The following is a 72,089-nucleotide window of genomic DNA, read 5'->3' as shown; positions in this document are numbered from 1 at the left end:
GTATAAAGCAGGTATTTGAATTACCATGATGAATTATGTGAACATTTTTGTTGTTCATAGTCAGAAGGCTTTAGTGAATACAGCAGAAACCGGACATAAAAAGAAAAGATCTCCAGGAGCACTAGTATGGAACAGAAATGGGAGCAGGTGCTCAGAGTCTGTATATACAATTTCATGTGTAATGTGTTTTAGTTTTAAGGACTCATGTTAGCTATACATTTCCATATGAATACCTGTGACATTTGAGTATTTGAGGCCTCATTAAAAAAAAATATGATTTTAAAACATTGAAATCTCTTCTTCTCAGTGTGGGCTGCTTATTCTTATATGCCATTCCAGATAATAAAAATACTTGGCAAGACCTGGTATTTTGAGCACAAGCAACAGTAATGGACAATTGGCTTCTGGCCTGGAGCTGAAGAACAGCAAGGTTGTATCTGTCTCCCATCAGGTACGTAGGCATTCCCCAGCAATACCCATGCACCTTTAGTAAGACAATATGGGATAAAGCATGCCAAATTAGTCTCTTTATCCTTTCTTTCAAAATATTACACATTTTTTCTAAGATTCTGAGGACATCCCCGAAATGGAGAAACTTTTAAGTGTTCCCTGTATATTATTTTCTCTCTCTGAAAACAAACTTCCAGTAACAATACACTCTGTTCATGAAGACGCAGAGTGACTGAGACTTCAGGATGGGCTGAGTTACAAGTGTGTAAACCTAGAGTAACAGCTGCACAGTCAGTGATGTTGCTTTAGATTCAGGCTGGTTCAGCTGAGATCAAATTCCAGCCAAATTGGTGTCTACATGCGCAGAAAATGTAGGTCTCCTTCCAAAAAGCTGCCATTGCACATATGAGGAATGTGTGAATGTGAGGCTAATTCTGCAGGATTCCTCTGTGGCACAGAGTGTCAGGCATTCAAACCGTTAATTTATGACTATTTTCTGTGGCTGCACTGTGACTCTTAAGGCAAAAATCAATCATTTTCTTTGAAAATCCAGAGGGAAAAAAACACATGTGAGAGATGAGAGGAGATTATATGGTTTACAAAATACTGTCTCCTCTCTGAGCTACATCCTTGTGATTTCAGCTAAGGTCAAATTTTACAGATGAAGTATTACCCTTCTGAAAAATGTCTGCCTTATGTGTCCTGAGATCTGGAATTTAAAAAGAAATCGGCTTAGCTTAGTCCCTCAAAAGATTTATCTTTTCAAAGAATGTAGGCCATGTGCACAGGATGGAGAACCATACTCTGGGATGTGGTTATCCGAAAAGGATTTGAGAGTCGGGGAGAAAATTACTCATGCTGAGGTCCAAAAGCAATGTGCTAATGTGTTCCTTTTACATTTTCAAATGGGAATCCCAAGTAGGAGCAGGAGAGTATGTTACTTTGAGGGAAGAGTGTCCACTTCTGGTGTCCACTCTTTGAGAGGAGTGTTAAGAAACTCAGGGCAGTTCAATGAAGAAGACTAAGGAAGAGGGGGAAGGAAGGGAAAACAATCTTTAAAGGCTGATTCCAGCAGCTTAGTATGTTTAACTTAATGAAGCAAAGGTCAGGAATGTCATGAGCACGTCAGAGAAGAATTTATTCCTCCTGATCTCAGTCACTGAGGCACATGACAGCGGCTGATGAGACCTGGGCAGGGGCGGGAGCATCAGTGGCCAAGCCCCCCACCCCGTATAAAAGAAGCCCATAGGGAGCACTAGCAACCAGGAGCGCCACGAACAGGGCGGGAAAACAGGGCGTGGCACATCAGCAAGGGCGTGGCACATCAGCAAGGGCGTGGCGCGGCAGTTTGCGCAGCCGTTTGCATGGAAGAGCGTGCAGGAAGGGCGCTGAAGCTCGTCCAGCTCGACCAGGGAGCAATGGTATCCACCTGACAGAAAGCCATGGCCTCTCTAAGCTCTGCCCCCACCACGTCTGGTGCAGGTTCCCAGGCAGAGCTCCGGTGGGAACACGCTGCCAGCCAGGTGCCAGGCTGCAGGGTGTGCCCTGCTCTTATGGCAGTATCAGACGGCAGCAGTGAGCGCACCTGCGGGAGGTGCGGCCGGGTAGAGAAACTCCTCTGCTTAGTGACAGACCTCCGGGAGGAGGTCAGTAGGTTGAGGAGTATCAGGGACTGCACGAGAGACATAGACTACTGGAATCGCACCCTACCTTCCCTGAGACAGGCCCAACAGGCAGACAGGGCGTGTGATACGGAGGATCCCCTGTCCTCGCTCCGCCTGGCTGAACACAGTGACTTAAGGGATAGGGGGCAATGGCGACGGGTTCCTGCCTGGCGCAGCAGGCATGTCTCCTCTGTGACTGCCCCACCTGCCCAGGTGCCCTTGCATAACAGGTATGAGGCTCTGCAAGAGGAATCAAACAATAAGGAGAACCGTGGGCCATCTAGCTTGGAGGTGTCGCCGAGGTCAATCAGCCTACGTCCTGCATCAAAACTGCTTCCATTGCTCTCTACAACTACCTTATTGCTCTCTACAACTTAAGACCTTAACAACTCAAGACCTTATTGCTCTCTACAACTCCTCTCTACAACTCAAGACCTTACTGCTCTCTACAACTACCTAAAAGGAGGTTGTAGAGAGGTGGGGGTCGGTCTCTTCTCCCAAGTAACAAGCGATAGGAGAATAGGAAATGGCCTCAAGTTGCGCCAGAGGAGGTTCAGATCGGATATTGGGAAAAATTTCTTCACCGAAAGGGTTGTCAATCATTGAAACAGGCTGCCCAGGGAAGTGGTTGAGTCACCATCCCTGGAAGTATTTAAAAGGCTTGTAGATGTGGTGCTTAGGGACATGGTTTAGTGGTGGACTTGGCAGTGCTAGGTTAACAGTTGGACTCAATGATCTTAAAGATCTTTTCCAACCTAAACTATTCTATGATTCTATGATCTTAGCTGATCTAGTGTCATCTAGTGTAAGCCACCTCTTCCAGGCCCCCTCTGTAACTGATGGAAAGAGAAAGTATCATCACCCCAGGATGCTTTTGCTCCAACATAAAATAAACATCCCAAACAGCTTGGATAAATCATTATCTGTCTCCATGGGCTACAGGGGGAAACTAAATGATTCATTCAGACTAGGCACCTGATTCTGAGACAAGTGAATTAAGACAAGATTAATCCCCACATGCAGTGCATGGGAACAAAGCTCTGCAATAGCTCACTGGAGCAGGCCAGAATTTAACGAGATCTATCAGCTAAAATTTGAAACTAGACTAATTCAGGCTATAAATAAAACAAAGAGCTTTAAAAACAGTATAAACATAATTAACAGCTGGAGCGATTTACTAGAAAATGCAGTAGATCCTTCATGACCGATCATTTTAAAACCAAGATTTGTTGTTTTTTTCCATAAAATACTTAAGCGCAAAAGTTGATTTCAGAGAAGTCCTACATCTCACATTAGTTTAGTAGTGGGATTCAACTGTCCTAAGTTTGGGATCTAAAAATATATCATTTACAGCTAAACTCAGCACCTCAGGCTGAGGTGCTTTCCTTACAAAAAATAGGCACCTCCAGAGGGTGATACGTTTAATCCTAAAAACAGGGCAGAGAAATTGTTTACCGGAGGCACCTGTTTCTTTCCATTGTTTCTAAAGGGCACACTGGGCAATTCACATTGACACTGGACATTTAACTTCTTGCCATCCTATCCAAGTGAGATGATTCTTATGCTAGATGGTTTCTCCTAGCCTGACAACCCATGAAGTTCTGACCTAAGTGATGGGCAGTGCTTTCACATTCAGTCCAAATTCCCTCAGGTTCCCTGAGCATATCACTGTCTTCCCGTGTTTTTATATTTATATGCTAACTATTAAAATACAATTCTGTTCAATTACATGACCATGTAGGAACAGCAATGTTTTGTTCATTGATTTGATTCCAATGCCCATTCTAATCAACATTAACTTATTTCCACTTATTTTTATGGAAAATAGAAAAACTAAGCTATTCCCAATTTTCTACTCTAGAAAGTCCAGCAAAGCAGGATAAGCAGAACATTTTTACTAATGTATTCTCTGCTGAGGGAGTTCATCTGAAGAATCATTAAGCCTTGGTCATAATAGAATGAGGACAAAATAATGGTTATATATTCCCAATGCACCATTGGAAAAGCATTTGTTCCACTTCTATCCTGAATAATTTGAGAAGAAAGGCACTTAGAGACAATGCTGTCCCTATCCTAGTCCTTGTTGTCTATTGTTCAGCCTTTTGTTCAGAGGGAATCTGAAATGCCATTGCTCAGTTATATCTCATGTTAATGCATTCAGACAAAATTTCCCTCTCCACGCTCCATGAGTTTAAAGGTATGTTTCACAGACATGTTTTTAGAGGCATGAAAAAACCTCAAAATACTGTCTTGTACAAAAAAGGCATTGACAGCAGATGTTTCTTCCAACTCTTGACTAATAACAATATGTCTCTTTCTGAAGTCTCCAAATAGCCCTTCATCTTCATTAAATGCAAAAGTGTTTTCAGAGTTCTCCTTCTCACAGGCTTTGGGCTCATGCAATGAATCAGTCCCGAAGGTGAATGTGAAAAGCTGCAAATTCCCCCCCACCATCAGCACCACTCTCTTTTTCCTACAAAGATCCTCAGAGAGAAGGATTGTGTTTTGCAGAGGGAAGAAGCACAGTCTGTGCAGCAGAACCACATTTATCCCTCTGCCAAAGTGCTTTATGCATCTGGAGTGCTGGGCCAGATTTGCCTCCACATGCCAATTTTTCAAAAGAAAAGCCTCAGCTTTCCAGATTAGTGATGGAATATGTTTCAGCAAATCAGCCAGACAAGCAGATCAGATACACTTCCATCTGTACTGGGCCTGGACATAAACCTTAAAAAAATCCCACTTCACAAAAACTTCTGTGACAAATTATAACATCTATCCACCATGAGACAAGAAACCCTAAATATGGGGAGAATTGTGTAAGAGCCACTCTGTTATGAGCTCTGTCGAAGTGCTACCAACATACACAACTTTTTACAGAGAAACTTCCACTGTAAGTACATAGTCAAATGTACCCTAAGCAAATCATCAGAGAAGTCAATCTGTGAGCAGATCAACACAAGAGCCCAGGGCACCATGTCTTCGGGGCTGGGGTGTGCTTGTGCTCTATGGGACAACTGGCAGCAACAAGGCCATGGAAAGTGACCCTACTAGTCCCCGTCCCTGATGGGGGCATGTGGCAGGTTCCCAATTGCAGAAGCGGAGCAATAGAGAAGCAGGGAAGCATACCCACAGTGAGATTCAGCAGATAACCATGGCCCTCTCTTTGCCTGATGTCTACATCTGAGCTGGTTATCTAGATTTCCTTTATAGCTAGTGAACAGAAGCACTTGTCCGAACCAGGTCATATGTTACGTGTCCTAGATGGCTCTGATGACTACAAAGTGCATCCCTGTGACTAGCTCAGATGTAGACATCTATACTACAGACATCTACTCTTCAGTGAAACCTATCCCAGAGAAAATGTCTGACAGTGCAAAGACAGCAGCGGACAAAACTACCTATGTTAGAAGCATCTGGTCCCTCTTTTATCCTGTGTGCAGTATTATGACTAAAACAGGCTGTGTGGCCTCTTCACAGATGGAAGAGAAGGCTTAATCGTGCTGCAACAGATATAGCTCCTTGATTTGAGGCTTGTCCACAGGATCAGACTTTAGCACTGAACTTTTATGGGGTACATTCATTCATAATTGCATAATGCTAGAAGGAAGTGTTCACACTAAAAACCACAGATGTTCATCACAAAATACGGTTTCAGCAATCACAACATATTACAGAAATACAGGTTATTAGATTGCAGAGAAGCCTCAGTATCTCAGAGCTGCTGAAGGGCAGTTCTCATGGTGGAGGATCTTCCAAACTGTAGAGCCCTGAAAGCCTTAGTTGTTGCCTCAGCTTGACATTTCTGCTACTTCTCTTTTCATTTGTTTTGCTCAAAGCAAGCAGCTGACAAAAATGTCAGTTCCTTTCAGTTGCTGCCAGAGTCTAGAGAAATACATGCTGGGTGGAAACGCTTTACTGTTCTCTAAATTACAACAATAACAATTATAATTTCTTTTTTTTTATTTGTGAAAAAAATTTAAGAGGAAAACCTGTTTTATTTCACATCCATCAAGAGCAAGATCTGAAGAGACCAAACTTCCTAGGAACAAGAAGTACCAAGTTTGAGTTGTCTCCAAGCAAAATACACCTGAAATAATCCTCCAGAACAATAGAATCAAACAGGGAAGAATAAAGGCTGCTTGCTGCAAGAAGTCATTTCTATGAGCAATATGTGACTTGCTCTTAAACAAGTACTATAAAATTTGTGGTGTCTTTCTTTCAAGGAAACTAACAACCAGAAAACTATTTCATGCTTTTAAGTGAAAATCATATGTTAAGCAATTCTTTTCAGCTTAGTGGACCAACAATCTTGATTTTACTTTGACTTCTATTCTTTATCCTAGCTTCAATTAATAAAAGACTCATCAGTTTTCCACTGTAAACTATTGATATTGGCTACATTAGCGTAACATGTACTATAGCTCTGGCTAGCCTTTGTGTAAAATGTCATACATGCATTCCCTGCCAGCACTGGATTTGGCAGAGAAGCAGAATAGCCAAAGGATGACGTGGGCAGGTACTGGAAGTCTGCCACTCCGTCAATATTCCCGAGTCCCATACACTTGCATAGGTGACCCTCTTGGGCTGCAATCTGTTTTTAGAAGCACATAGTTCCTAGAAGCCAGCTTCTGGATATTCTGTTAATTTAAAAAAGAAAAAGTTCCTTGAAAACAGAAAAGTTAACAAAGTTGACCAGGAAATTCTATAGGCAGAGATAAACAGCCACAGAAAGGTGGCAAATGTAGCAGATATATTCATTAACTGCAAGACCACCACCCTCAGGGGACCATAGCAAAGGAGTATGGAGGGCCCAGCAGACCCACTGAAGAAAGCCAATGTACCTTCCTTTCTGACACAGTGCAGATCCCTCTGATTTCAGGAGAAACCCTCCTAATTGCTGGAGGAAAGTAGTCAGCCCTTCTTTCCTCATCTGCTGCTCTGGAGGAAACAGCAATTGCATCTTCATCACCCTCAAAGACTGGCAGAGGAGCAGCTGGGAGCACAGCCCGTGGCATGCTGAGCTGACCAGCAGCCTCCTCACGTGCTCTCCTGGAGACACTCTTACCAATGGTTGGGGTTGGCATCTAGATGGACCACAAATCTGGATTTAAAAATGGCCACAGGTTAGCACCTGGGAGGAAACACTGACTTCTACTCTGTGTTTATTCTGGGGATACGATCAAATTATTTTCTAGTTATTTCTGCATCTCACACTTCTCATGGCCTCTATAGAAATGTTTTCTGGCTATGCGATACCATCAGTAGGCAGGGTTACCCCACTCATTACACTTGCTTTATCGGTTAGTTCTAGCACAGATGGAAAGTCAGCAATGTCACAGGATTTGCATACGGCTTGCTCTTCAAGCTTAGCCTCTAATAGCATAACAAAGTGACTGACATACAAGAACTGATTAGAGGGAACATGAAAATATAGCCACCAAGTGCACAGGCACACACTGTAATTTGAGAGAGGCCAAAAGTCACAGTGCGGTGCAGTGCTGAGTTCGTATGATTCACATTTAATTCAATGACATCTCTTACCCATAGACAAGTTAGAATCATGCCACAAGAATTTTCTGTCATTTCTTTCTTTTCCCCTCCATAATATCCAAGATCTGTTTAATACTCCAGCTACGTTAGAGACCATGCTTTTAAATAGCCTTTAAATAGCCTCCCCATTATCAAAGCAAAGATTTTCAGCCTTCCCATGCCATCAACTGAAGTCATAGAAATGTCACCTTTCTCATAGTCTCAGAGCCTCCTGCTTGTCCAGCTACAAAGAGAGGAAGGAATACTGTGAGCTCATTAATTCTCTTTCCAGCTCTCAACCGAAAAAACAGTCACTAAGCAAAAGTAACCAGCAACATACCTTCTTGATGCACAGAGCATATTGCTGATCTAGTGCTGGTAGAATGTTGTTTCCTAGGAGCTGAGCAACCCTGTTGTTACACCAGTATTTTCTAAGTGTCATTTTTTAATAGCTCTTGAATAACTCTTATCACAAATATTCATTCAATCAAGCTATTAGATTCTGAAACCAGAAAATGAGTATTTTATCTGTGTAGTACTAGATTTTATATTGAAAGAAGGTTTTTAAACAAGCATTTCTAATTTCACTGCAGCTAGAAACATCTGCCGTTGTGTCATTTCCAGTAATATGCTTTGACTACCGTGCCTCATTTGCAGCAACCTAATATTCAGAATTGAAATATAAAGCAGGAAAACAGCAAATATTTGAAAGTCTTCTTGGGTTCCACATCAGCATTTTCATGTTCCTTCCAGTCACTGCTTATTGGCCATTCCTCAGTTCTCAAGAAAAGCCCATGTCTTTTCACTTACATTGATCCCCCCTTTTTGCATTAAATGTGTTTCAGGTATAACTCTGTCAATTTAGACACCATGGCCAGATTCAAATAACCTGATCTCCACGCATCTCCACCCTGTGTCTACTGTATCCTAGTGACCAGACAAGAAGGGCAAAGAACCATATCTGTGCAGAGGAACAGAAGAGACATTTGGACTTTATGAGTGTGAACCCTGGAGTAAATATTAATGCAGGACGAGATACTGTAAAGAGTAAGTTAATGACACACTTATGCTGATTCCTTGGGGTTGATTCCTTCATTATTTAATATTATTGTTATCTCAATGATTCAAATGTCATTACTGCTAGCAATGGCTATTACTAACTTGCTGTTGTCTTACCACATGATCTGCTTTGCTACAGTACTGAGACAAAGATTTGCCACATCTAATTTAAATGTTCATCATCTATTTAGTCTAACTTATTCAGGTAGGCTTTTCCATGACCAGTGAAGTATATCTAAAATATGTACCTAAGTATCTTTGAAATACTTGCTCTGTGAAGGTGTCGGTTTCTCTCCCCTTATATGAAAGAAGCTAAATTACTGTCTTTGTTAGTCTAGTTCCCCTGTGTGTTCCTAATTCAGCTTTGACAGAGTTAGGCAAGACAGATTCCATACTAAAACATTAAATTGCCTTTTAGTCTTATATTCAGTGACCTGTTATAATTAGCACATGTAACATAAGTTATTTCTAATTTTCTTCTAAACCTAGTTATTCTAAGCCATGAATTGCTTGGGTAATTCATACCTTGACATTGGTGTTTCAAAGCTCAGCCACCTTAGTGAAGTGATGCAAACAAAGAACCATGTCAGGTCCAGAGCCATATTCTGTGATTCTAAGACAGACAGCAAAAATACATGTTAACCAACTTTTCACAGGAAAACCAAATGAAAATACAGAGCAAACAGCTGTTCAGAAAAATGGCTCCAACAGGTGGGACCACCATCAGCTTAATTAGCCACATTCTTCCTCATTCAGCTCCTCTTGCCAATAACATGAATTGCCAATAACATGAATACAATTATGTAAGAAAAGGTTTTACAGTATATTTATTTCCAGAGTCCCTTTTTTACAAGGATTTATTTTCTTTTGGCTAGTACTCCCAGTTTCACCATTGAGTAGGACACAGAGTATTTGTAGCTATGTAGGTAGCAAGGATCCCTGCTAGATCCCTCTTGTACTAACCCTTCAACATAAAAGGGATGAAAAGCACACCGAAAGAGTGCCTGGCCAAAGCTCAGTTCACTTCTCCAGCCCCAGTTTTCACTCCAGACAGCTAAGGGAAGACTTGAGTCATCAAGCAACATGCACGGGTGACCTGTGAATACATCATGTCTAGCAAAAAGGTTGCCACACATTGGGTTCCTAAAAGCCGAATAATAATGTGGCACAAGAGGAAAGCAAGAGAGATTGATGTCATCACTGCTCCCTGTAATAGCAGAAAATGTGCTGTGTCCTGTGCCCAGGTGGCTTCTGTGTCAGGAGGGTCTAGGTCATGTCAGGGACGGCTGGGATGGAGATGGAGATACACTCAGTAACACAAGGAAAGAGCCTGCTGGGAAGGGCCCCCCTGAGACACTACAGCATCATTGTTATGCTCAACCAATACTTCCTCCAAGTAATTAATAAGCATTAATCAGTAATATATATAACATGATATTTCCAATATAATAATCAACGGTATTAATAATTGAACTTTATTGACATTCCTATTTAATGCAAATAGTACAGGAAAGATTACTCAGTTGAGATTTTTGCATGCCTGGATAATTCTACCCAGGACAACTTTACAACTATCTTGGCTCAAACTAGGCACTAAAGCAATTATTTTTAAAAAATAATCATTGCATTACTTTAAAAGACATAGCTGTAAAAACAGATTAAGACAATCCTAGGTCTAGAAGATATGGGGTGACTTGGCCCTCTGGTCTTTGTGCAAGACCTTACCCTGCATTATAAATACACAACTCTTGTTGCAAATAGCAGAGTTAAACATGTTCTTTGCAAACTCTGCAGCAGCTGGACCATGGAAAGGTCAAGCATGTGTGCAGTGGGTCTTACTGAAAGGTCACAAGAGATGCAAATATGAATCACCTTTAGCATGGTCCGCACCATTTCTCCCTTTGAAAAATGTGCACTAAGTCCCTCTGGCCAAACCTCTCCCCCTCCTCCCTGAGTGCAGAGAGAGCAGAATAAGAGGTCAGCGCACTTCGTTGGTGGCTCTCCCCACAGAGCAGCACTCCAGGAGGTGTCTCCTGCCAGTACCAGCTGTGAGGAGGGTAGTACAGCACAGCTAGGTCACATTGGGCCCACAAATACATTACAGGAGTAGCCAGTCTATTTTCCTTAATCCTTTTCTGGTTTTATTTAGATATTTCTTCTGTATACTTTTTTATTCAAAATGTGCATGCCACCTACATTCACCCAGGCTCTGAAAGACAAATACATTCATACACATTAATATGGAAAGATAGGGGTTTTACACTTACCTCATCATCTGCAGTTAATCATGCCTCAGATTAAACCCCCTAAAATCTAACACATGGGTTTAAGAGTAGAAATAATAACTACATAGGTAACTATTTCAGGATTGAGACCCAGCTCATTGCTGTCCATTGATCATATTTTTTCAAACATGCAGGAATGCCCCCAGGCACTGCACATCAGTGTATAAATAATAAAATGATAAAATCAAAATAAATTTTAAAAAAATCTTTCTAAATATTTTTTCAATTGGTGAATTCCAGGAAATTTCACTTTGCTGTTAGAGTTCAGTACCGTACCTTTTAAATCTGCTTATTATTTTTAACAACTGAGTACTTTAGGATGGGAGTTGTAGGATTCCCTGGCCAACAGGCTACTGAAGTCACACTTTTCACTCTATTTAAGCAAAAGTACCTGGAATTAATGACAAATTATTTGGGGGCCATCAAGCCAAACAGTTTATATGGTGTAAACACCTGATGAACCAGAGCTGAGCCTAGATGTCTGCATGGTCGGGTGACCCAGGCACCATTCGCCGCAAGTCCCAGCTGGTCCCTGGGCATGGCCGGAGGCACCATCTCAGCGTAGCCATGGCTCGGGGCTGCTCTCCCCAGGGCCTTGTCCCAGCAAAGCCATGCTAATCCTACAGTCAGGCATCACCTTCTCCCTCCTGTTCTGCCTGGTGAAAAGACCACTCACTGCACCAAATTTATTGCCCCTCCTGCCTGTGGATCGCCACCTCCCCAGCTCTGCCAGAGCAGTTCATGTGAAGCACTTCTTATTCCAGGCATTTCTTTGCTCCAGGAGAGGTCTGTCAGGCCAAGTCAACCACCCTTTAGAAATGCTGAAGTTCAGCGAAGCAGAGCAGGGAACACCCATGCAAACTGCACTGCTGGTGGGAATGAGCAGGTCAGGCATCTTCATTGCCAAACAACACAGCTCCGTGCTGATGGGAGAGCCCATCAAAAGCCCAGAGAGGGAAAGGGTAACATCTAGGAAGATCTTCTGTTACTGACAGCACTCTTTTCAAAGCATCTTTCATGTTTGTTTCACTAGAAATACATGGTGAGAGAAAATGCCTTTGAAAGCAGCTGATGCTTTCTGGTCTATTTAATTCTGCTCAGTGCTCTGTAAGTACCCTTACTACTGAGCCAATTGTTTGTGCACCTGTTTGAAGATTAAGCTCTATATGAATAATTGTGAACTGACTTCCTTTTTAAGGTAGATAGAATTAAATAAAACATTTAGGTATATATTGCACAATAGTATATATAAAATAAATAGAATTGTTGCATTGAATCACAGAAAGTTATAGAAATGGACAAAAAATCAGCCCCACCCTGTTAATTAAAGAACATCACCAATAAACCAAGGAGGCAAAAAAACACATTTGTGTAAAATTTGTTTAAATCTCAACAAGCAATGGTGTGCAATAGACAAATTTAGCATATTTCCAAAGAAAATATTTTCCAAACGAGCTGTTGACCTATTCCCTAAGGCAAGGCCCTTGAGAGATTGGAAGGAAAAGGCTTTTTTAATCTGAGGATGTAGTGGAACATTTCTAGCCTCCTCCAAGCCCAGAGGTTGGGCAGAAGGAACCTGAACTGGAGGTGATCCTTTGCTCTTCCCTCCCAGCAATCTCCCAGTGCCTCCCAGTGCGGCTGCAGACACAGGAGCAGTGGTGAGTGCCAGAGGTGGAGCTCAGCCATGGCTCTGCGCCTTAGTTTCGTCCCATTGCCCACCGGTGGCAGAAAAGCCATTTATCCTTACTGTCCACACTCAGCCAACAAACACGCAGCTACCGCATGTGGCTCATGGCTCAGCTGGACACGGAGTTTAATTTCATTACACTAGATGGAAACCCAAGCTATTTCTATGAGCTCTTTTCAGCAGCAGAGACAGCCACCCCACATGCAATCACGGCTAGACAAATTTTTTATTGAATAAAGCCCTCAAAGATAAACAGCTTTGCTATTAGTGCAGTGCAATGAAAATAAAATCGATGGCAGATGGTTGCCAACGTGTCTTGTTCAGACACTTCAGATAAACATTGGGAATGGCAGAGAGACACAACAAGTGTAAAACAAAAATTGGTGGAAATGAACAATGTTGTGGGTTCGCCACTCTCTTACAGATTGCTTTAACCATGGGAAAGCCAAGGTAGTTGGAGATTTATCCCTTTTTGCTTCCTCCATTCTAAAAATTTTGTTTAAATGTATACTATAACCTTTATGTACAAAATAGAAACCTGGAATAAAGTAAAAAATTTGAATGTAGAAGTCTAGAAACATGAAATAGAAGTATAACATAATATGCCTCCTGCACAGAAAAGGAAATAATAGAGAAAAGTCTGTTGTTATTGTAAGAGTTTATTATTGTCATCTAAAACACTAGGGATGTGTTTTTGAGTCATCTTGTCCAATTGTTTGGACATACATTTTAAGCAACAATTTAAGCATACAATTTAAGGCGTGAAATTAGAGCACAATGGAAAAATAACTATTTTTGCAAGCATTTCACACAAAGACTAGCTGTATTGAAGGGCAGCATCTCTTATTGATTTATTTTATATTTCATTGAACGCAAAATCCTCTTACCTTTGTTAAGGAGATCATAAAAGACAAGAATATATGATTTAATATTCATGTGTGTGTCTATGCACGTTTAAGCACTGATTTTATTTCAGCGTTTTACCATCAGCTGTCTCAGTATTCCAGCAAGTCATGGTCAGCCCAGCCAAAAGCTGCCTGTGATAGGAATTGTGAGGAGTTCCAGGCTAACAGCATGCTGTGTAACAACACATTTTCTTTTATCGGTTTTAAAATGGCTTTTTTTCTATTTCACAGTAAGTTGCCTTGTTCTTCTACTATAGAGTTGAATAGAAGTGCTATTCTTGTACCATGTGTTACATAATTTTGTCAAATCTCTTTGAACTAGATTGGTCCTACTCTTTTCAGAATCTACTACTTGCATTTTCAGCTTTAATTGCGTCTGTCAAGCAAGTTTCTACATATTGATCAAAGATCTCTTAGAGCAGCTTTTCTTCCTATAACTCCAGCTTCCAGCACTGAGGAGAGGAAAAACACAAGAGGAGATCTAGGAGCACTGCTCCTTCATTGCCCTCTTCATCACCCCTCCCAGCTTTGTCGGGGGGAAATCCCGTCAAAATATCCTAGTTACTCCACTGCCCTATATTTTTATGCGAACAGAACAAGACTTAGAGGGGACCCTCCTTGCACCGCTGCTGTCTGACATCTGTGCAGTGCCATCCGCAGAGGTGGCACCCCATGGGGTTGCTATCAGCCCTAGGCTGTGGCAGGAAACGTCACAACCCACTTCTAGCTTCAGACCCCTCCCCACCATGGAAAAGGATGGGGCAAGATGAGGATTTATTGTCAAGAGATGAGCCAGAAATTTGTGGCAAGTGGTATATTTGATCATATGTCAATGATAAAAAATCAATGATAATGATAAAACAATGAAGGAATGAGAATGCAAGGCACATAATTAGGTGCACGAAAAAAAGATCCACATTGTGAAAAATGAAAAAAAGAAATTACAGAGAACTGCTCATTTCTCACAAAGTACTGTGCATTCTTACTATCACTCTTTCATTAAAATCTATTCAGGTGATATAGACCCCCAGACCACCTGCATATGACGTGCTATACCTTGCAGCTACCAGTTGTCTTGAGGATGCAACTTGGGGAACATCAGAGCAGGGTCAATGCCACTGTTTACTGAAACAGGGTCTCTGCTTGGTTGAGTTTCTACTCCATAGTTGAATAAAGGGCAGGACTGCCTGCAACTCCCCACTACACCAAGAGGTACTAGTGCAATTCCCCAAACCAGAATGACACTCTAGATGGAGGAAACCTGTTGAAAAAAATAAATATCTTTCAGGAATAATTTTCATAAAATTGGGTTTTTTCCATAAAATCTTGGGTTTCTCTTTTCCCTCCCAGTGCTACCCCAAATCCTGCAAAAGCTGGAAAAGATGACTGACTCTGTCCTCCCTCTCCCAGTGACACTTTCCTGTCTCAGGGGTTTTTATTTTTTTATTTTTTTACCACTACTAAAACAAATGAATCTAATTAAGCCAAAACTTCAAGATAAAATTGCTAATGACCTTGTTAGGGAAAGTTAGCAATTACTCATAAAAACTTCTCTTTTTTTTTCCCCTCAAAGAAGACAGGACTGTTTATGTTACAACTGTATCAGTGAATCATTACTACTTCCCCTTTGTTTATGTTACCTTCAAAATCAGTGCGACTGTTTTTCCTACCACACATTTGATTACTAGCCGGGTTTATGCTGAAATTTTCTGTGCCTTTTCCCTTTCCCAATTATTAGTCTGAGTGTAGCCTGTTTTATTCTTCATGATGATATGAAGGTCTACCACCTAGCATGAGCAGATAAGAAAATAGCATATTTTACTTTTTAAATTCATTAGCAACTACAAAATGTAGTATTTTCTGGCCAGATTAAAAACTGAAACTTTTGAAAATGTTGCAGAATCAAGGGGTTGAATTATTTCTAGCTGGACAGGATATTTTCTTTTTTTTACAAAAACATCATAAATCAATGCGCTTTCAGTGCTGTCCATTTAAAAGAATGTATTGATTTTTATGAAATCAAAGGAGAGAAAAATCATTTCGGTTTGGAAAGTGAAGCATTTTACTTTGAAAATGTTGAAATTAACCATTGTGACAAATGGTTTTGATTATTGTTTCAAATCTGCAAAACAACAAAAGCTCGCAAAATATCTCAGTATCTTTTTAGTTTCACTTTTTTTCCCAAGCCTTTTTTCTACATTTTTCACTCAAAACATGCCCTATAACTCTGTTTCTATATTCTTATCCATACAAATGCTTATTTTTGCAGACCTATTCTTTGCTGATCTTTTAGCTCCTGGCTGTTGAGAGAAGCAGAGAGTAGATATGGATGCCAAATAAAAAGCATGGGCTCAATAACCTTATCGAAAAAACTAATTAAAATTATTTTCTAACCTTCACCCAGCACTGTTTTTTGTAAGACAGTGATAAAAGAAATCAAAGTTAAGCTGATGCTAGTCCCAAATATGTTTTTAGCTAGAGCACTGATATCATCAGTTCCTGCAAGTGAGGTGACTGTGGTTTGAAATGCTCATGGTCTGTGACAGAAGCTTTTTGTTTTTTTCTGTTGTAGGAGAAACATTTTTCCCCAATGCCTCATTCTTGAAACTACTGAAAAATTATATTATGCTTTTCTTCCTCAAGTTATAAATGTATTACAATTGACATTCTGCCAAAGAGAACTTTAAACCCCATACATCTTAAATATAGCTCAAACGCTTTACCTTTCTCAGATAATTTTCATTCTGTTGGACTATCAAGTCTATTTGTCCTTTGCTTTCCCAGGTGATCTTGCATCTATATTGTCAGGTCTCATAATGAGGGGTCAGAGCAGACACTAGGAAGTTCTACTTAAAACTTAGACTTTCTGCCATGAAGCCTGTCCTGCTGTTGTACCCACAAACATCTACAGGTGCACCCTATCTGCTTGCTATCCTGAGAAATGCAAACTTTGCAAACTGCCATGGGAGTCTGTTTCAAGAAATGCCCAGAAACAGCATTTTCTAAGGAGCTTGGGAATAATGCTGTAGGGTCCTAAGAGCAGGCTTGGAACGTGATTTCAAAGATCACAGAAAAGCATAATCAAGGACATCTGAAAGAGGTCTGCAAAAGCAAATGCCTGCATCAGAACATTTTTTTTTCTAATTCTGCACCTAGTTAAAACAGCAATATCCTATTAAAATCAATTGAGTTTAACAAAAGATTTAGACTACAGCATTTTGAATAAAATAGTGCATACTTCAGTAATATGTGAGAGGGATTGAAAGCATCAGTACATTTCTGGACATATAAATGTGCGCTCTACTTTTAACAGACTACACTTTGCATTTAAATTATTTTATCCATTTCAGTACTTGGAACCTGATTCCTCTTTTGTCTGTTTTTATTCAATGAGATCACTTGAATAAAAATACAGATTTGGTGATACTGAAAAATATTGTGAATTTCTATTCATTTTGCAGAATGTTGATGTCAGAACATACCTTAGCTTATTTCTCAAGGTGTTTTCAAAGTGAAGTGACTGAGAAAAAAACCTTGCTAAGACTTTAATAAGAGCAGACTCTTGTTCCTTGTTATTCCCCATGGCAGCAACTTTTTTGTGATTGCAAATTCTTACTGGTTTTCTTGGTTTATTGTCTATAGCCCTATTATCTTTACAGAAGCTACAGATTTCATTAACTTGGCATATAAGACTTATCTTTTCTTATTTTTTAAGTTGTCTGTGTGTAAATATTACTGTCCCTCAGGGAGAGTGGAATTGCTTGTGTTGAATTTAGTGCATCCATAACTCCTTCAGCGTTGCGCTGGAACAAATACAGAAGTAAAATTCATCTTTCAAGGCCTTTACTGCCTGACCGGGCTGGAAGGAGAAGGCATGGAGCGGAGGGATCCTCCTTACATAGTTTTTCCTCTGCTCTCTTTTCTTTTTTTCTTGTATTTGTCCATTTGCTTTCTCCTACTTTCTTCAGGCAGCTGGTGGTGCTGGGAGGCAAAGGTTCACCTGATGCTCAGAGGTAGCAAAGAAAATGCCTCAAATGCTTGGCTAATGCAGTTTCTTCTCCTATCAGGGCTGAGAAGGGCATGACTTTGGTGATGCTGGGGCTTTACAGTGCTCCGTGGCCTTGGTTCACCTCATCGCATCCCCAGGTGAGTGCATTTCAGCCGTGCCGCCAGAACCGATGGTGCCCCTGGGGAGGATATCTCCCCTGAGCTCTGGGAACGCGACTGAGTGCCTGGAGCAGGAGGCTGCTCTACCCCTGCTCCCAGTGTAACTAAGGGAGGGAGGCAGACTCCTCCACATGGGAAGGTGTCAAGCACCTCAGTTGGGAACCTGCAGTGAACAGCCGTCCCAAGGCTCAGGTACCGCCTGATGAGGCAGGGAGCCCAGGGACTGGACACCCACCACCAATCTTCCCTTGTGGAGAACACTGTTTCATTTGGGTACATACATTTCGACCTAGCCACTGCTTTCAGTCTTAATATAATGTTCCAAAAGCCTCTAAGTGGGTTTGCCAACTCATTTGCTTCAGTACATGCCACACATAACACCAGGGGCTGTTTTTAGAGGTCAGCCTGAGAGCGCTGGGTAGTTCGTTTGGTAGTGCTTAGACTAGGCAGATAACCTACAAGCATATTGCACTCTTTGGATGCAAAGTCCCTGGTGACTTTTTTCTGTGTCTTTAGTGGAAAAGGTTGAAGGAGTTGTAGGGGTTGTTCAGCCTGCAGAAGACAAGACTGAGGAGGGAATGGCAGCAGTCTTGCAAAGTGTGCAGGACCCTTGAGAGGGAAAGTGAATAAACTCTGCTCAGTGACCACTGTGGTGAGAAGACACATTAATGGGATTCTAGGGCCAACTGTCGCTGAAGTTTCACTTATATATCAAGAAACTCTTTCTAATAGTAAGGATCATTAACCACTGGAAACATCGCCAGGAATGATTTAGGTACAGTTAACTCTGCCTAGGGACAAAGAGACAGACTACAAAACCTCTGAAGATCCTATTTTACTATTAATTCATTTGTACTAGGCATTGTGGCTTTTAATGTACAGACTGCATGTCTGTTCTGTCCATTCTGGTCTTTGGCTCTATTTAACTGTGGAAATGAAGAAATCTGTTTCTTAGTTTGTAATTCGACATAAAACCTGTTTCAAACCCTCATGCCTGTGCATAAACTACAGCAACACTAAGGCTGCTCAGCCAGAGCCTGTCCTGGCTCTTGTCGAATCACAGAAACAGTGGCAGAAGCGCTGAAGGGCAGAGGCTGGAGATGATCTAGTGCAACCCCCCTGCTCAAGCAGGGTCACCTAGAGCAGGCTACCCAGGACTGTGTCCAGACAGCTTTTGATTATCTCCAAGGATGGAGACTCCACAACGTCTCTGAGCAACCTGTGCCAGAGTTTGACCACCCTCTCCCAGTAGAAAGGTGTTATCTTGTGTTCAGAGGGAACCTCCTGTGTTTCAGTTTGTGCCCATTGCCTCTGGTCCTGTCACTGGGCACCTCTGAGATTAGTCTGGCTCCCTCTTCTTTGCTCTTGCCCATCACATATTTATACACATTGCTAAGATCGCCCTGGAGCCATCTTATCTTGAGGCTCAACAGTCTCAGCTATCTCAGCCTCTCCTCCTGTGTCGGATGCTCCCATCCCTTCATGCTCCTTTGCTGGACTTAGCTCCAGTATGTTGCTGTCTCTCTTGTACTTGAGAGCCCAGCACTGGACCGAATACTCCAGGTATGTCTTACTGGTGCTGGAGATAGTGGCAATGACAGAAATCATCAAAATGTAAAGTGGATCTGAAGTTCAAGGAGAGACTAATTTGTATGAGGCGGCCACAAGTGTCCTGCTTACTGCATGGGATCAATCAACAAGATTTAGCTGTGATGGCATCATGTTTCTAAAGATACCTTTCTCCAGCTGAGTAGGTTATCATTCATTAGCCTGAAGGAGAGATAAACTTCACTGCTCTTTCAGAAAACTTTCTCTTTTCTGAGAATGCAATTTTTTTTTTTTTTAAATTAAATGAGCTTCCTATTTTTTTCTAAACTTCCCAGGGCCATTATTAAAAAAAACCAAACTTAACAGATACCTGTCACTTGAAAGGAAATCTTGCTTCTTATCTAATATTGAATGAACCATACAATCAGCCACTAAACTGCAGTATATTGCCCAGAGATATTTTATATTGTATATAATACCTCACTGCAAGAACACCTTCCTCTTCCCCATCCCATTAATGCACTAGATGTCCACAGAGATTTTTTAGGAGTTTGTAAACCACTTACAATTGAAATGACAAAATTAGTTCCTAAATGATGAGAGCTGGTTGCAAAAGAATGCACAACAGTTCCTAAAGAACAGGAAGAGGATCCCAAAAGCATATAGAAGCTTACAGCAAGCAAGTCCTTTAGACAATCCCTTTTTTAAATTAGACAGGAATGTTTAATTTTCTCACAAAGATAAAACATTTTTCATGCTGTCAACCCAATATATGAGCTATAAAAATAATAGATATTCTGTCATCCTATCTGGCTATGCCCCAAAACACAAGGGTTTTAAGAAGAAAGGTACTTGGAACTAAGCCACGTGTTTGGTATGAACATCCCTCAAGACCCAAAATATGCTTATGAAAGAAATCCAGAAGGAATTAAAATACTATAGAGCATTTTATAATTCCATTTATGCCCTCTTAAAAAAAAAAAAAATGTTCTGAATTACTGCTAATTCAAACCACTCCTTAACAGGAAAGCTTTATTATTTTGAGAAAAGAACATTCACCCATAAAGCAAATAAAATATCTGCAGTAGGAGACTAACCAAGAGAGCAGACAGTGGATTAAGCTACTCCCTGAAGAGTCATAGTGTATTTTAAATGATTTACGAAAGCCCTCTTTCTCCATCCTTCCACTCTCCTCCTGTGTCACCCTCCTTGCATGCCCTGTGTCCCAGCTCAGGCAGCTGAGCAGAGCACACTCATCACTCCTGGAGGGATGCTGGCAGATGGGATTGAGAAGGGCCCCAAGAGGCAACCCGTGAACGTGCTCAGGACGTGGAAGTGTGTTATCCTTGACCCAAAGTCCTCTAGACAGGCTTTCCCCAGGCGGCAGCTTGGCTACACCTGCCCACACAGTTCCTCCAGAGATCCCACAGCTGCAGAAGGATAATGTGCTCCTGCATCTCCAAAGAATCCCAAGCCGGGAAAGGGACCTTCTTTGGAATAACTGAACTCTACCCAATCGTTCCTGGGAGCTGCAGTTTCTCTCAAGCCCCTTTTTGGGTGCCAGCTGCCTTCTGTGTATGTTTTTCTCTCTGAAGTGCTGCAGCTACCACATACGCAGCACGGAGACTGTACCTGGCAATTTAGCACAAACAAACATGAGATTTACATGACCGCACCGACAGGGCAGGCGGGATTCATCCTGCCAAAAGCTAGATATATATAATATACAACCTGTGTAGTCACCTAGACTTCCTTTGTAATTAAAGGAGAGGACTGTATACTTCTCAAGTATGAGCTACATAATGTATTTTAGTCATCTATATTAAGATGAAGAGAATAATTTCTTAGAAGTGCCTTTTTTTCCTTTACGTACCATAGAAGGAGTCCAGGTGACTAAGTCAGGTGCTAAAAAGTTATCTGAGATTAATCCCATCCATTCTATCTTGCTGGAGAGTTAACAAGTCTTTGTATACAATAAACATGGTGGCTACTCACATATACATTATTATCTTTCATATCACTGCTAATGAGGGAAAGATTTGCTTAAAAAGCACAGGAGGGGACGTTCATTCTCTAGCATTCATTCATCCATTATCACTAATCACAATCACTAGCCTGGCAGCCATACATTTGTCTGAAACGTTATTTCTTATGCAAATGTGTAATTCGCTTCTGGAAAGGCAAAATTAACCCTGAGGGAAAACACCTAGCTTATGCCTCATTTGTATCCAGTGACAGCCCTCCAAAAGACGGGGCTGTGTAAGCACAGTGCATTAAGTGGATAACAGAGGTCACTTTGAACAGCTACTCGTTACTCTGGGATGAAAGGGCCACTGATATTATGCAGGTCATTTCAAGCAAGTGCCAGTAAAGCCAGTCTGCACTGCAGTATGTTTCCTTATATGTCACGGGCAAAGTATTTTAGGAAGGTTTCTGGCAACTTTAGCTTTTTATTATTGGAACCCATTTTGCCCTCTTTGGATTATGGAGTCAGCTGCTCTAGCTATCATCCATCAAATTATATAGGTTTCAGCTAAAGCCATAAAACTCACAGTGACATTTTTGTATTTCAGTGTCCAACACTTCAGACTCTTCCAGGCTAGGACTGAGTGAATGGTTGGTCTCAATGACATACTCTCTCTTCATATGATCCAGCTTTCAGTGTCATTCCTGAAAGGGCTGCCAAAAAATTAACATAATTTTACACCTCTCTATCTAAACGTCTCAGACAGAAACTACAGCATGTGAGATGGCAGGCCTATTTGTTAAAGGGGTTGTGGAAAAGCAAATGGGGAGAGGAACAAAAAGGAAAACTTTCTGGAGTTATTTTTAAATTTTGAATGTTTCTGAACACGTTCAAAGGTCTGGGTGTTACTCTGGACTGCAGAGTAACGAGGAGATAGAACACAAGGAAGTGCTCTTCTGGCAGGATGGGCGAAGGCACAGAAGTTCTCTGCTCAGACACATCCACAAATAAAGAGCAGAACAGCGTGCCCACCCGCCATGTTCAACTCTACAAGAAGAAAGAACCATTGCTCTAAAGGAGCCTTTTCTTTTTTCTTGAAGTATTCACCCTGCCCATACCTCACACTCAGCGACGAGGGGAACCAAGCTACTTGACTCCTCCACAACCAAAAGACAAGCTATAGAGGTAAAGCTTGAGGTAAGGCTTAACATAAGCAAACGTCTTCACAGGCAGTGATAGGAAATCACAAGCCTCTTGTGCACACACAGGAAGTCTACTACATATATGTCTGACTCATAAAATAGAAAGGACATGGGTGAAATCCAGGTGCTGCTGAGGAGATACCACCCTCACAAAACTCCAGAAAGCCATGCTCTTCCCTAGGGGGTGGAAGTCACTTGGTGACGCTACCTTTCAGGGTATCTTCTTCCCCACATCCTTATTTTCTTGTGATTGTATTCACCCTACACATTTCTTTGGTAATAGCAAACGCAGAAAGTGCAAGAATTCTGGTAAACACGTTCACTTTTGTTTATAATCTTTTCAAAAATGCCAACTTGCCAAGCCAATCTGTTAAGGTGGAGTTCAGGGCCCTCTAGTGGCTTGGGAGAGGGGAAATTATGAAAGAGGAATGACAAATCTTTCAAAAACTCAGCAACATTTCCTACCACTTTTGAATCAAAACACAAAGCATAAGCAGAGTTCCTCCACCACTTCCAGCGGAATCAAAAGTCTTCATTAGCCCATGTCCCTGCTTTGCTCTTCCACTCAACTTTTCTTCTGTGAAGTAGGACTAAACTGGATGTTACACATTGCCATCATTTTTCTAGAGCCAAAGGCCAACTGTAGTCCCAACATAAATTCTGAACTCCTTCTGTCAAGGGGAAAGGCATTCCCAGGCTGTCACAGATATGTCAAGTCTGCAAATTGTACGACCTGTCAAAGCTTGTGCACCGAGAGTGGGACACAAAATTGGCTTCCATCTTATTCTGCTTAAATGCGGTGACTTTTCTGCAGGGTACTCATTTACAGCACAGCTTTTCTAGTTCCTATCTTATTCTATAACTCCAATACCTGGGAAACAGGCCAGCGGGCACTTTGAACCTCTTAACTGCCATGCATGAAGATGTCCCAGCATGTGAATGGAGCCATAAGGCTTCACTACAGACAGGGAAGCAGCACTCTTTAGTTAGTTCCCATAGAGGCTATTTCAGTATTGCTAACCCAGAACATTTGAAATTCCAGTTAAATGTCTTCACTGCATAATCATAAGATTTTTGTTAAAAACTTGACGGTGTAGCAAAGGCAGTATGGGTTTCTTTTTGCCTGACTCCTGGTCTTCAACCTTCTGTGTAGCACTTTCTGTATAAAATTTTCTTTAAATCCCAGCTAGAAACCTATTTTTATGTAAAATCGGAGATTTCCACATACCTCTTAAAGTCCCAGAGAAAAGCAGCTTCTAGGCAGGACTCGCCATAAAATCACAATTGGCAGCAGAGCAATTTACTGCTGCCGTCTTGCTTATAAACGTCTAGTGTGGATAATCTCAGGTCTTTTTTTTAATCAAGGAAAACTTCATGCCATATTATTGTCCAGTTTCAGAAGAGATTGTAAAGCACACGCAGGCCGAGATATAAAAGAGAGGTCATGTTTGTGCTGCAGCTTAGTTTATGTGCTGTACCCAGGCTGCTTTCAGCCAGTGTGCCAGGACCTGAGGGACAGGTACTTGAGGAGACCCAAAAAGCCCTGTTGTGGTCACTGCAAAGGGGAAGGGTTAGGTATGAACACAGAAATATTTTCAGCTGACCAATGCTGTGACTGTTCAGTAATCATTATAGACTCTTGAGACCCAAAGATTTGGTAAACATGACCCCATTTAAAGTTGGTACCCTCTCTCCTCTCTCGTGAAAGCCTGATTTAATGACTTGGTGATGCTGCAGAGAGGATGCTGACTTTAGCAAGCTGCAGATGACAGCAGACAGTACATCTATACAACACAACAGCACGTCAAGCAAAGATACCTTGCCCCTGGAAGCAGTCTAGCTGCATGAGCACAGTGTTTTGTTGTGTTAAATAGCTGAGAGGAGGCCAGCGCTGTGGTAGGACAGCAATACTGCCTCTGGTAACACTTACCTATGCCAAGCACAGCATCATGCTGGTCCTCACACCTGAAGTGTGAATCAGCAGCTCAGGTCTCCCACTGGAATAAAACAACTGTTTCTTTAAATGTATCTCCTGTTCAAAGCCTAGTTTCCTTTTTGTCTTTTTTTGTTGTTTTTTTTACTTCTCGTTGCTGATTTCACACCAATTATCACCTTTACATAGATAATAAAGCATAAGGGCTCGTCCAGACTTGAAAGTTAACATAGATTTATGCTGAGTGTGAATTTGCACCACTGCAATAGCTTTTCCTGAATAATTTCCTGTATAGACAGTCCCACTACTATTACAGAGCACAGGGAACAATCCCCAAGTCTCTCTTGAGCATAGCCTCAGACCACAGTTAAACCAACTCAGCCTACCTCTTGTGGGCACTCAGGGAAGGAGTCTCCAAGTGCCCCAACCTCCTTTCTTGAATGAGACACAGCTGAGAAAAAAGGGCAGTGGCCAGACCACTGAAAATGCCTGAAATATTGGGTGGAGGTCTCAGGGCTGCAATTCCCCAGTGCCTTCAGCACCAATGGTGGCAGCTGTTCTCCACCTCCCACCACAGTCCACTCCTCTCCTGAGCAAAACCTAAACAAAGCAGAAGATGTAACCTTATGTATCTTATATTTGGCCTGAAATCTGAATGCATTTTTCCTCCCACATGCTGTCATACTGAATTAACAGTTCATCTGAAAGTCCTTTTTTCCTTGCACTCTGGGAGAACATTGTTTCTAAATGACCAAGATGGAATAAAATGTACCATGAAGAGCCCAAAAGGATCAAATTAGTGGAGAGTAGATTAAATGTGTGACATTTTCCATTTCTCTAACACGTACAGGGGAAGAAATGAATCTGTGAGATGTTAGGAAATGTTGCACTAATTGACATTTCAACCTGCCTGCGACATTTTCTTTGAAATGAACTTCTTTCGAAGTCATCCATTAAATCACAACGTGCCTGGTCAGTACATGTAGCAATGTATTGTTATTGTCACAGCACTTCAAGTACTTCATCCGGAGTATGCTACAAGTAAAATTACTCCATCTGTTTACAATCTTATTCTGTATTGTTTCATATTTTTTCTAAGACCCTAGTTTCCTTAGTTTTGTAAAAAGATGCTGTGGTAATTATTCTAATTGGAGACCTACAAATGCTATGGTTTTATTTTGCACTTCTCAAAGCTGATTGTGGCATTTAAAACTAAAACTATTCAAGTATTAAATCAAAGAAAAGAGAAAACTTAGTAAGTAGGAGAAATTATTATTAGATAATTGGTATACTTTTGAATAATGCCCACTCTGTGTTTGAATTTCTGGTTCAGAGCCCATTGAAGTAAATGGAAATTCTCCCTTTGACTTTCTTTTCTCTTCTTCAAGAGTCCTTGTCCAAAATATCTAGTAATATCCATTGTCAGAGAGAAAATATCTGCTCAATGGTCTGATGTTTTTAAAGATTCCTTTGTTTCTAAAAGTAAAATCATTTGTATTCTGCTAAGCTCACTATACAGCTGCTTCAGACGTGGTTTCCTGGTAGTTTCTGAGCTTCAGCACATCTGCAACACTCTGCTGGAAACCTTAGCCCAAAGTGTAGTTGCAATGGAAACATAAGAATGTTAAGGGAATGAAATGGAAAATAGCTCAAAAATATATTTATGTGCCACTATGCATCCATTGGGCTAGCATATCTGCCACACTGGGCGAACGTCTGTGAACCCCACCTCAGTAAGAAGGTAGATTATACATGAAGTGCGGAGAGGGACTATAAGAGGAATCAAAGATGAAAAAGACCTCTGTGGGAGGGTAAAATGAAGCAACTGTGAGAGCTTGCTTTAGAAAGAATTTAACAGAGGCATTAAAAATAAGCAATAGTCAGACAAAAAGTGAACCAGACTTTCTTGCTTGCTCTTATTTATACCATAAAGACTTGGGCAACTCCAGCAGAATGCTACTATTTACAATGGACAAAGAGAAATATTTTTCTTTATTTATGCATTATTTAGTGCTAGAATTCTTTGTCAAAGGACCATAGCTGTCTTAACAGGTTGGGGTGGGGGAGTGGGGAAAGGATTAGCTAACAGTTTGGGTAATGAGAACTTTCCAAGATACTTGTGAAAGGTTGTTAACAGAGGGATAGAAGGGCTTATGTCTCAGGATGTAAAGCAACTGGTAATTTGTGTGGAAAGAACAGCTACCTTAATGGGAAGTTTTTTCTTTATTACCCAGTGTCATGCTCCTTCCTATAAAGGAAGTGGCATGAGCCGGTACTAGGGCCAGAATTCTGGTGAAGATGGCTGCCCTGGGATCTTCTAATAGGGAACCATGACCTCTACAACATCAGGGACTGAGGTCCTCACACAAGCGCAAGGTAATCCTGAGTGTGTATCTTCACATTGCCTTTCTAAAATAAGGAGATGGGAACCTGAAGCACAAAGACTGAGTGACTTGTCCAAAACCACCAAAATAACTTCTGCAGAGTGCTGAAAGGCTGTCTTACAGCTCAGGTCCTCAGAGCCCAGCCTTCTGGTTCATATGTGTCCACTGCACTCAACAGAGGCTGTAGCTGCAGCCAAGCTGAACATCAGTGTGCTCCACAGGAAGCCTTGCACTCCCCTAGTCATCCAGACTGGGGACCTCTATACCACTTCTCTGTCCAAGCATCCATGTTTCCTGTCTGCACCGTCAGGGTAAGTGCAGCAAGCGCACCTGCACCCAGGAACCGAGAAGCTCAGGCACATCCCCTGAGAAGCAGGTCTGTATCACTTGCAACATAGAGTTGTTTGCACATGCACAATACAGCTGATACACTGGATTTACATTGTGAATTTGGAATACAGGGGACCAGGACCTTCCAGCTTCCTTAAAGCAGTCCTGGAGCAGGAATCTGGCCTGGACTTCTCAACTGCCACGTTAATATCTCTGTTGTTGGAATGTCTGTTTCCCACTGTTTCTTAAATAGGTAGTTGTTCACAGCATGGAAATAGTTTCACCAAAATGAGCATGGGGCAATGCAAACACTTAAGAACTCAATGCAAGCAGTGTTTCTCCTGTGGTTACCTTTTCTTTACTCAGTGAAAATATTTGTTTTCTTTCACTCCATGTGTAGTTACTTAATTTGGTTTACTGTTCCCTTATTCTGCACCACTTCCACAAAAAACGCAAGAGCCTTAGGCTTGTCCTCCAAACCCTCATAAATAAGTCGTGAGCATGGTAAGGTGAAAAGAAAATAAATTGGCCTGTGTTTAAAAAGTACTTACCAGTTTAACTTGCCCAGTGGTGTTTCAGCTCAGGTTTCTCTTTCCTCTCACTTCTCCATCCTATGGTGTTTTCCTGACAGCTATCTAAGAACTATATCACTCACAATTCAAAAATAGAAACTTCTGAAGAATTAAGGGAAATAGGAAATGTCTTACTGCAGACACACAGATTTTAAGTCATTTCCCCAGAGTTAAGAAAAGAACTCGAAATACAGGCACATGCACACACAAGCATAATTTAAAATTTTTGAACAAACAAGTTCTATGTTTTGTGCCCAGAATGTAGACTGGAGCAGAGAGATTACAAACCTGAATGTGTGACTAAAAATATACATACAGATGGGAGGGTATTAGAATCCATGTTGCTTATTTTAAAACAGATGGCAACTATGCTGTATTACAAGTAATATTTTGGGAAAATACTAAGCTGTGCAACTCCTGAATTAAAGTGTAAGTACAACAAAGCAGGCAGTATTTTTTGTGTCAGTAATCAGATGCTTTTAGAGGCAATATGTTTGAAGAAAAAAAAAAAGGAAAAAAGCAGCTGAACCACATAAATAGTTCTGTTGCTTTCTCGCAGGTGCTTAAGCTTTGGCAAAATAAGGACCTTAATCACCAGTTCACTCCTTGTAATTAATAAAACAGTCTAATCTACTTTTTCCTTTCAAAACCACTGTTCCCTGACTCAGAGCTTTCCTATCAGCATTACAGGGTGATTTTTAGGGCACTCAGACCAATATGATTACATTAAGATGGAAAAAAATCACAAATAATTATTTGGCTGAATGTCAGGAAAAACTTCCTGATAATGAACTCTTTGTTGATTATAAAATAATTCCTCATTGGAAGAAGTGGGAACAACATCTCTTGGGAATAATTTGTCGTGAGGCTAAGAAATAAATGATGTGATAGATTACTGCTCCCTCTAATTTCTGTGACTCAACAGTTGCAATTTCAAACTGAGCTTCTGTGTAGAATGCTGTAGAAGTATTTGAACTCTCTAAAATCTTATAATGAAAGAAACCTGAAAGAAACCTCTGAAAGAAACCAAGCTATAGCAGAATGAAGAGCACATTTGTTTTGGCTTAAATTGATGTAAAAACCCCTTTGAGCTAAGGCCAACAATTTAAGCTGGGGGAGTTCTGGTGTTTGTCGCTCAGGGGTAAAAGGGTCTCATGGAGGCACTGAGAATAAGTAGCTAAAGTTTCTTGTCTAACTGTCTTCCTGGGAAGAGTAACTCAGATTTCCAAACTACCTAAAGCAACTGAATATGAGAAAAAATCTGACAAAATTAGTGGAGGATTTCCAAAGCTCCTCTCAAATAAAGGAACTGATGTAGTTTCTGTTTTCTTCCACCGTCTCTCCCTTCAGCCAGGTGACTCTGACCATCTGTGCGGTTACATCTTTTTTCTCCTGCCAATAACAGTACTTAGTTCTGAGCTACTACAAGGTTAGAAGACACAGCTCAAGGATGTACCAGCCCTTATGACTTCTTTGCTTTCTGTCCTCCTGCTTTTCTTCCTCTGTAAGGGAGACGGAGCTGTAGTCAATATTTTTGTAGTGATTCCAGAGTTTTGGTGTCACAACATAAGCAGTTGGTAGGGGATGTGCTCTGCAAAAACTTACAGTATTTGACTTGTATTCAGTCAGCTCACAGAGAAACACAAGCAGCTTGGAAAGATCCTCCAGAACTGATGCACCACATTCTCCTGCTGCAAGATGAGAAAGAATGTAAGAAGACAATGACAGACATAATGTGGGGTAGACGTACTGAATTTGACAGCTCCCTGGCCATTTTTAACTGAGATAAGATAATAACAACTAAGTTCTATTATAAAGACAATTCTCTTTTACAATCTTTTGACTAGCATACACTAGCTTCACATTGACTGTATTTCCAGTCTTGAAGTTTTATACCATACAGACTTCAAAGGTTATACAATTTTCTACCGTATTCTCCATTTACATTTTTGCCTCTGCACCCTGATAAACTGAAAATGGTGACAGGTTTGGTGGTTGTTGTAGCTAGTGGGAACTTTGTTTTCTCCCTGTGGGTAATGCAGGACAGCCCAACCCATGCAGGTTCACTCAGTTACCAAATCAACCAACAGGTATTTAGTACCACAAAAGTGATCGCTGGCTTTAGCTGTGGATGTGTGTCTGTTCCCTGAAGGTAATGGGTACAGCAGTTCTGTTTTGCTGGTTTGTCTTCACAAAACCATGGCTGTTACCTCAATAACTTCTGGGAACATTGAGCTCTCAGCCACCAAACTGAATGCAGATATGAGCAAGGTACCTTGGAAGTATACAGTGTCTTGTTCTTCCATCTTTTGCAGTTTCAGTGGCATGGACAGCTGCCTGAGACATCTTCATTACCCAGGGCTAGATAAAGGCTCATTCATTAATCGAATACTCCGTAAAATATATGATGTGATCCAAAAATTACTGTACAACACAGCAGATTTTCCAGAAGCAAATGAAGAATGCTAGTGGCAAAATGGAGGAACATAATGCAAAGGAGCAATAGTAAAGGAAGCGTCTTAACAACGACTAATCAACATATCAAATAAAAGCGAATAGGCATGTCAACTTTAAACATTGAAAACCCTTTTTGTTTTACAAATACTTTTTAGTTTTAAAAAGGTGCTTTGGTTATTTAATTGTTGCCATTATTGGCATTATTTAAAAAGAAAAAAGTGTGCTTGAAAATAATGAATATACTTAGTTGGTAGCTTTTTCTATATGACTGGTTTTGAAGTGTCAGTATTGATAGGTCAGCTTAGTCATATACTGGAAATATCTTCAAAATTTAATAAACTCCTAGGTTGAAGTTTTGAAGCAATAATCTAAACATGTACAAAAATAAATTATATGACTCAAAGGAAATATTTTCTTTTTATTCTAATTTCCATACAACTATTTTCTATCAGGTGGAATACAACTCAAATAAAATTAACAAAGGCCAGACTTTCACTTGTTACCTTTCAATTTCCATCCTCTGTGAATGTGTTATGATTTGCAAGTCTCGGAAGCGTTTTTCAAACAGTATAGTAGGCAGTTATTAACAGTTCAGTGCAAAATTAAACATGGTTATTTGAATTTCTAAAAAAACCTCTAAGTCTTCCTCTCTACTAGCTTGAAATTACACAAATCCAAGACAGCAGAGTCAAGTCAGTCCATGAGGAGGGACTATTCATGCTTTTTCTGAGTTTGATAGGGTGGGACCAGTCCCATTTTATCAATCTATCTGTCTGCTGCTATATCTAAACTCACATTTAAATTCCTTGCCAAATGGAGCTTTCAGAGCAGAGCTGGAAGGACAGATTTCCATAGCCCTACTCCAAGGCTGAGCAATACAAACCCGCACCTCTCCAAAGGAAACTAAAAGGAAAATGCTGTCGACCCATTCTCATTTTAATAAGGAGCTTGATTACTTCCTCAAATATCACTGCATATACATTTCTACATATTTACTATATAAGGAGGCCAATGTATTGATTCCTATTTGTTTGGAGAGATATTAATGCCACATACAGCAGCTGCATTTGCTACCACTTCTTGCTGTCACCAGCTTTTCTAGCTGTGCTTTGCCAGGATCTTGCCTAAGGGATCTACCTTACATTTTAATGCAATGTACTGTCTTACTAGCACTTTCTTTTGTAAATTAAGATACTTCTGATGGTGCTACATCAGTGCCACAAGCAAAGTTTTATTTTCCATCCATCATGATGTTCCTTCTGTTCCTCCCAGGAAGAAATCATGCCTATGTTGAACCCATTTTTTTCCCTATATAATATTTTGTGCATTGTACTTATCCTGCTTTATTCCCTGCAGGACCTTCCCAGTACCCAAGAAATTATTTGGACTGAAAAGGACCAAGGGGGAGCATACCACAGCTACTCTTCTGTTAACGCAAGCTCTGCAAGCCACTGCTATCAGCTCTGCAACTAGGTTTACTTACTATAGTACACATCAGCCAAAGTTGTATCTACTTTGCCCATACGACTACCAAACAAATTTAAACTGTCAGCAGTATTTCTGAAAGATTCTTGTCCTTCAGGATGGTTCAGGCTCCTCAAAAATTTTCATCATTCTGCTGTTGACACTGTCACTTGCTGTTCCGGCCTTTCTCACTACCATTTAATTGCCCCTTTTAAAAGCACACTAAAACTAGCAAGGCAGTTGTTTTTGCATAAAAACCTGCAGAGTAAATTAACTGCCCCTATGAACTGAGTTTGCCACAGAACTGAAATTTTCCCCACCACATTACAGTACTTCTTTCCCAAAATGGCTCTTCTAGCTTCTCTCTTTCCCATCCTGCTCCTTAGCGAGTGCTTGGCTTGATAGGAGTAGCTTCATACTACAGATTACACATATTTAGCACCGCTTCCCTTCACAGGCTCAGCTCTACTATTTGTGAAGCCTCTCCTGTTCCAGCCACTACTGCAGTCAGGGTAAGAAAATTAAGTTCTGCAGCTGATGGAAATGGTTGTTCGCCCTTTTGAGTACAGAGATAAAACAAGTGTCTCTCCCCAGTTTTCCTTTCCCTGTGGAGTTTCACACCTGAGACTTTTCTCAAAGCCAGATTTTCCCAAAGCAAGGTTCTTTTCTTCTTTCTTGTCATTTGTTCTTTCTTTATTTAAATCAGAAATGACTGGCTGATCAAAATTGCTTGAAGTCCTTAGTGGCCTGTGTGGCTGAGCATGCCGCCAGCACAGCTATTGAAACTCCGGGGACTTTAAATTAACTGGTGACAAAGGCTTCAGACTGTGACTGGCTGGCTGTGCTGGGACTCTGGGCTGCATGTAACAGTAGTTTGTCTCTTCCTAACAACCAATAAATAGTACCCAGGTGATTACTATCTGTAGCAATAGTCTATGTTCCTATCATATTTAATGGAATAAAGGGCATGGGAGTTATTATAGAAGGGAAAAATATTCTTAGCTATACTCCTATGCTAGAGTGAAACAAAGGGGTTGGACTAGATGACCTTTAAAGGTCCCTTCCAACCCAAACTATTCTATGATTCTATGAAAACCCAGGCATTACATACAACTGTCACCCACACCCTGAAATGCTTTTTCACCACTTTCTCAGCTGCTCTAACTGCAGGTGATGGATTGCTGGTTATGCCCCAACCCAGCCTTCCTCCCTGGACATTTTAACCTTCTCCAGACTGATCAGCTGAAGCCCTTGGCTGGGATAATGTTCCTGTCGCACAGCAGCTCACTGGGGAGGTGATGAGCTCTCCCCCAGCAGCACCCTCAGGCTTTGCAGAGAAGTGGTATTTTCCCTTTGCAGTGTTGCCTCCAGCAGTCTATGGATCAGTGCGTTATGGGGCGACTGCCATGACCCCAACAGCCCACCTGTGCTGCCCAAGAGGTTTGTGAACTCATGGGAACCAGAAAGTTTTGTGGAACAGAGTGAACAAACATCTGCCAGGAGCTCTTGAGGTTTCACTGACCCTCCCATGGTGTGCCTGCTCACTGAAGGCCCATTGTCATACAGACAATGCCCTCTGAAGTGCCATTCAGGTTCCACTCTTTGAGATTCCCTGATACTTGTATAAAAATAGATAGTTTTGTTCCCATAGCCTCACAAAAGACCAGGGTAACACTGAAAGCAAAAAGGCCTAAGGTAGTGAGCAGCAAGTGGATCTATACAGCAGTTCTCCTGTGGAGTCCAAAAGTTGTCCACACCCTGAGCCAGTCTCCGCTCCTGGAGAACCAAGTGCAAAGTCTAGGAATAAATGTTAATTAGTGATCATTGTGCAGAGGGTAATGGACTGTCTTCTGCTAACAGATTACTAAAATCAACTAGCAGAAGAAATAGCTCATGTTTGCGTTCTGGACTTCTCTGAGGCATCTTTCCACTGAAATTATGAAATATGATGTAAAATTAGTTTTTTGATATACCGCTAGATGGCAAACTAGCAGTGTGATACACATCAGACTTCCTATCACAGAAATGTCTGATTAGGCGTATTGTAAAAAACGCAGGCTATCTGTATGCAAATAAACAGAGGCTTGATGTGGTGCATGTTGATAGAGAACAAAGAATACTTTAACTTTCATGTTGCAAATTAATTTGTGATGTTTTAAGGCTGGACAATACAGATCTTGTTGGAATCACAAAAGATTTCTAGGGCAAATGTTTCACACGGCCTTTGCTTTCCATTTTGATTGCCCACAGCCACGCACCTACAGCTTCCTTGCCTGAGGCTGAATATCAGGCAATGCTGTCCTGGCTTCATCTGGAAATAAGTGGGGGAGTTTGAGCAAGACTACCACAAGGCCCTTGAAGAGGGGCTGTAACAGCGGAGTGAGATGTGTGGAAGTGCTTGAGGAGTGCAGTCAGGCTCTTTCCAGTGTATACCTTTTGTCGGAGCCTCATCATTAATATCCACAAAGATCTTCACGGGGTTTTAGCAGCCAGCACAGCGCTCAATCAGAATAAATTTTCATCCTTTAGATAACATTATGAACGTATAAACATTTGTTTCAAATCTAACAGCCCTGGGAGCAGTGAAACCCTGAAGAAGCTCCAAGGGAAAAGCCATTATTTAACATTTCATTTCCTCTCCACCATACACCAGCAACCACTTGTAATCAAAGCTGCTGGAGAGTCATTTAAATTGGCCTTTTTACCCCTGCAAAGGATTTTTCACAATAAATGCAGGAAGATGTCTTCTCTGTCCCTCTGGCCAGGACCATGGCGTGACAGGGCTGGAGGCGCAGCTGCCCCACGTGCCTTTGGGACCAGGGGCAGCTATGGGGACAAGCATGGCAGGTTTCACAGGCATGGCTGTTAAAGCTGGTGCTGCTGCTGCAGCTGCTTCCTGGGGAGGTCTGCAGGGGATTAGAAAAAATCCACTAAAGAGAGGAGAAAGGCACCAAAAAGTCTCACAAGAGCTCCCAGTCATTTCCCCCACTGCTAAAATGAAGTCAGCTAAGGGTGTAGTTGCTAACAGTTGGTTTTCCAGCTCAGAAAATCTCTACGTTACAGAATAAGCACTGGAAATGCAGAATGCTCTATAACCCTACTAAAATGTATGGAAAATTGAGAAAAGAGAATGTGTTCACTCAAGCCAAAATACAGCCCCACAGTGACACAAGAACCAAACAGAAGTGGGCTCTGGGAGAAAAGCGAGTCACTTGACTTGTTCATACATATTTAGTCCCTTGCATTTGGTTTATATCAGGAGGAGAAGATGACGATGGAAGCTGATACTTCCTTGGACACAAGTGAGGATCTGCAAACTATGAACAGAGAAGCTTTGCTTTCCTGTGCACCAGAGAGTCAAAACCCAGAGACCACTCCTCTTGTCATAGCCCCCAGCCTGCTTTTTCCATACCCACCAGGCCCAAATGCTTCCTGAGCTCTCTGAGGGCCATAGCTATGAACAAATCCCTTTTGGTTCTCTGCCTGATGCCAGTTCACAGACACAGCAGTTACTCCCCAACTCATTTTAGTTACAAAGTCCCACAGGAATCCCAGTGCCCACGTCCCAGCATCTGTCCGGACTTTTATACAGTGCTGGTTTTAGGGACTAATTTCCATTATTTCAGCTGTCACCAAACACACATTGAATCAAGACCTCCTCTCGCAGAACGGGGTTTCAGCAGGCTTCCTGTTTGTCTTGGACAAAAGACACCTACCCCCAGCATTCGGAAATTGCCCTGTGGCTGTCTTCATAAGCGCAAAAGTATAAAATACTGTATTATTGTTGTTGATATTAATATTATTAGTCTTGGAAGTGCTTATTTCTGTTTTCTCTTTATTCACAACTGGAGGATCAAGGCAAAAGCAATAAAGGTACACAATTTTTGAGGTATGCACTTTTTTTTAAGGTATTGCAGTGTTTGGACTGCAAGAAAACTGCTCAGAAGTGAGCCACGACATTTGCTTGTGATGCATTTTTTCTGCTTAGCCTGTGTATTTAAGTCTTAATTCATCAAGACTAGGTCTTACACTGCAGAATAAATGCTTTTTTATGAAGTAGGCCCTCTATTGTCTTTAATAAGTACCTAAAGAGTTGAACTAGGCAGGTATCGAGGACTGTTGGGGGCAGCTTCCACTGCCCATTTTACTTAAGCCTGAGCTCTGGAAAGCTGAGAGGGATGGGGGTACACAGGGCGATGGGCAGAGGTTAGGGAGACAATGCTGTGGTCCACCTCTGTCTCCAGCCAGCAGAAGCAGTGGTTGCAGCAACCTTTTCTCTCTCCATTTTGCACCCATTCTCAGCCCTCTGTTTTGCTCCTGTCCCTTTCTTTTCAGTAACAGAAGGACCTTAGGCCCTGCCAGAACCCCATCCTTCACCCTTGAGGCAGTAAAATCATTGTTTTACGTATTTTTCAGCGGACACTAGAGCTGACTCAAGTTGTCACATACACACAAATAGCAGACTACATTAACTGAGCTTCAGCTGCGCTTCTGAAAGCAATGTGATTATAACAGCTTTAAAAGACAGGACAGTCTGTAATTAGGGGTTTTCCTAGTAATTACATTAACCTTTAGTTGAATGTTACTCAACCCATCATGATGTTATTTTTATGGTGCCCTACCAAAGTATGCCCCTGTAGGATTGCAAACCTGTCTTGGTCAGTGGAAAATTCCACGTCCTTGCATAAATCCTACAAGTGCCTTGCTTTGGTCAAGTGCCACCCTGCACTGTGCCTGGTAAGGTTTTGCAAACAATGGCCTCACTGGCTGGAGGGAATCCAGCCCTGCTAGTAGCATTTTCAGTCATTCTTTCCCTGTGCAATGAATGAAGAATGAAAAATGCAGCTATTCACAGAAGCAGTTTTGTCAGATAGTAATGACCTGAGTACTAATGTAACACAGTTTGTCACACGATATGTTCTGTATATTGTTATTTTCCATAGGGTTTGTTTGTCTCCGTGTTTTCCAAGCACAGAACTATATATAGGGTTCAACAGAGCTCTAGACATGTACAGAGAAAAGAGGGGCCATGACTATAGCAGAAAACAATTAAGCTGGATAAATATGTAAACATTCCTCATAAAAATCCAATTAAGAGATTAGCTGCACAAAAAGTTCATGAGAGGTGGTCTGGCACCACAGATTCTTCCTTTGCTCATTTAATCTGATTAAGTTCATTCCATATAACAGTAGTCTACGAGGCAGTAAAAGTACCACTGTAACTTAGCTTAGTTCAAGTACCAGTAAAAATTTCAAGAGTGCAGTTATGACAACAGAATAAGACCTCGGAACAAGCTGAGTGGATAAGGCATAAGAAATGCTATTGTTTTATTAAAAATAATTATATAAGAGATAAAACTTTGTACAGTTTTGCCTAGTTTTCTTTCAGAATTCTTAAAATTATGATCCTGATGCAGATCTGTGAGTAAGAGAAAGAAATATCAGCTGAAATAGTCCTGTAAGCTGCTGAGAGTGGAAGTAACCCTTGGTGGCTCAGGTCACCAAGCTTTGAGGACATTCTCTGCTTTATCGTGGCCTCAGGTCCCTACCAACTAAATGGGCATATGTCTTCCTTTGCGTCAGCCTACTTTTGTGTGCAGACCAGAATGTTCTTGGGGCAGCAGGTTAGTCTGCTGTAGACCTCTGAGCTGGGGTCTTGGCAGGACTTCCAGGTGCCACCATACCCCTGTGATAGCTGCGTCAAAGTAAAAAGGGAGTTTCTCCATAATGTTCATACCAGCATCATTCTGTTGCTGTTTTCTCTTTCTTTTACAAATGCACACATTTCTGAAGTCTCCCACTCTAGGTGTGTAACACAGTCCTGCTTCAAGCCCAGGTGGCCCAGTCCAGGCACCCAGAGCTGAGTATACAGGAGGGAGCCAAGGGAGGGAGGATGGGCAGCTGCCCACAAAATTGGGGTTTCCTTTGAAAACTAGGATACAGGGACTGTGCAAAGTGATGCACCTGGTCACTTACCTGCTTCATTTCTCAGCACAACCAAAGGACTTCTGTCACACAGTCACTTGGTCCATGAATACAAACAACACTTTCAATGAACAGATTTCAGTAGTGATAGTATTCCTTCTCTACAAATTTTTGTTTCTCTACTGATTCATTCTTTGGCATACCATCAACTTTTTCTTCAACTGAACAGACACATTAATTATATTTCCCTCTTTCAGGAATATTCTTCATCTATTTTTTACTGTGTAATGTGAAGGCCTCCTCGATGAGTTTGCATTATAAATCATTCCTGTTTTCTCCATTCAATGCTTAGCATCTTTCAAAGTGGCAGAAATACGGTAATGAAGGGAGTAATATCTCCATCTCCCATAGCAAAGTATGCTGAAGTTAAAAGAGAACCTGATAATTTTGAGTGGAAATTATATCACCTAATATCAGACCTTGAAGTTAGGTGTCTACATTCATGTTATACTTACTGGGGAGAACTGTCCTTCTGGAGGACAACTCAACTCTCCTATATTGAACCTCTACACTAAGATTAGATGAACTGCATCATAGAAGTACTTATTCATGTTTGAATGACTATAAAAGGAGTCTGGATGAGTAGCTCACCTTACATCCATCTTCGTCATGTGCATCCAAAGTTGATTAACATGAATCCTATGCTGAGTGTCCTAACTTCCAGAAACTTCAGGAACACCCCTACTCCTGTAGGAGTTACAATCCAATACAAAAATCTTGGGTTATTCAGGAGCTTTTCAAAATATTTTTTAATTAAAAAGTCATAAATTCATAGTCTTCCGTTTCAAACTTGTGATGAGCTCAACACTTGAAAGCTGCAGTATGGCAGTTCTCATTCCTCCCACGTAGTCACACTCCTTGAGATGGAAAGGACCTCACACTGCCTCACTTTCTGAGACAAAAAACACTGTTCTGTGCTATGATGACTACATGGTACAGGAGTGGAAAGCTGTGGGGGTTTCCCATGCTGTGGTATGCCTGGGGCATGGGATGACAGCTTCCCTCTGCAGCACTTCTTATATCCTACCTTTCTGCAAACTCACTGTTTTCTCCACCAGACTGGATATGTACAAGGGTGTTCTCTGAGGTTAATTTTAGCTCCAGAGGAAACTCCTTCCAGAACCAACAGAAGAAGGTAGACTTCTACAGATACCAAGTCAAAATGTCTAAATTACACTCCCTTCTGGGGCCCTAAATTGGGCTTGGCCAGACCATGGATGGGGTGTAAGGAGGTTGGCTTCATGAGGCTGAAGGTGGTTTCTCACCTTTGTGGAAAAAGGTCTTTGAAACAGGAGTAATCTTTGTTCAATTTATCAGCATTGTGTCTACCAAGCTAGGGCCCCAGACCCCTCTAGCCCTGAACTGAGCTGTTGCCTAGGGCAAAAGAGCAGCAGAGTGAGCTGTCATCAACAGCTATGAGCAGAACCAGTATGAGCAGTAACTCCTTCCTTAAATCTGCCATCGCTAAAGAAATGGTATCCACTATGGTGAACCATAGGGGACCTCTTCTTGCATTTCCAGAAGGCTGAACCATTTTGGAAGGGTTCTGGTGAACGTTGCGTATTTCTCACCACTGTACTTAATCAGCTTCTTTTTAAAAGTCAAATCAGCTGAAGATTAGATAAGATAGCTAGATAAAGTACCTTCATTTCTCATGAATGCTTTCTCAGAAGAACAAACTTGAATCCACAGGACTTAGATTAAAATCTAGAAACTTCCAAAGCAAATACAAATTAGTCTGTGGTGCGGCTGAGCTTCCACAGGACATCTGGCTGCCCCAAATTATCTATTACAGAATTTGGTAGAGCAGTTTATCTTTAGTTTCTATCTTTATATGAAAATGGTAAATCTTCACCCAAAGCTACATCACAGAAGGCCTTCAAAAGACCGTGAGGTTTGCAGAATTTCTATACAATACTTTAGGATATGCACTGCTACATCAACATCCATTGCAGGGCTGGAGACATGGTGTTGTGGTATCCTTTATTTTCCACCTCTACAAAAGTTTTACTGTAACTGTAAAGGGCATTGGACTTCATGGTTTATATATAACACCATGCATAAATAACATCAAGGCTAGAAAAGGGCAGCCATGGGATAAATTTGGGCTTGATAAGACAACAGGAAAGTTCATTTCAGATAAGCCTGGCTGATAATAATAAATCTTCACATAAGGTTCATATAAGGCCTTTTCTTGTCTTTCCCTTCATCTTTTCTAGAAGCAAGAAAATATCACCATCTAACTCTCCTAACACTTCCTGGGGCAAATGGAGTTCTAACATAAATGCCTAGCTCCTTTTCATGCTCAATTTTTGTTTTTCTTTATACTTCAAAATAGTGTGGAAGGAGTCCCACAGCACCACAGCTTCAGGTAAAGCTGTTTATACAAAAAACCTTTTTATTCAGTTTATCACTCAGGAAATTTGCATCAAGATCATAAAATAAATGCCATTATTCCACTTAACAGCCACAAGGATACAAACTTCATCTTCTCCGATTATGTGTTTTACTTCTGGCCAAAAAGTTTAAAAACCTATTCCTATAGGTCCTAGATGTTAAAGCCATACCAGGGAGCACTAAAATTTTACAGCCTTGTTTAAAATACAGCATCACTACTCTCTCTGGTCAGTCTTCAAAATCTAATCACCATCTGATATGACTACAAAAGACACAGTAAAATTATTCTTTAAAATTTTTCCAAACTTTCTAACAGATCAGCATTAGGTGGCAAATTTGCTTATGTTGCCGAAATACTGAACTTCACTGCTGAAATATATGCTTTGAAACAGATCATGGGAACTCTTACTGCCTGTGGAAAGAAATGTTTATTGGATTGTCAGTAGATTTTCAAACACAGTTACTGACATCCTCTTTAACACATCACACAACCCTCATATACTTGTGGTGGTTCTCCATCGTTTTGTTTGGTGCTACGTTGTCCATGTGCAAACACACCTGACTCTTTGCATTTGAGCAAGAGCCTGCTCAGACGTTTCTGTGTCATCTCCTTGTCCGGCTCCAAGGTCAGAGCCCTCAACTCAGTCTTGCAGCTCATTGCAGTTTCAGTGCCAAAGCTGCCTGGCTGCCTTGGAGCATGGGGAAGCCAAAACCACAGCTGTCTCTGTCTGCTCACACCAATGTAGCTGTAGCCTCATCTGTAACAGGGCTTCCAAGGAGAAATTCATGTGGAAAACATATTTATCAAAAACTATCTGTAAAAAGCAAAATTTGAATGATTTTTTTCCCCCGGGATATTTCTTATCCAGCATTATTTTCTTCAATGTTTGTTAAAAATAAAGACTAAATGTTGGTGTGCCTAGTTGGATGTTTAATATTAATATCTTTCTCAATAGCATAGTTTTTCAACAAAGTCAAAAGTTACCACTGAAAATGTTAGTGAAAAAAAGATTATGAATTTTTTTTATATTTTTAAAGATTTTTTTACAGTTTTAAGAAAGAAATAAAAGTATTTTTTCAGCAGAAGAAAATCATAATTCTGGTGATCTTCATTAAAGAAACAATGAGAATCCCAAAAGCATAGCAAAAATAGTAGGGATGAACTTTGAATGTCCTTAGATACCACTGACTAAGAAATTAGTTAAAACAGTCATTTTCCTGTTTCATATTGAACCTTATTTACAGCCCAGCCCTTGCTAGGAAATACCAAAGTTCTCCCAGTATTTTCCACTTTGCTACCAATCACATGTTTTTGTGTGTGGTCGTTGCTGACACACCATATGGCAGGTATTGCACACCTCCTGGTGGACCACAGACGTAGGAAGGAATCATTAGCACCTCAGAGGCAGCAGAGCAAGAAATGTGGCCACGGGAAGAAGGGCTGCAGAGCTTCTGTGTAGACTCCCAGTGTTGGAAACATCACCAGTGCAGCTGCCAAGTTGTAGCTGACCACACAAGCACATGCTAAATGGATCCTTATCTCTCCATTCTACCAGGAACAATTATTTGTTTTCTCTTTATCTGTATTTTTATCTCCACCCTAGGACTCATTCAGCTCTTTTACAAAGACAATCCTTGGATAGGATTCAGATTCAAGCTTCTCTTTTTTTTTTTTTTCTCCAGACAAAGCCTTTTTATACTTGTGCAGGCATTACACAAGATTCCTTTTTTCTAAATTTTCACTCAAGTCAAATCACTTTGTATTGTACAATTAGGCAGCATCTCCACTTCAGACAAACTCTGAGAGTATAACTCCCTAGCACTCAAAAGTGAGAATCAGATCACAATTATACCTTAGGTCTTGAATGCATATGCCAGCTGAATTAGATAAATAGCTTTAGATAAATAATCAACGTTGGCCTGGATCTGCTGAGTAAGATGTGCAGTCCCAGGTAAAAGAAGGTAAGCAGAGATTAACCATTTTGAGTTTGGATCATCCAAAGTTTGCACATCTTCACTGCCCACCTCTGTATAGTGGGAAACTGAGTTCAGTCTATCATATGTCATTACATTCCTGGTTTGGGGGTTGGTACAGAATGGACTAGCAAGCATCCGCATTGAATTTACTTGAGCTTGCTGCATTTTCTCTTTCAAGATGGAACCTCTCAGAAACCTGAGGGTAACAAGGGGTACAAAACGGCCTAAAATGCATCATTATAACAATGATGTGTCCCAGCAATAGGCCCTTTCCCTGATCATGTACCCTACTGCATGTTATAATGGCAGCAGCAGGAAAGGAAAACATCAGAAGAGCCCAAAAACCACCTCTGTGCCCCTGTGTGACCCGCTAGTATGAGGCTGCTGGTCTGGTGCTCAGCATGCAACGCTACAACCTAACAACCAATGTGTCAGTGAAGTGTAGCACTGAGCAAATAAAGTTTTTGAAACATCACCTTTTTTTTTTTTTTTTTTCCAGGCAGGAAACCATATATTTTACTATCACATGAAAGACAGCAGTCTGCTGCTTTGTTTTTTGGTTTTGTTTTTTTAAAGCAATGAGTTTTCTAATGGCTTTGCACAAGTATAAACTAGGTTATCACATGTTTCTGAGAATATGCTTGTTCTTTTCTAAGTCACTTGTTTATTAAATGGCATAGGAATCTCTCAGAAGTATTGAAGTTCAAAAGACATAGAAAGATTAGAAAAAACAAGAGTTCCTCAAAACCAGCTTTCAGTTCATGTAAACTCCATTACTATAATTTTAGCAATTTAAATTAAAAGACTTTTTGAAAAAAATAACAATTCCTTTATTGTCAAAATCACCTCATTCAGCTCCTCCCACTAGGTGATAGCATGTCTCTTCATATAGTTGTTACATTAAGGCCACAAGGCACTGTTAGATATACAGAAAATAACAACTTATCTTGGGTAAAAAACATGTTTCCCGGAAAACTGTCCAGTCATGAAGGTAACAACAGATGAGGAATCCACCACTTCCTATGGCAGATCAATCCCAATAGTCATCAACAATATAATTATGTGTCTGCCATTTGAGGTTCTTACTGGATACAGAGAGAAACTTTTTCCCTACAAGGACAGAGCTGGAGCAGGTTGCACAGCGCAGTTGTGTTCTGCATCCTTGCAGGTCTTTAAGACCTGACTGGATAAAGCCCTGAGGAACCTGGTCTGAGCTCAGAAGTGATGCTGCTTTGAGTAGGAGTTTGGGCTAGTGACCTCCTGAAGACCCTTCCAGTCTGAATTATCCTGTGATCTTATGACCCCATAATCCCAACATTAATTTGCCTGTCTCCAGTTTGCAGGCACTAGTCTTAATTAGGCCTTTGTGTGCTACCAGGCTTAGCTCTGCTGAATTATATCTCCTTGGAGTGCTCACCCACTGGCCACCAAGGAGCCAGAAAGCAAGATGTGACAGAGCACTTAGTGTCCCTGATGTGAAACTGAGGCATGAGGGTCTAGCAAATCCAGCCTCCAAGGAGTTTTCCACTCCTGGTTCTGCAGCAGGAGATCTCCAGGCTCCCAGCTGCCTGTTGGTGAGCCTTGGGAAAAGCTCTCATCTGCACCACAGAACAGCCCAGAGCCACAGACCTTGGCCTTTCTTCGTTCCCCGCCAGGCAGACTGGCAGAAATACTTTTGACTGAGAAAACACACCACAATTTCCAGGCTGCCCCTATGCCCAACTGGAAGCAACTAATTGTAAAAATATTTGATTATATTGTTTTATTATTAAAGGAGACCAGATATCAAAGCTAACTCAGACACATAATTAAGAATAGGAACTCTTCAAGACATGATAGACAATCATGCTGTGCTTTCCTACTATAATAGAAATAGTGAGTAAGTTTTGAAATTGGGAAGGTAGAGTTTTTTCCCACGTGGAATAAAATAATATATATTTCAGGTTCTTTTGTTAAGAATTACAACAGAATTCAAAATGAGGGATTTTTTTCAATTAAGATGCTAGAAAAAATCATAGTAGGAAAAGGGGAAAAAACATGAGAAAAGTTAATATGTTCTCTTTTATCTGTAACAGACATTCTTTACTGTTTTGGAGACAGCAGTTAGTCTAAGTAAATTAAATCAAGTTTTTAATAAGATTTTTAAGAAGTCGGGAAGGCTGGAAAGAGATAAATAAGTCTAGACAAAATATCCCTGTTTAATGTGGTTATTCGTGCCACCTATGAAGGATGTGACTTGCGGTGACCAAGTTCTATAATCATTTTAGTGTGATACAGCGTCATTTGAATGAAAGAACTCAGTCGTTTGAACTTTGGGGTGTATAACAGTCCCTCTTATAGTGGAATTGTGTTTAATGCATTGAAATTAGTGTGAAGAGAGAAATTGTCCCAGTTCTCATTTTTTCTGCAGATCCTTTTTAGGCTTGGACATTCTCCCAAGATATTTGGGAAACCACTCAGGAAATGGGAGAAAAATCTGGTTACACTTAGAATACATACTGTAGTCAACACTTTGCACTACTTTGATTACTACTGTGTTAACATCTGCATTTCCTGCTGACAGTTCAGTAGAGCATTCCATGCAGCTATTACGAGGCACAGATTTTCAGTATAAATTTTTACATTTCAGTCATGGAGAAGCAAGAAGTAGAAGCTGCTGCACATCATCCAGGATGAGATCAGAAGTTCCACAGAAACAGGAAGCTGATCTATCTTTGCCAGAAGATATGGATCAAAATCTGATCAGGAAAAACCCTGAGTTAAGTAAATATGAATGAGAATTTATTAATCTGCTTCTTCCCACCCTATTTCAGTGGTTTGATCCATCATTTCAAAAGAAGCACCATCATTATTTTGGAAACTTTGTGTCCCCTCAGTGACATTTTAGGCTCAAGATCATAGTCCCACATGACAACACAGGGCTTACCTGATTGGATCTTCCAAAAAGCAGTGTGTGTCTCCTAGGCCAGAATGACAGTTCTTCTTCCTGTTCTTCACTTGTAGGTTTACAAGATGCATCTCACAATATGACATGAAAAAGATTTGATGAAGAAGAGCTGGAATATGGCTACCATATGGGGTCAAAGTTCTGCTCTTAGTCTTTCATCATCTCTTCAAATGTTTTGCGGGATACAGCAGGAAAACTGGATTTCATATAGAAAATGCTGATTCACCTCAAACCAGACAGAAAATACACCCTTTTTTGCTTTCAGCCAGTCAATTACCATGAGTATCCCTGAAGAACTTTGTGCTTCATGCAGTGCTACAATACTACACCACTGACACCACAATGCAAATAGCAAATGATAACAGAAGAAAGAGTAGGTACTGTGGGCATGCCATCCAGCCACCAAACCCTACCCACCCCACCCCCCCCAAAAAATAGAAAAAAAACCAAACAACCCCTAAATCATTATTTTGCCCCTAAATGGTAAATTTAAAATATCACTGTTGAAAACAGGAAAATAATCTTCATTATGTAGTGAATCAGAGCACATTTTGGCCACCTGTTAATTCCTGATGGGTTGGACTTCTAGATAAAACACAAAAAGCTCATTAAAACAGGAACAAGAATGGTATGTCTCATTTCTCCTCCTTTTATATATCTGATTGGCAACTTAATCATTTCCTTATTTTCTAGAACTGAAGGCTACAGCATCTTGAATTCTTTTTGCTGACTTTCTCCTGGTGAGTGAATAACGCTTTAACATTGCTTGACTTACTTGTCAAAGAGTTTTCACTGTGGTTGTTTCAAATCTTACTTCTTCAGTCTATCTTATCAGTATTGTCAGAACAGGAGAGATGGCTTTGGCAGCAATCTTAATAAACAAGACATAAGAGACATCAATAAAGGTTTATTCACGGGGCTTTGCCATTAATCAGATTCCTTTTAAAAGCCAGTAAATGTTGCCCTGTCGTGGATTTACTCTTGAGACTTGCAGAGTATCACACATGGCAAAGTACATACAATAAGAAAGGTGACAGGTAGGAGGCAGCATCTTAACTGGATCATATGGAGTCTCATCATGGCATTCAGATTTTATAATTTTTGTTGATCTGTAACATGTCCCCTTTTATTCAGACATGACTGCTTCATCTGAAAATCTGTACAAAGGTCCATAGTTATGGTCACAAGAATCACCAAAGACCCAAAACCCAACTTTGACATCCCCTGCCTCCCACTACTATCACAAAGGGACAGACAAATTTTACAGGTCACAGAGAAACAAAACCAAGAGCTCAGCAAAAGTCCAGGAACACAGCAAAATAATGTACAGTTTCAGCATCAGTTCCAACACCGTGCCATGGCCCATGTTTTCCAGTTCAGACCACAGGCTTCCAGGGTGCTGAGCAAAAAGACAGGAACTGAAAACTCACCTGCAAAGGTGGCTACTTAAAGTAATCACAACTTCAAGAAAAATTTTCTGGCTGATATATTTTGAGATCCTCTGGATGAAACTAAGGAGCATTCACAGGTATTAGGTATTATCACAGGAAAGGTATTAAGGATGTTCCCGAAGGTCATTGCCTCTTTTGTTTTTTTTTAAACAAAGTCTGTAGCTTTACACGTGGGGAAATCAAAGCTGTGCAAAGTAAAAGGGTAAAAAATTTTGAAGTTGAAATTCAGCACAGGGTTTGTGCAGCAAAAAAGAATATTGCACGAATCAGGTGTAAGAACTGGTATTCAAGGAGCTTGTGCCCCAACACAAAGGGACTGGTTAACACTGATTATAAGGTGTTAAGGCTATGAGGGAATTAAGATGGCAGAGATCATTGTTTCTATAACTTAAACCAATGACCCAGCAGGCTAGCAGCAGTGATGAACAAACCTTGTTAGCACGTGGTTCTACTCTTCCTAGTGACTCCTAGTGCTCTGGCATTGTGGTGATCAGTGCAAAGGCTGCATGGGTACTAAGCTCTTGTGTGGTCCTCAACCTTACCCTCCTCCAAACTGGGAACCAGGCACAGGACAAGGCAGGGCCAGGATGGTCTCTTTTCATTGATTCAGGAGTGCCTGAAAGAACACAACAGAGCAGTGGCTCTCAGTGAGCATCTGCAGCCATTTCCTCCTCAAATTGTTGTGTCATGATGCTTCCAGCAAAATTAAGGATATAGCAAGTCAACCCATTCAGGGTACAGGATATAGCCATATGATCTCATACTTCATGTCTTTATTACAGCCAGTGCAGAAACACTTTTCTTGCCCAACTGTATGAAGTAAGTTCTCCCTCCTTGTATTCAAATTATATGAATTCTCTGAAACCAGTGTTGCTTTTGAGTCATCTTACACTCCAATTGGTCTCAAAGAGAGAGTAGACAAGCAGAGATAGACTGACTCATTACTCAGATTTGAGGAATGTCTGCATTAGAGTGACAAACAAAATGCGTAACCCTAATGACTGTTATTTACTCTCCTTACTCTCACCAACCATGTGAGCAGGAATAAAATTCAAATGCTAACTCTCAGCTATTGTGAGTCATGCTTTCTTACAATATTCAGAATTCTTTTTTTCCTACTTGTCCCTTTGGCACACCAGTGTAAAAATATCTGCTTGGAAAGGAAGAGGAAGAAGGGAAGTTGAAAATAATTGATGGAAAGGACTTGTTCTTCAAATTTGAATGGAAAAGATAAGTTTCACAGCTAAATTACCTAAATCTACCAACACATAAGTCTTACTGTCAGAAATAATGAAGAGGGAAGGGGACTCCAACTATCTTTTCTTTAGCAACACTGCTCTTGAAAACCCTAACTTTAGTTAACAGAAAACTTTAACCACCCTTACTAAACCAAATACAGTTCTCCCCAACAGATTTATTTTATCCTTCCACACCCCCATTTTCCCAACTCAGAGCTTAAACTCTGATATCTTTATTCACACTGAATGGCCTTAAGTAGTCATACCTATTTCAGTAAGCCTTCAAGAAGAAACCTCTGTGTCAGCTAAGGTTTCTAAAACTGGCCATGCATGGAAAATTCTTGTGTGAAACTAAGTCATTAGGCTGGATCTCATCATGTATCAACAAGACTGTCAATTCATTTCTGGTTTTACAGATGTTTTCCAGTTGTGTCATACCTACCCTTTAAATATTGCTTCAGAGTTCCAGCTCAAAATGAAGTCCACAGATACATACAAAGCAAGATCTTCCTCTAGATGGCATTTATTTTCAGTATGGATGTTGAAGATGCCAAAGGGTTTGTCTAAAAAGCACAGAATTAGGGAAAACACATTATTTAAAATTGAAACATAGTAAAAGGAACATGTTCATAGAAACATGTTCATCACCTAGAAATGTCCCTTAGAAATTTCAAAGACAAGAGAACAAGTGTCTGTGTATCTTTAGCGGGCACATTGTAAGCCTCTTCTTGGATTGAAAGAGCTGGGGAGATTGGGTGTTGGTACTATACTTTTACATAAGTTTCAATAACAAGTTCATTTTGGTCATCTAGGCTACATCTATACTTGTAGGTAAGGCTGACCTTATAGGTGCCCCAAGACTATGACCACAAGCCACCTATGTTTTAATCCCAGGACTTGTGCCCAAACACACATGAATCTTAACACTAAAATTTCCACTGAGCTCCCAAGAACAAAGGGCACTTCTGCCATTTACCTCTTACTCAGCATTTTTTGCAGGGTATCTTGAATTTACTGATTAAGTGCCCTACCTTAGTAGAGAAATTCATCCAGAGGCAAACCTATAGTTCTCTGTCTTTGTCTTTCAGATTGTCCACTTTCATTTTTTCCACCCAATTGTTAGAAAGAAAATTCATCACACTGTCATTTTTGCTGGTAAAAGAATTTTCAGTATTTTGCCAAATTTGTGTCAAACTTCACTCCTTTTACTAAACTATTTTTGGAAGAGTTTTCCATTTTCAGTTATCAAGCTTCTTTACTCCTGCTAGACCTAATCAATTTCTCAAGATGTTTAGGATATTTCTTCAGATAGGGACATTTTGAAAGTGTTCAGTTTGCATCTACAGCTCCAAAAGTACCCTACAATTTTTGTTCTGCATTACCTTTTTTCTCTGAACTGATCAGGAGAAAATCAAAGTCAAGACAATTTTCACAGCTGATACCAAATAGAAGTAATAGCTGTTTGACCTCAGAAATTTGCGCTTTTGCCCTAAAAAACTCTGGCAGTCTTGGGTAATAACCCAGGTTGGTGAGCAATTCTGCTGTCTCATTTCACAAAAGCAAAGAGTAGGAGAGTCATGGTATCACAGCACCATGATATTCAAAAGTCTTTACAGCTACTCTGAAGCAAAATTTTCAGTAGCATGACTCAAAGTAAATAATTATTTGGCAAAATATTCTGGCTAAATTTGTTTGGTGCACATCCATGTCAGCCGAGAGAAAGAAAACACTGCAACCACTGGGGCAAAAGTTAGCTTAGAACAAATATGGACATGCTCTGAAAAATTGCACATAAAATCTCTTTCTTACACAACAGGTAAATCCTTAAGGTTTTACTGGGTGTGTAGGATCAAGAGAAGGTCAGCCAATTGACTACATATGGTTCAACAGATGCTTCCTTTGACCAGCCAAAATCTTTCCTGTTATCATGCTAAAATAAACCTAGTACTTTGTACTTGTGATTTTAATTAGTGAGGAAACTAGAAGTATTGGATTATCAGAACTAAAACTATAAAATATTAAGCACTTTTTAGACAGATTTACAAATATTACAGATAGTCTCTAGTTCTGAAGAGGGCAAAGTCTAATGACATCTCCAAAGGAAAAGGAGCCTCCTTGTCTTGTTATGGCTGGGAAGATTAAAGCTGGAAAGCAACACTGCTGTCACAAGCCACATCCACCAAGAGGACAAGGAAAATCCAGAGCATGAGCACGATGGGAAAGAGAGAAAGAAATCATAGATCGTGTCAGAAAATCACAGTGGAAATTGTCTTCACTTTGTGTTGTGTAACTTCTGCTCCACTCCTCACTTCCTATCAATAAGACAGTGTTCTGCTTTATGTTCTTCCTATATCATCTTTATTAATAAATTCTTTTTAAAGTAATCATTAATTAGTGATTAGTCATGTTTGCATAAGATCTCTTGAATGAATCTCTTGCTAATTTCTCCTTCCTTGCAATTGCCATGACTTTTAAAAAGTTTGCTTACTTGCTGCTTATACATTTTTTGTTCACAATTAGAAATTTGTCTCTACAAAAATTAAGTCTGAAATGTAATATGACAATACATCCCACCCTACCTTAAGTAACCACAAGAGACAGGTAATTTGGTTTCTTTATTTAAAATTATTTATGAATGTGCATATCCTTCATCTGGAAGCTGTCATAACTTTGCAGATTAGGCTGGCTATGTTATCAGGGGCACCAATCTTTCAACTAAGCCGAAACCAAACTGCAGTCTTAGCCTTAATTAAGAACTAGCTAAAAAATTGCTCAGATTTTTGAATCTTTTGAAATTAAAAATTCAGCACTTGTTCAAATATTTCTATTCAATTTAAGACTTATTTATGAAAAACAGAAAACAAACCCTTTATTAAAAGTTCATAGAAAGTTTTGTTTCTGAAATTCAACTTATTCATTTCAGATACCTATTTTCAGATTTCAGGGATCTTTGAACCACTCTGACAGAAAAAAATAAAACTTAGTTTTAAAAGTACATAGGTTAAAAGGACAAAGGAAAAAAAAAAATTCAGATTAATTTTCTGCTATCAGAACATTTCATTATATTTAGCTATTCCATAACTCCAGATGAGAAATTATGTCTCACAAAAATATGTATTTTAAAGGAATAGTGAGAACAGAATAGAAACACAAATGCAAAAACCATTCTGCAATCCTAAATAATTCTCACAGAGAACGAAGTAACTAAGTTCTGTTTATATTGGCTTGTTGGAATGCAAAGTCAGTAGGTCTTCTTCCAAGAGTAAATTGTCATTTACAGAGCAAAACTTGATGGTTAAACTGTATGTTATCTAACAGCCCAGGCTCCCATTTCATTACAGTTCCCCAAAGAAAACAATCAATCAAGTTTGTCAGCATACCAGTGAGAGTCTTTAAACAGGCAAGTCCATGAACCTATGGGAGAGCAGAAACAAAAAGATTAAAAAACTACATACACCAAAAAAGATCTATCTTGAAATAAACATAAACCAACCTGCTGATTCTGTGTCCAGTTTAGAACAGTAGATAAAGCAAATTCTGAGAAAAACCATGATGACTGCTGCTGTTTTGTCATGGAAAATTTTGTAGAACACCAGTGCATCATATTTCATTTGGATAAAACCAGAGATTTCTGACCTCTCCTGTCAGTCTGACTTGGTCTGTACGTTCACCTTCTCCCTGTCTGTCTGATTAGTTGTTCCAGAAGGGCAATAGAAAAGGAAACACACAAAGCTTAACTACATTAAAATATCATGTCATATTGAATTTAGGGATGGAAGATATATTTAATATTATTGTACACTTTATAATTGTTTTAAAATTGAAGTGTTTCAGAGGATGAGTTAATATAAAGTTAATATCTATCTTCAAGAAAAAGAAAGTGTGCATACTGTTCAAAAGTTTTTTTCTCAAGAAGGACTTCTGAAATGATTTAAATGCATGTAGTCCTTTACTAAGCTTTGCCTCAACATCTGCTAAGGACCTTGAAAATCTTCCCTTAACATTTTTTATGCAGAATTTGAACAACTCTTTCTTTCTTCACTCTTCCTTAGGTCATGTTTCTTAACCTCTGTAGTCTCCTCCTTGCCTTACAACGTCTTTGGAATAGGAGCAGCTATATGCCTTTGTTCTCTGGCCTGCCACACATGGAGTCAGACAAGATAATCTTCAGGCCTAAGACTCCTAGGAACAAGGCTTTTCTCTGTAATGTTCTCTCATATAAATCTGAGTTTGCAAAATTCGTTGTCTACTGTCAGTAGTGACCAAGCCACAATTTCAAACTCAAGCTTGCGCATCCTCAGCTTTTCTTTGCTTCTTTGCCACTCTTGCTTCTGAGCAGATTTCTAGTAAGAACAGGATGTGATTGACATTCTAATAGTTGTCTTTCACTATAAAATTTCCTTGGGGAAGTAACAGAAATGATAGTGACTCGTACAAACTAATAAGGGCCAGAACACAAGCCACTGGCTTCAGCTGAGGAGTCTGCAAAAAAATTAAGTTTTATTCTGATCCCACTGGCAATAAGAGATTAACTTTCCTATAGCACTCTCTAGAAATAGTCTAAGAATTCCTACTGCCAAATCCTTAAACTAAAGTGTAAAAAAATCACATAGATAGTGGGACAACATCTCTCCTAAGGCAAATGGCACACATTAACCTCAATGAGGTTTTGCACAGCTGGGCCAACAGAGAAGGAGGTGCAGGTTGTCTTACTAAATTTTTAGTAACTCCATGGTATGGCTGATGCACACACTCTTTAGAGGCCTGTGGCCTCCAAGGTTTTTATAATTTTATCCTCCAAGGTTCAAATCAAGCCCAACCCCTGACCTGATAAACGTTCATGAAAATGAGTGTGGAGGGCATGAGTATAGCCTCCAGGATTTTCAGATCTCCTTGATTCCAGCAACATGTTTACCCTGCTGAAGGAGGGTTCTGGCTTTTTGGCTTTAATGTTTCATCTCCTTCATCAGGAGATGAAGCAAAGCTTTTCTTCATTCTACTTTATTTTATCATGTCTTTGATTGCTGTATGTTTTGTGATTAAACAAAAAAATTGCGACAACCATAGCATTTGATGAATCTTCTCAGGACTTTGAAATTTCCGTAATGTATTGATTTTTATGAATGACTGTCCTCAAACCATCTCCCTCCAGATTCTTAACTACTCAGATAATAAGAAAGACTGGACAAGATGATTTCTTGGAAATATTTAAGATTCACTGCACTTTATAACAATCTTGCAGAAGCAGTCCAGTGACACAGCTCTGTAAATATTTATTGTGATTAAATTTACTTTTTCCCTGCCCAGCATATTTTGTGTTTATTAAAATTACTATTGAAGATCTTTGCCAAAAACATAAGTATTACTGCTTACAATTTTTACACTAAAAGTATTTCCACATCCCTTAAGTCATGCTGGAAGTATTCTCAATGCCTTTCTGAGCAACTATAAGGAGAGTTGTACAGTGGTGGTTTATGATGTGACCAATGGGGCATGGCTGTTTCAGTTGATATAGCAGAACAAAAGAAGAAAAGAAAAAAAAGCCCCAACCCCCCTTTCAAGGGGGAACCTTACTGTAATGCTCTAGGAGGTAATGAAACTCCACAAATATCAAGTCTCTAAAAGCTTCTTAACATATTCTATGTTTTTTCTCAGTGATTAATTTCTTGAAGTGAGAGAACAGCACAGTGAAAATGTTGGCACCGTCCAAAATCTTTAGTGTGGTAATTTTCCCTGGCCCAGCTACAAATACCATTTATAGGCAGAAGAGAGGAGAAAACACAGAAAAGTGGGGGAGGCTGCACTGCAGCAGCATCAGCAGCAGCAGCAGCAGCCCCAGCACTCTGGGAGGAGGGACTGGATGTGGGAGGTGAGGAAGAGCCCCTGCGCTGGAGTCATGCAGCACCAGGAGGCTGCAGGCAGCAGTGAAGAGGTGGCCCCACTGTGCTGTGTGAGAATGTGGTGGCAGAAGGCAGCGGGAGAAGCTGTGTCTCCCACAAGAGAACAAAGCATTTATGTATGTAAAACTTGAACACAAAAAGAAATTGAAACCACAGTTTGGGAATGCTCCAAGATGAAAGAGCCAACCTTGCCATTTGGAGGGAGACTAAGTCCCAGTGATAAAATCCTCAGGCTCTAAAAAACTAACATCTGGACTTGTCAAAAATGTCTTATTTGCCATCCAAGAGAATGTAAAAATAGGCCCGAAGGAAAAAAATAAAAAAGGAGAGTGAAAAAAAAAATCTCAGTCTCAAAATCACCATCCACAAGAGCAGATGTTCCATTATAACCTCTGCAAGTCAAGACAAAGACATGTTGGAAGATGATGCAAGAATTTGAATGAATTATCAGCTTTGCAAGAGATTGCAGATACCATGTCAACATGCAGAGCATGGAAAAGAAGATGGGAACAATAAGACTGCTGAAGTCTCCCTTCCTAAGGAGACTTCCTAAGGATCTCCGATCCTAAGATTGGAGCCTAAGAAACAAGAGCTGAAAGCAGAAATAGCAGAGAAATGTGTCAATGCACTGAAAGCAAATGAACCATGTATTCATTTAACATGTCCAAGGCAGCATAGCACAAGGACCAGTCATTTTAACAACAAAAGATCAGTGAAACATTCAGATCTTAGGAAGTCTGATTCATTGGAATGCCATGGAAAAAAAAGCACCCCATAATCGGCTTAGAATGGATCAGAAGGTCTCATTTCTGCCAAAGGCAAGAGCAGGAGAAAAGGAGGGGACTAACCACCTAAGTGGCTAAGAAAGAGTTTGTAATGTCTTGTAGAGGGCAGTGAAGCTCTCACGAGAATACATCTGGAAAAGACTGTCTATGTCTCCAAGAAAGTGCTCCTCACCCTGAAGCTACAAGGCAAGCTGCAGAGATTCTTGCTGTGGGATATCACAGCATGGAGGAAAAGAGGAGGGAGATTTATACTGTCTTAAGTGAATTGCCATCCAAGGGCAACTCCTTCGTTGACCAGATAAAGAACATAAGGCCCCTGAGTACTCTGCTTTATACCTAAGGTAGCTACCTTGGGTAGCCCAAAAAGTTGAATGCCCACAGTATCTCCCCCCATCTTCCATGGACATCCAGGCTAATTAGATGGTATAGCAAAGGCATCTCCATCATCATTTTAAAAGAAGGCATCTACAACTTCATGGAGCACTGAGCCTATTCTTGGCAATTTCTGTTGATGCATTTTGAGAACTGCAGCAGGACCGAGCACATCAAAAACAGAGGCAGAGGAGCGCCTACTTTCTGGATCCTGATTGAGCTTAGATTTGACTTAGATGTCAAATTGTTCAGACCATTTAGGAAGATGATTCAGAAATGTGCAAAGGTATTATTCTAGGCCGTCCAGACAAAATGTGAAGTGCTCTTGGAAATTACTCACCCCAAGAAGTCAGGCAGCAGCTGAGCAGCGTCATCACACATTTTGGACAAAAGAACCTAAATTCTGCCTAGTCAATTACTGGAATTAGGCCTGATCAAATACACAGAAAGGGAAAATTTTCAGCTTTCAACAAAGACAGAAAAGCCGGGACAGATGATCAATGTCCATGTTTTTTCCATGCCTGATGCATCAGCATGGGTCTGACGATGGGTTAAGAAAATAATAGATCATACTTGTTTTCATTCAGCACCTCCTTTGGGAGACACTGTCTGCATCTCAAATAGCAAACGTAGTCTGTGGAAATTCCTGAGCCCTGTATCTATTTCCCTGCTGTTAAGACTGGAGAACTGTGAGAAACCGAGCTATGGAAGGTGGAGACGAAAATGTTGACTTTCCTGTCCTCAATTTGATACGAGGTCAGAACAGAGCTGGAAAGTGCACCCACATCTAAGGCCTTCAAAGATCTTCTACATCCAACTGTTTCAACATAGTCACTGTCTGTGTCTCAGACCATGGTCTGAGTTGGTTCAGCTCCAGGTGTTTCACCAAAAACCACAAGATTTCTCTGTATTTATATTTTAAACAGCTCAATGTGCTAAAGTTTACATAGATGACATTTTGATCTGACTATGTATTTATATAGCAAAAAGCATGACAGATGGCTTAGAACAACTTGGGAAAAAGCCCAGCCTGATGGGTTAATGCTAAATGCTAAATAAACAAGACAAGAAGTTAAGTTTAGACAGATGAAAGAGGGGAGGAAAAGATGATACAGGAAGATATGCAAAGAAAGATATGCATGTCCCTGGAGCACTGGAAGGAAAAAAGTTTCCTTGGAATGAGAGAGTACCCCAGGAAAATACAGCTAATTGGGCTGCCTCAGTCAACAACCTGCAAGGGCTCCAGGACAAAAATGTCCAAAGAGCAGGGGGTGGAAGTGATGGCCAAACGCCTGAGACACATTACAGACGCTAACAAGAGCTGAGCATCAATGTATTCACACAGAAAAGAAGGGTCTGCTTGAGTCAGGCCTATAGAGGCCTTGTGTATTTACTATGGGAAGCGTAATCACAAGACAGGCTCAGCATGACAGTAACAAGTCATACAGCTTTTAGGCTGAAGCTGGCTCGTGTGCTGCTGGTCCAGAACTTGAGCACACTGCATTGGCAGCATCCTGCTGTACAGCACTTAGATATCCCAGGCAATGCCAGCATTTCCTTTTAAGCAGAACATACCTAAAGTGCATAACAATATGACATTAGTAAAATATTATCCTCATTTTAAACATGGACTGTAGATGTCACTGTGCTATAGGAAGACATGCATTAGCAGTAATTACCCAATGCAGTAATATTAGGACAGCAGTTTATACAACCCATCCATCTGAATTTCCAGACTAGATTTTCCAGGCTACACTGCAGAGGGGCTCTCTGTGTTCCCACCGTGGAAACCGGGCCACTGCCCAGCTGAGACTCCAAAAGCAGCGAAGCCAGCAGGAGGGCGAACCAGACAGAAGCTGACTTCAGACACTCTGCAGGGGCTGGGAGACCAGCCTCCCCTTTGGCAGCTGTTTAGGGATGCTGCTGTTTCATATCTAAAGCTCTCAACTAAAACAGGTTGCTGCTGGGTACTTAATGAGCAGATATACTATAAACACTGTACTCTTCTGGGTGCCTCAAAGAATTTAGTGTCCAAGCAGCCTGATTTCTCCTGACTGACGCCAAAAAGACCAGGAAAGAAAAGATGCATTTGTGATCTGGAGCACAGGCAGATTTAGGGTTAGTCTCCTCTGCAGTCAGATTGATATGTGACTGCAGCACAAACAGACCTTCCTCATCCATTCGGGTGCCAGTAGCAATGCCACTATTAGCCAGGCTTGGGGTGCAGTCTATGCATACAGCATCCCTCAAGATTTCCAGTCTGGCCTGGAGCTTATGGTCCAGCACTTCAATTGCTTTCAGCAGCAGCAAAATGAAAGCTGTCCCAGGTCTGCCTACAGGCCCTGCAATCATAGCCTTTCAGTGGAGACAGTCCTGCTGACTCATTTGAAGTTGCATACTGAGTCTTATTTGGGATATTTGACACAGGCAGGCCCGAGCAATGCAAAGGCAGCATGTTCAGCAGCACGTTTGCTACCAGCAGTGATTGCCTATGTACCAAAACCTATTAATTTTACCCCTACGCTGCCTTCCCAAAGCGCCCCCCCCAAGAGTTAGCTGTCTTGGATGAAATCCACTTCCCTGGCAATATTAGCATGCGAACACAGCACTGTTGTTGGGCAGCATATCCATCTAACTGATGGAAATTGTCCTGGTAGAAACCCCATGAAACAAGGTAGCGAACAAATGATGCAACTAAAAATATGGTGCCCTGTGGCCTGGGGTAGCAAGCAAGCATCCAGATTTGGGTTGTCAGGGAGAGGACACACAGGAACTCTTCAAGCCAGCATCACTGTGGTCCCCATGTGGTATAGCTCTGGTGTTGCTAGCAGCTGGGGGACAGTTTGCAGTGTCTTGAAACCTGTACTCATGACTGACACATTCTGTTGTTGTACTGCTGTCCTGCAGGGAATATTCAGGCAACACAGGGTAACCACACCATGCCTGAGTAATTTGGCATGTATTTTTTCCCTCATGCTGGCACATGAACCCCACCTTCATTTTCCTGTGGAGTCATGCTGTGTTGGGAAAACACAATGCGGTGGAACTTCTCTCATCATAGATCTTTTTAATGTCCTTTGCTTCTCCCTCATCTGTGTGGACTATAGATGCTTTATTTCCTGATGTCCTTAGTGTCATGCGGTACATCCAGGGCAACATCTATAACAGCTGGACCGCTTCTGTTGCTTTCCAGTCCCCAGTAACAGCTGAGATGATTGGCTGAATATGGATGTATTTACTTCATGACAGGAAAGCACACACACCAGGATGGAGAGTGGACCTTAACTGCATATGGTGGGTGGTGGAGCTGTCAGATGTACACTGCACTGCAGTCCTTGGACAGAGGGTTCCAGGGCTGAGCTATGAAGAGAGGAAAAGATAGGATGGAGCAATGGTAGTTGATGCTGGACTTGATTTCCATTGGAAAGTGGTTCAGCTGCCTGCTGAACTCTTGTTCAAGAGCACAGTGGAAAGAGATTTGGACACCATGAATCCAATTCTTCTCTTGTGGATGCTAATTTGGAAAAACATATCTTAATTTCTATTTGTATAAGTGTGATAAGACAATGAGACTTAGGGGTCAGAATCTCACTTGCCCTGAATCAGCATTGCTGATATGTCAGTCTTGACCCGCATTGGCTTTTACCTACCTAGCTCCTGGTCGTGGTGCCAGCCCAACTGCAGCAGTCCAAAACTCAGAAGAAAACACCACAACATAAGCGGACTAAACAAGCCCTGCCAGCCTGCTACTGCTACTCAGCCTGGTTCAAACTAGCATTATACCTATGCTAGGGTACTGCAGTCATTCCTGCAGCTGCTGTTTAGATGTAGTACTAGTGCAATCTAAAGTCATTATTATGTTAGGCTTGGTATCAACCTCCTTTTATGGTCATTGTGTTTGGTGTTTGAGTTAAATATGGAGATGTGTAGATATTTGTAGGACAGATTTTGTCCGGGACATGGGGAAAAAGGGCTGAAAAGGGACATTTCTATGGAAATAGAGCCTTCTGGACAATATTTTTCAGACAATTCTGCACAAAGTTCTGCATCCCTTTTTTAATGGCACTGCATTGATTGGTGGTAATGTTGGATCATTTATTAACCACAGTTTTCTGTCCTGCTAGTGACCTGCTATAGTGTAATTGCAGCGGTGCATGTGTAGTCTCCAGAGAGTCCCTCTGTGGGGAAAAAAAATCACAGAAGTGTCTCCCATCTATCTTGATTGTAATTGTGAGCAGAAAGCTGTGCAAAGTCACACAGTCTGGGTTTGTTTCCACTGACTCACAGCTGCCTCTGGGAACTCTGAGCAAATGCAGCTGCTGAACAGTCTTTTAAGCTGCTTGGTTGCAGGTTGATAATAACTGCTATCAAAGAGCCAAGGGATACAGAGCTTTTATGCAGAATTCATATACAATATGTTTAGTAGCCCAAGGGGGAGATTTCTGCCCAGTGATTTTCTCTGCACATCTGCTCACTTACCTCCTTTTTTGCATACCTATTGCTATTGCCGAGTCCTATTTCTCCTGAAAAAAAGAAATGAGGGAACCTCAGCAAAGCCGCAGAACCACATCACTCTTTGACACTGTGTCATTCAAGGAAGGAGGAAAAAGAAGAATCAGAGATGTAATTCCCCTCTTCATTTGTTTGTTTGTTTGCTTACTTGTACCTGTAAGAATCAAAGGCAGAGCAATTGCTGATCCCAGATTCAGCAGTGCTGTGAAACCAGATAGCTCCGTGCTGATAACACTGTTAGGTGAGTTAGTGCTATTACCTTTCTTTTGAAGTCTCATGTGGTGTCAGACAGTCCTCCATCGTTCTGGGACAGAACACAGAACTAAGGTGTCATTCCTCTAACACAATATCTGTGTCTTTGTCACTGGTAAGACATCTGTTATGAAGTACCATGTAAACCAAAACACAAAGGAATGTCAGGAGGGAGAACCCCTGCCAGTGTCATTTTTGTCTCTTGTATTATTACAAAGTTCACTCAATTTCTTTAATTTTTACTAATTTTGTATTAAACATTATGGATATAAAAGACGAACATATGTTATTCATGCTATTCTAGTCTTGTCTTCATTTTTAAAAGAAAACTTGTCTCTGTGACCCTGAAATCACTGTAGAACTTAATTGACATATAACTAAAGGACTGCACCTTGGTCATATGCTGTTATTATACAGCAACCCTTAACTCAGCTACAGCGATGCTTTAACTACATTGACTAATCCAGTAGAGATTACAAGCTAAAATTCAAATAGCAAAATTTGAAGGCACTTCATACAAGAAGGATGAAGTAGAAAGGGCATAAAGAAGGATGCTCTTAGCCCCATAAATATTGCAATCCCTTTTGCATTTTCAGAGGGACAGGAAAATTCTGCCCTAGAACACCCCACTACAGAGGAATGGTTCTGCAGGCTAAGAAATATAGGATGCGGCCTTAGCAGTCTTAGCTGCACATGCAAATGGATACCAGAGCACAGCACACAGCAAAGGCAGCATTTCCACCCAGGATAGATTAACTGGCATGTAAGCATTAACCTGTTTGCATCAAGTCACTGTGGAGCACCTCAGCTCACAACTGGGGAAAAGGAGATGGGATTTTCAGCAGGTTTTCTAGTTTCAGCTATTGATGGGAAGGGGATCCAAGGAGTTTTGAGCTTCCCACTGCATCATTGGCAAAATAAATTTAAGGCATGAGAAGGGCTTGGATCATCCCCAAAAACGTCACCCTGGGCTTGCACAGAGAGCAGAATAGGGCTTGGCAGAACCACTGAGGAAAGGGACAGACCACTTGCTTGCCAGGTCAGACCCAAGCCTCCTCCAGCTCCATGATGTCGCAGCCTCTCAGGTAAAATGAGACAGAAAACTATGGCTAAGACATGATATCTAAAGTACAATGAAAAACTGGAATAAATTAACTTAGATAAAATAATGCATCATTCGGTGTTAGTCCTTTTGGACACAGAGTTAATTACTGTGTTAGTTATACATTCCTGTGAGTTGATGGACACCAGCTTGTGAGCCAGCCACAAGTGCTTGAGTATGGAGATGGGGCTCCTTTAAACCAGCACCTCAATGACCTTTGCTGAACTGCAGTACCACAGAAGGTTACATACATTCATCTGACGAGCATCATAAACGGCTGAACAATTTTAATGTTGCCCTTCCTTTTAGTAAAACAGTCAGTTTTAGAGCCACAAGAGTAAACTTGACCTCTTCTTTCACACACTAGTAACTAAAGAGATGATCTCCAGAGGGGTCCTTCCTAGCACTTGTTTTTTTAAGCCCTGTCATGTGTAAGGCTTTGTTGTAGGCTTAGTGAAATCAAAGTGCAATGTGTGCTCTCTTCCACCAGTCCTTGGTAGTATTGCCAAGAAACTTAGCAATTATTTTCTCAACCTAGAGCCTCAAAAATAAAAGACTCTAAATTTCCATACTGGCCTGCACAGTAAATGCTTAATATTAGACAGAGAGCACTTATAAAAAGGTATCCAGATGTCCATCCCTTACATTTTCCTTCAGAAACCCTCATTCTCCAAAGTCATATTTGCTGGCAATTTTGTTACTTAAATATCCATTCAGAATGCAAGTCTATCAGCTGTATCATCTTACCGTCTGATCAAGGCTGCTCAGACTATGAGGCACATTAGATTTAAGTGATGTAGGTAATGCACGAAGCTTCACCAAAGGGTGCAGCAGTACCAGCTCATTACAAGATTATTCAGCTTCAGTACAGATTTTATAATAGTACATCATAACATGAAACTAATGGCTTTTATTGCTGGTTTGACAGCAGCAAAGTCTTAATAGGCAAACCACAGCCTCTGAATACCTGTACAATATGGAGTCCTAATAACCAAAAAGTGCCTAGTTATTTAAAATTCAGTAAGGTACATTAATGATTAGACATAGATGTGTTATTCCACCTTTAGTAATTTTTCTAGTTGGTTCTTCCATTACAAACTTTAGGGTCTGTATCCACAAAACGCTGAAAACTGCCATCTTTCAGGACTAGAATGGCTTTGGTCTATAACTAGAAGAGTACACAAGTCCTGGCAGATTACACATCATGGTGATAATGATGCTTTCTTTGAGACACTTGAGCCTCGCAGAGAAGGTCTGGATGCAGCTGGGTACCTCTGCATGCAGCAGTTCAAAAGAGCTGTCCCCTGGGGCAGCAAGCAAGGTCAAGTCAGCAAATCTGTCTTGCAGTCACCTAGCTAGCAGATGAGGTGAAGATGAGGAAGGTATCAGATGCAGCCTCTTTGGACTGTTGGACATGACATGACTACCTTGTCTTTTATATATCACATATTTATAGAAGGAAAAGTGGTAGCAGGGAGTCACCAGGCCTGGGGTCCTTCCCATGGAGGCTGGGGCTCCCAGCACAGCACCGCCGGAGTGCCCAGCACACGGCAGAGGGACAACACTACCACACAGGGCGTGGTGGCAATAGGTTATATCAGGCTGTGGTCAGGGATAGGTTGTGATTTCAACAGGTCTTTTGACTGAAGTAGGTCAATCTGTTTTTGACTGAAAGCAGGAACTATGACATTTCTTTCCAAAACTGAGCAAATGATGCAAGAATTCAGTAATTAGACTGTGCAGGTAAGATATACAAGACCTCATTCAGTTGTCTTCTCCCTTTTGAAGGATTTTAGCCTCCTCTGTGCCACTTTCACAGAGGCTGCAAAACTTGAAGGTTTAGGTGTATAGGTTGTCATTGCTTTTAAAATGAGAAGGCAACATGGACAGGTTAAAGGCTGATTTTGCTTGAAGCAAACAGGAGCCAGCAGTCCCAGACATCAGGGCCTGTCAGTCTGTAAGCTGACCCTGGCCTCTGGAAGGAAAACAGATCAGAGGGAAATTGTATTGCTTCAGAAAAGCAGTTTTCTGTTAAAAGTCTAGTTTTCTTTTAATCAAAAATAAACTTTTTGTGGCCTTCACAACTCACTATCAATTGGATAACCAGTGGATAACCTGCAATTCAGCTAAGCAGAAATAGCTTCTGGCATCACTAGACCAAACAGGCATGACAATGGAGAGACTGGGTAGAGGGACTTCCTCTGTTGGCTAAGCCAATAAAACTGTATAATGTGAACATGGGCTGAGGTGAGAACATCTCACATCTGGAGATTTCTCCACTCATGCATGGTCATGCTTTCCTCATGGCACAAGTGCTCCAGCCCCTAACCAGCCTGGGGCTCCTCCACTTAACTCGCTCCAGCTTATTGAGGTCCTTCTTGTGCTGGGTTAGAGCAGGAGAGAACTGGATCCAGTATTCTGAATGTGGTCTGATAAGTCACCTCTCTCAGTCTGCTGGCTGTGCCCCTGTTCGTGCAGCCCAGGAGGCTGCTGGCCATCCTTGCTGCCATGGCACACGGCTGCCCCAGGCTCAGCTGCCCACCAGGGCCCCAGGGAGCTGCTCCCCAGCCAGTCCCCCCCAGCCTGGGCTGCTGCAGGGGCGCTTCCTTCCCAGGGACAGCGCCGGGCATTTCTCCTTTGGTATAGTGTCCATTGTAACTGTCTGTTAGATAAATGGTTGAACCATAGAACCATGAATGACAGGACTGGATTGAAAGTTTTGTCTAAATTGCTTCATGTTGATGTCCTTTTTCCCTTCTATTATTTAAGAATAACAACATAAACCTGTCAAAATAATTCCAGATTTATTAGAAATAACTAGCAGAAATCTATTTCTATGTTGATAAACACTGATCAATTTCTCTGTACATACATATACCTTCTTCATAGCATCCTTCAATTTCTTTGAAGCAGCAATACAGCTGGCATGCCGGAGTGTGTCACCTTCCCCTTTGTCATATCTAAGAAATGTATCAGTGGCGGAAGAGCCCCTCAGCTTCCCAAAGGTGGTGCAGGAAGAGCCCTTATCCAGGACTTTGTCACTGCAGTCTTATTTTCTGTGTAAGAGCATAGCACAGGTTTAGAGAAATTGAAGTCTGTTTTCCATTGTCTTCTACTAACCCCTGCAAGATCTTCTCAAATCCCAGCTATGCTTTTCCAGAGGTAGGTGATGTCGTCTCCGTATCTCTTCATAGCACAATAAAGTCTCAGACACTACTTTCTGAAGGGTAGTGATCTTAGCTGGCATGATTTCACTCTTTTTCCTGGAGAAATGAGAAACAAAGCCAGTGACCAAACTTTTGAATGATGCTAACCAAACTCAGTCCCCACAGACATCTCACTAAAATCCCTTTGAAAGCATGACATGGGCAAAGGTGTCTCTTCAGTAAATCTTGCTTGGCATCACTTGGAAGCACATACTGAACGTTGCTAGCAAGTATGTCTTATATGACAAGATCTCCATTTGGAAAGAGTAAAGTTATTACGTGAGAGGAAGGACAAATATTTAAAATTCTGCACACTCAGAACAAGGTTCCATCTAGTCTGGTATCAGAGATGTCAGCTTAAGAAAAGCTAGTTAAAAGCAAAGCAATTACACAACATTTCTTTCACAAGAACACCTCCCTTTCTAGTAGTTTCGAGTTTAGGAACATGTTTAGCTGGAGTTTACATTTGGATCAGGCTACTTAACAGGCACTGATGAACCTCTTAGTCATGAATTTGTCATTATTAAGTCATTTATATCTGTGGTTTCTGTAACTTCCTATTGGAATGAGTTCCACAGTTTAACTATGCTTTAGATATGCAAAAAAATATTCATCCATAGCCTTAATACAGAACCCCACTGGCCATTGTAAAAGGAAAATAAAACTTCTCCTTAAAAGAGAAGCATAATCTTATGCTGCAATAATATTGGCAATACTTTCCTCCTTTTTATGATGCGGATAACTGTCTGTGTTTTATAATGCCAAAAATGGAAAAGGTGGCAGTGAGTGTATCATTTCTATTGGGTAGCGCTCTTTTATGCTTGATACAGCACACTAGCATGTTTGTATCTTTCCAGTTGGAAAGCATCCATTATGAGAGGTGTCCAGATGGAAGAGGGGCTTGTAGTCAATTGACCAGCAGCTGTGGGCAGCCGATGGCCAAGCAGGGGAGTAACCTGCTGCAAAAGCAGCAAAGACCCTGGCAGGTCATCACCCACTGCAGACACAGCACCAAGCTGAAGCTGCTGAATTGCAGCACCAAGCTGCTGAATTCCTCCTATAAATGCAGCACAGCTCAAAAGCACCTGACTTGTTTCCATATCTGGCTTAGATCTAGAAGCAATTTTATGTGCCACAGACTCTGATAAACATCCTGCAGAAGCTCAGCCAGATCCCATTTCCCCACCCCATGGGCTTATCAGTGAACTCTCACCAGTTCCTTCTCTTTTCCGCTCCAAGCAGCTGACGTGACTCACAGGGAAGCTGAGGGCCGGGACACCGCAGCGCCAGGTGATTCAGTGCAGGGTGGGCATATCCGCATGATCCCATCCAGGTGACTCCCGGCACCCAGGGCTGCCCAGGGCAGGGACCCCTCGCAGCCCATGGCGTGGGGCACCACTGTGCAGGGACACCCCGCAGCTCTGGCCGAGCTGCTGCCTGCTGCGGGGCAGTGCCTGCCATGCCCCATCTGGGCTGGCTCCTTGGAAACACTCAAGCATCTCCTGACGCACACACAGGATGGATTTAAGTGTTTCCATTAAGCAGGAGATCCTCATTCCTCATGCAGCACGTAGCTGGCTGTATATGCTCCCGTCAGAAAGGTCATGCTCAAACCATTCAAAAAGAGCTGAAGACAGAAATTTTAATCTTAGTGCTTGGGCCTTCTGCCACTGACTTCTGGTGTGGGCTTTGGTTTGTTCTGTAAACCTCAACTGGACCTGAAGAATTAAGGCACATTTGAAGAAAATATGTTTCAGAAATGGTAAGACTGTAAAATGGCCGTTTCTGGCAGTTTTTGCATTGTGTGCACAAATTTGTGTCATTTAACATATTTCTAAGTTGTGACAGTGAAAAACTTGTCTTTGGAAGACCTATAATTTGCTTGGAATAAGCAGAATACCAATTTAAAGATAAACTGATGGAACAGAACAGCCAATTTTAGTTCAGGCACTGACTCAAGCACGGTCTGTGAAGATTTCTCAATCTCACTCAATCCAGACTGCAGACAGAACTCCTCCTAGTTTGCTAAGTCCTGCCCTTTTCTGGTTTTGCAGCATGTGTGGTTTATTGTTATTTCAAATGTTTTTTGTTAAATATTGAGAATACTGAGACAGAAATTTCTTCCCACTGGCACATGACACATAGTGGTTAAATCTGCTAAAAGGAATGTGTACATAATGCAAGCAATCCAGATGAGGTCAGTGACAGAAGTAGGGGTGAGTGTGCAAAATACATACACAAAAAATTCATGAACAGTTATGCTAATTAAATTATTGCACTAATTAGAATGAAAAGCGAGCCAAGAAGAACTGATCAGAAGAACCAGTGGTTGGTTACCATTGTTATTTTCTAGAGTCTTTCTGTTAAACATTCACATGAAAAGAAAGTGATCATAACTTCAATTCAGCAACTGTTCTTGTACAAGACCACAAACTCCTGCGTCAACTGAAGAAAACAAGTTGATTTTTCTTAGGGATGGACCAAAAGAGCCAAGTGCACCAAGGGTCTGGGCATATTCCTGTGTTCATCAATCTATGTGCACACCTTGTTGTCCTGGTATTGGCAGTGTCCACAGGTAGCACAGGGCTGTGCCATGCATGCAAAAGTGTTTAATTACCTGGCACAGGTCTGGAAGATGGCTCAGCACTTCATCTGGGAACTCAGCAGAGCTAGGTGTAGGAGTTTGGTACTCAAACTGGCTCACTGCCAGCGTTATACAGCCTGGGCACATCCTGATGTCTTGTGGTCTTTAATTGATAAAAGCTTCAGAGCTTGTCCTTGACATAGATGAATATTACCACCATTTCAGGAGTAAGGCATAGAGGCAAGGGATGGTTGAGAGGAAGCTGGTGGCTGAGATAAGATCAGAACAGGGTTTTTCTGCGGGAGTGGTGCCCCTTTTCACCATTTCAGAAACATTTTCAGCTCTGAGGACAGCTCTGGGCTTGACCTGCCAGGCTGTCCTTCTTCCTTCACTACTTGGATCTTACATCACTGCTGGAGCCTATTATTAAAATTGCAATGCCAGAAGGAAAAATTTTAAAATAATCTTCTGGATTTTCATATTCTTTATGTCTTTGGATGGGAGGAAATATAATGAAAGTACCAGACACAGATGCATTATTCAGCAAAGTGACTGCTACATCATAGAGGCCCATGCCAGGGTTTGTGGACCACAATGGAAATAAGTGGATGTAGATCCACTTAGGCTGTGTTTCCTCAGCATGCTTGGTCACCATCCCAGACCATTAACGTTCCACAGGACATAGCAATGATAGTTGTCCTACAAGTCTACCTATCTGTAAGTAATAAAAGTTTTTATTTTAAGGATTGCAGGACTGATCCAATGGAAACCGCAAACCTATTTAGTTTCTCTCATAAGTAGTGCCAGAGAGCAGGAAGGAACTGAGGATACCTCAGTAGGAAACTAGCAGTCCAACTTATCTCTGCTGATCAAGCATAACTTGTCTCTAGACGAGACAGGGTTTCCTCATGAGATCATTGGGAGCTTGTGAAAAGTCTAGTAATAAATGTGGGTACTTTTCAATAACCTTTTTACATAAGAGCAAGTAGGGCAGAAACACCACTAGCTGCCTGGTGAAATAATACCATCAATTTTTTTGTGGTAAATGACGTCAAATCTCAAGGTCAGTTTTATCAATAAAATTTTCTTCTGCATTCAGTCCAGTGACTTACTGCATCCTTTTACAACATGGGTCCCTTAGTCTTGGCTTTGCTTTAGTTTTAATGAGTGTTTAGGTAAATCTGGAATTCTCCGTTTAGCTGGTATTAAAAACACCTTTTCATCTTTTGCGAATAAGATTTTTGAGAATATTGTCTGTGCTCAGGTAATAGCTCAACTTGTAATGGCCATGTCCCAGTATGAAGAAGTAAGTCTACTGATAGTTTTCAAATAACTGATCATAATGGTCACATCCTAGATTTTGAAAAGTCCACAGAAATCCTATTACCATCACACAAGTAATCAGAGTATTCTTCACATCCCTATGTATGGTAACAATATTTTTGGTGTAAACCAAAATTTCTGGACAACAGAAAAGTACAAATTGTACTTATGTCTCTGCTCTGAACTCAGGTCATTAGGACATTACTAGCACAACAGTTTACAAATGTTACCCCTCCCAGTGTAGCCAAAATGATTCTATTAGAAGCCATGCTGAGGATAGCAGTGATTTAGCCAATCACAAGTTATTTTTAGTTTGGTGCTAAATATGGAAGTTATAAACATTTGGTGTTCCAGGCTGAGCAGTCAAAGTGGTTAAATGTTTTATTATCCAAATTATTACTAACAGATTTCCATTTAGCACCATTTACTTTTGGTATTTCGATGTGAAAATGAAACATTCTTAATTTGCAATAGATTTGGATGAGTTTGGTTGTTTCATTTTCTGTGTGCCACGTAGATTTGAATCTATCACAGCATAAATATAGGTGTCTAACATCCTTTTCTCAAGTTTACAAGACTACTTACCTCTTTAGGCTGTAACGTAGTCAATAGTGTCTTCCTTGGTCTTTTTGCTTATATTAATTCATTATATATGATTAACCTTTGTAAAGGAATAATCTGTAATTGAACTGGCATAACAGAAAGCGAATGTAAAAAACACTTGGCAAAGTGCCAATTTTAGTATATTAATTCTATCCAGTGAGTTGATAATAAGATTGAACTGGATTTGAACGATTAGAGAGACTTGGCTTAGAAGGACATGAAGGTTAGTTCATACAGTTTTTCAGCTGTTTAAAGAGAGCCAGTATTTGAATTTTTGTCTGTTCTTTTGTGATGAACTTTTCTATAATCTTCTTCCACGGGAAAAAGGGTGCCAAAATTAAAAATTAAATAAAAATAGCTGATTATTTATTTCCATTAGCTTTGGATGCTGAAATTGATCTACACAGTCCCAAGGTTTATTAACTCAGAAGCTTATGTGTCAGGGCCTGCTGGGTAACTGATCGGGTGACCTACATGCTGCAAGAGCGTATTCAGACTGCTCAACTTTAAAAGTTCTTATTTTATGCTGCAGACTATAGACAGAGGAACATTGCAAAATTAAATCAAATGGGTCAGTGAGAGCTGCTTTGTTGCTTCTTTCACAGATTTTGCAGAAACTGTTTCTGCCTGTTTTAACTGCAAGACAGACTGCACAAATGGTTGAAAATTTAAGCAACTGCCCACAGAAAGAAATAGCTATGAAAAGCAGACAAATACAACCCTGATGCAATCTCAGGCCATCAGGTTTGTCTGTTTGATGGATGATCAAGCCCTGTTCGCAGCTTCTAATGCTTGTTTCATATTTATCATTCATAAATCAAAAAATCTTGGCAAATTGAAATGTATCTGCAATGTTGTTAAGAAAGAAGAAAATTGCTTTTTGTGTTTGTTTTGTTTGAGCCACACTATTATAAGGCACATGCACCCTATTAAAAATGTCTTGCTCTTATTCCATGATTGCATTTTTATATGCCTACAGTTCTTCTCTGCACCTGTGGCACACAGGTTAAACATTTCTATAATAAGCCCAAAGCAATGCATGAAAGCAAAGAACCAGAGCTATTAGTCCAGTACATCCAGACATATAGCTGAGATTGATCAGACCTTTTTAGTCAAAGGTTTGGGGATAGAAATTGTGGAAAGCCATTTCATCATGGCATTTGCTGTCCAGATACTTCCTAAGGTGAAGATTTTGTCTGACTCTTCTAACAACCTGAGCCAGTTAAACAAGCCTGGAAATTCATGTTTGGTTTGGGGCCTTCTGAAGGCAGATGGCTGGAAGGAGACCTCCAAGAGAGGTTGGATGCTATTCCATGAAAGCTTCATGCTCTGCATGGTATGAAAGAAAACTGATACTTCCCTTTAACAATCAAAATCTTGTCAGGATGGCAAGAATCAGATCTGTGTCTTGAAACTAGGAGTAAGTTACTGTAATTGCTTTTAAGACATTGTTATCTTGCAGAAGGAGGACTAGGTTCTCTTCCTTTCACTTTCCCCCGCCTTTTCTTGGCTCTAATTAGAGCAATGCTTTAAGTAGGTATCACCCAGCAGAACCATCTCCTTCTAATGTGGCTGCCAATTCAGTAAATCTGGATGTTGAGGGCAGAGAAGAAAACAGTCAGGAGTTCTGGGAGCTGCTGGATAATCAGTCTCTTCCCCCTTTCAGATGCTGCATAATGCTCCTGCCCCTTCCCCTGCCAGACAGATGAGCCAGGTGTGCATGGGAAGGAGAAGAAATCTGAACTATGACAGTCAACAGCCTGAGGTGCGGAGGTGTGGAAAAGAGCCCACGCAGCAGCTGTGTTTTCCCTCCAGGAGCCTCGGAGAGCCCTGGCCCTTTCTGCCAGCCCTATGTCCTGGCATGACCCAGCCCAGGGCTCACCACCATCGCACAGCCTTGTTCCCACCAAGCAAAACAGGGCAAGCTTAACACATTAGCTACCTTTTCTCTGCCCAGCTGACTGAACCCAAAGCCAAGCAGACTGGAAGGAACATGCATCTGTACACCCTGGTGTGAGCTGCACTGGGGGACATGAATCAGGCATTCCCTTCTCCCAGCTGTGGCAAAGGGGCTGTAAACTCCCACGAGAGAGAAAAAAACGTAGCCAACGGGGCAGTAATGTTGTAAAGCTCCTTTGCCAGAGCTGCCAGAGCCATCAATATTGTTTTATAACTAGCTTTCTTGTCTCCAGAAAACATATTCAGTAACCAAGGGTTGTGGCTATGTTCCAGCTGTGGCCTTGATCCCAGGTGTCACCTCTGCACAGACCTCCTTGAGTTTTCCTTAGGTGAGGCATGACTAAACTTCTGGATGGGACAAATTACCCAGCTACTATGGGACAAAGGACAGGACAAGGGCAAAAGACAGAGCAAAAGGTCTCTGTTTCCTTTGGGCTTCTAGCGCAGAGAAGGTGCAAGGTCAATGTATTTCACCGCCTTCCTCTAATATGTACTGAATTTACAAAAGAAAGGCCACAAAAAGGTGACTTACAAATAGAGTTTAATGATCCTCATTTTGGTCATGGACAGATTTCGCAATCATAATAAATCTTAAAACAGATTAATATATCTGCTGTTCAAGATGGAGCACAGTTGTAGAAAAAGGTACAAAATATTTTATTCATAAGTCTAGCAAGGCTGGGAACTCAATCCGATTGACTGTGCTGACCTACTTTTCATGAATACCTGATCTCACACAGCCGTGTTGGTTGTCTCAAAATTGATAGTACAATAGGTGAACATGCCTTCCTGGCCACTTCAGAGTAGTGAGCTAAAGCATGATTTTTTGCTCCAGAGTTTTGTTCTTTGTGTTTTATTTGAATTCATTGCAGTGATAAAATGATTTTTCTTTTATTTTTAGCATCTGGTTTTGGTCAGACTTGCTGGCTTAGTACTTGCTGAATGTAAAAAACCTTTAGTGTGAAGCATTAAAATAATGTTGTTGTCTTTCTTTCAGCCTGGAACTGTAGCTAAATTAGCATCACTACAAATAATTTACAAAATACACATGCTTGTTCACTGTATTATAAAACCTTGTCCTGTCCATGATATACTCTTTCTGCTGCAGATTTCTTATATTGCAATTCAATATCCTGAAGTGGAAATTTCCAATCAATTAAGTCTTTTTAATATTAATTTATGGATACTCAAATTGCTGCCACTTATTTGAAACCTCTTACAAAATGGACTTTGATATTCTACAGATCTTTGTATAAAAGATGAAACTGAATTTGGCATTTCTTTCAGTTTTTCTTTTCCTTCTTCTAAGTAATAGGTTTTTTCTGTATGTTTATTCCTCACTGAAACATAGCACTCTCCCTCTTTTTTTTAAGAGCAGCATGCTACGTGTTACATGCGCTAATGAATTGGCATTTATAAAGCAGAATGTATACCGTATCTAAGACGACTGCTGTGAAAATGCCTGAGTTGCTGCACTCTCTAAATAGAGCACAATTATGGCATACGGTTGGAGTGCTTTTATCTGTACTGCCACTGCTGGAAATTTAACTGTGTATGTGACCTGAATATTTAGAGCTCAATGGAAAATTCCATAAATGTCGTGTAGCTTCAGAGCACTTAACAGCTGTTACAAATATTATACCCGTTATACACCATTGCCAAATGATACATATGAAGCCCCTCTCCCATCCTGGGTTTATTCTGTCACTTGTATGGATGCAGTATTTTAAAAGTCCCTTTGAAAAATGCAATGACTCTAGGTGCTAAGTAGCTTGCATAATAATTCAGTGGTAGTTTTTCCTGCCTATATATTCATACTCCTTCCTGGCTGTATGCAATTAATGTTCAAACCTGAAAATGCAGGAAGAAACTATATCATATGTAGACCACACTT

At 40.9% G+C, this 72,089-nt stretch overlaps 1 long non-coding RNA gene across 1 annotated transcript; it reads right to left on the bottom strand.

Moving 5' to 3' along the window:
• Nucleotides 1-44,589: 44,589 nt before the first annotated feature.
• LOC140658388 (uncharacterized) lies at nt 44,590-45,770 on the bottom strand. Its single transcript, XR_012044726.1, has 3 exons — nt 45,684-45,770; nt 44,888-44,979; nt 44,590-44,699 (listed from the first exon to the last, which is right to left on the bottom strand). It is a non-coding gene; the product is annotated as an uncharacterized lncRNA (long non-coding RNA).
• Nucleotides 45,771-72,089: the final 26,319 nt, after the last annotated feature.

The sequence above is a fragment of the Ciconia boyciana genome, chromosome 1, assembly GCF_034638445.1.
Source record: "Ciconia boyciana chromosome 1, ASM3463844v1, whole genome shotgun sequence".
In the NCBI taxonomy this organism is placed as follows: Eukaryota; Metazoa; Chordata; class Aves; order Ciconiiformes; family Ciconiidae; genus Ciconia; species Ciconia boyciana.
This window is presented reverse-complemented; position numbering and strand designations above follow the sequence as displayed.